The sequence below is a fragment of the Balaenoptera musculus genome, chromosome 10, assembly GCF_009873245.2.
Source record: "Balaenoptera musculus isolate JJ_BM4_2016_0621 chromosome 10, mBalMus1.pri.v3, whole genome shotgun sequence".
Lineage (NCBI taxonomy): Eukaryota > Metazoa > Chordata > Mammalia > Artiodactyla > Balaenopteridae > Balaenoptera > Balaenoptera musculus.
The window spans coordinates 8,257,435-8,325,048 of NC_045794.1; the positions used below are offsets into that span (position 1 = coordinate 8,257,435).

General features: G+C 34.9%; 3 protein-coding genes across 9 annotated transcripts; 2 read left to right on the forward strand and 1 right to left on the reverse strand.

The window, feature by feature from the left end:
• The first annotated feature begins 2,838 nt into the window (after nucleotides 1-2,838).
• On the forward strand, nucleotides 2,839-12,688 carry KLRF1 (killer cell lectin like receptor F1). Of its 2 annotated transcripts, XM_036866955.1 has the most exons (6): nucleotides 2,839-3,022; nucleotides 5,155-5,253; nucleotides 6,120-6,275; nucleotides 9,679-9,818; nucleotides 10,195-10,307; nucleotides 12,291-12,688. In XM_036866955.1, exons 1-6 carry the CDS (start codon nucleotides 2,938-2,940, stop codon nucleotides 12,397-12,399), a joined length of 702 nt encoding a protein of 233 aa, XP_036722850.1. In that variant the 5' UTR covers nucleotides 2,839-2,937; the 3' UTR covers nucleotides 12,400-12,688. The 2 variants fall into 2 exon arrangements, with proteins under 2 accessions (XP_036722850.1, XP_036722851.1); XM_036866956.1 differs by lacking the exon at nucleotides 6,120-6,275 and having other exon boundaries at nucleotides 2,938-3,022; nucleotides 12,291-12,399.
• A 9,312-nt stretch (nucleotides 12,689-22,000) lies between these two features.
• On the reverse strand, nucleotides 22,001-38,839 carry CLEC2B (C-type lectin domain family 2 member B). 6 transcript variants are annotated; one of them, XM_036866881.1, is made up of 7 exons: nucleotides 38,639-38,839; nucleotides 34,572-34,652; nucleotides 28,660-28,829; nucleotides 25,360-25,463; nucleotides 25,016-25,025; nucleotides 24,211-24,309; nucleotides 22,001-23,053 (listed from the first exon to the last, which is right to left on the reverse strand). In XM_036866881.1, exons 1-6 carry the CDS (start codon nucleotides 38,736-38,738, stop codon nucleotides 24,241-24,243), a joined length of 534 nt encoding a protein of 177 aa, XP_036722776.1. In that variant the 5' UTR covers nucleotides 38,739-38,839; the 3' UTR covers nucleotides 22,001-23,053; nucleotides 24,211-24,240. The 6 variants fall into 6 exon arrangements, 5 of the variants coding, with proteins under 5 accessions (XP_036722776.1, XP_036722775.1, XP_036722774.1 ...); XM_036866880.1 differs by lacking the exon at nucleotides 25,016-25,025 and having other exon boundaries at nucleotides 24,211-24,353; nucleotides 28,660-28,823; XM_036866879.1 differs by lacking the exon at nucleotides 25,016-25,025 and having other exon boundaries at nucleotides 24,211-24,353.
• Nucleotides 38,840-39,556: 717 nt separating this feature from the next.
• Nucleotides 39,557-60,121, forward strand: KLRF2 (killer cell lectin like receptor F2). Its single transcript, XM_036865877.1, is given in 8 exon segments — nucleotides 39,557-39,642; nucleotides 41,700-41,731; nucleotides 43,535-43,600; nucleotides 57,084-57,202; nucleotides 57,204-57,233; nucleotides 57,502-57,614; nucleotides 58,615-58,652; nucleotides 59,965-60,121. Coding segments are annotated over 8 exon segments (594 nt in total). The 3' UTR covers nucleotides 60,075-60,121.
• The last annotated feature ends 7,493 nt before the right edge of the window (nucleotides 60,122-67,614 follow it).

Consider the following 67,614-nt stretch of genomic DNA (forward strand, 5'->3'; position numbering starts at 1 on the left):
AGTGGATACGGTTGTTTCAGTGGCTTGTGTAAGCTTCCTGGTGGAGGGGACAGATGCCTGTGTTCTGGTGGGTGGAGCTGGATCTTGTCTTTCTGGTGGGCAGGACCCTGTCTGGTAGTGTGTTTTGGGGTGTCCGTGAGCTTAGTATGATTTTAGGCAGCCTCTCTGCTACTGGGTGGGGTTGTGTTCCTGTCTTGCTAGTTGTTTGGCATGGGGTGTCCAGCACTGGAGCTTGCTGGCTGGTGGGTGGAGCTGGGTCTTAGTGTTGAGACAGAGATCTCTGGGAGAGCTCTCACCGACTGATATTATGTGAGGCCGGGAGGTCTCTGGTGGTCCAATGTCCTGAGCTCACCTCTTCCACCTCAGAGGCTCAGGCCTGACACCAGGGCAGCACACCAAGACCTGTCAGCCACACGGCCAGGTACATGGGGATTTTCTTGCCTTTTAGGAAGTCTGTGGTCTTCTGCCAGTGCTCAGTAGGTGTTCTGTAGGAGTTGTTCCACATGTAGATTTATTTTTGGTGTATTTGTGGAGAGGAAGGTGATCTCCACCTCTTACTCCTCCGCCATCTTGAAGGTCTCCCCCGAGAAGGAAATTCTAATATGCTAGATTCTCATTTAAATTTTAAAAATCAATTATTAAAATAAAAGCACATTTGTAGAAGTAACAGAAACATCTAAACATGCTATGGATTTGATTTATTTTTTTATCTCTACACTAATTTCTGAGATCAGATTTGACAACAGGTCTCTGGAAACTGGGAGCTACTTATATCCAAGATGATTCTATCTGAGCCACAGATTCTCTCGTCCTTCCATATCATTGGCTTCTGTTTTTGGTCAACAGACACTCACCACCCAGGAGCTGGAGACAAGGTATAGATTGTTATTCATTCCATGTTTCTTTTCTTTCCTCTCTGTCAACTTAATTGTGCATGGTGTTTGGCTCATGTAATGACCCAGATTATCATTATTGTAGGATCTGAGTTCTTGGTGGTGTTTTTATTGGACATTTTATTTACCAGGACTATCAAGGGAAATGGTACTAAAAGCTGTAAACAGCCTGGATTCAAGGCATAGTTCTCTTACACCTTGTGTAACAATAACCCAATTTCAGCCTATGTAGTTGTCCTCTTCTCAGCCTGTTGTTTTAATGATTGAGAAGCCAAAAATGCTAAGAGGAGGTCTCAGCTTCCAATTCATCAGTACTTCAATCATGTTCCTTATCAGAAGTTTTCTCTTGGGCATTAGGAGCTCTAAACCCAACAAAAACCAGGTCTTGTAGAAAGGGAGCAATTTTTTTTCAAGTGGATTGTTAGGTGTAATAATGGGGTACCACTTCAAATTTGAATCTTAATTTCATGCTTTGGTTCAAAGACCTGTACATTCTGGCTATGGCACCAACTAGTGTCAATAGTATGCCCTCAGAAAATCATTTTATCATCCTTTCTAGCCAGTTACTTACAGATAAGTAAAGTAACGTCTATAGGCATGAGTGGATTGCCAAATATTCTTTTTTTTTTCTACAATGTCAAATACAGGGTTGTGTTGGGAAACCATTACAACAGATAATACATTCTTTAACTCTGTAAATGGTGATGCTAGCAGAAGCACTGCAGGCAGAGAAGTCAAATCTGTTATGAAAATATGTGATTATTTCTATGAAGATAAAGCACTATCAAGTCTGTGATGGCAGGGGCTTAAGTAACAGGTCTGCCATCAAGTGGCTGGCTGGTCTCCCTAAGAGAATGAACTCTGTTTTTGTCTCTGCCCTTGACAGATTGGGCATTTAGCAGAGATTTTACCAAAATCAACCTTGATTAGGGAAGACCATATTATTGAGCATTTAGATAGCTTCCATCCTTGCTGTCTTGGACAATTTTACAGGTGTCCATTTAATAAGTTCCAGGATGGATGGGGAGAGGATGACTGGCATCCAAAATGTCTTTCCTCAGTCTTCTGTCTCACCAGTGAAGTCTCATGGATAAAACCTTTGGGTTTCCATTCTAGATTTGCTATAATTCCAGAGATTTGGGATTTAGTTGCCCCAATTTTAAACTCCTTTATCCCAACTTATAAAATTAGTATTTCCAGAACTGTGTTATTCTTTTTAATTTGGGATTGAGTAATGTTTTAGAGTGATAAAAAATTTCCAAAATTGGATTTGGTGATGGTTGCGCACATCTATATATTTGTTTAGAATCATCCAATCATATACCTACAATGGGTGAATTTCATTGTATGTAAATTAGACCTCAGTAAAGCTAAGAGAAAAAAAAAATCTCAAATATCTGCCCATCTCATGAATATTGGACAACCTCTTCAAATATCAGAAAAAGTCATTGGAAAATATGATTTGTTTCCTAAATTCTCCCTGAAATTTTTTTCTACATAGGATGAGTCTTTAGAATGCCAAAAAAATGCTGCCAGTATTTTTTCTTTAAATTATACTATTAAATTATTAATATAATTTGTAATCAATGTTGTTTTAGGATCAAGAAATAATTTAATTGTTAGGTAATTGCAAGCTATTAAAATAAAAATATATTAGGAAATGTAATTGAAAATTCACATATTTAAGCTAATGCAAAAGGCAGCTAGCTATATATTATTTAATTCAACTCGAAAAGGGTATAATTTTCATTCTCCTGACTTTACAGGTTTATCAGGAGACATTTTTAAAAGAACAAAACATAATATTAAGTTCAATATGTGGTGGACAGTTGAGAAATTATGTGTTATGTTTGTCATGGGAAATAAACTTTAAAGAGTAACATTTCCTTTGAGGTTTTCACCAGTAGATGAAACTGTGAACCCTTTTATGTACCCTGAGTGGACCATTTGAGGACAATATCTGAAGAGCAGCAGGCTTATTATTCTTCTCTTATTACATTAAAAAAAAATACACTTATACACACACATTCACTCACATTTGAAGATGCAAGATGAAGAAAGATACATGACCTTGAACGTACAGTTGAAAAAAAGGAGTTCTATCCAAACATCCCAACTTAAATGTCAAGGTATGGAATTCAGGGTTTGTTTGTTTCTTTAATTGCTGTGGATTAATATGGGCGTGGATTTAATATGAGTTAATATTAACATGAATATTAATGTGGATAGTAGTTTCCATTATTTTGTTTTTTGTTTTTTTTCCTGTTCTTGGGCTATTTCATTTTTGTGATGTTTCCCTCTCTCTGTCTCTGCTTCTGTCTTTTCTCTCTGTCTCTCTCTGTCTCTGTCTCATTTATCAATGTGGGACTAACAGATATTGGCTTTTAAAGTAATATTCTGTCTCATATTATTAAGGATATACTTAGGAAACATACACATTCAATTAAAACTAATTGTTAAAAAGTGAATATTTGGTGCCAGTCATCCACCTCCTTACCATGCATAAAATATGACATTTTAAAATACCAATTTTTAGTTCAGCTTGTCAAAAATTTTAAAGTATGTTTTTCACCAGGTGAAAAAGTCTGCTTTGGACAATAGAGGTGTTAACATGAAAGACCACAAAATGTAGTGGCTCTTCTGTGAAAACTTTTCTCATATTCAGTTTGTAGATGTCACTTGGAAACCAAAATGTGTCTTAGTGCAGAAAAGGAGCTCGGGAAACTGCAAATAATAAATTTGCAACTCTTAGTTATTCAAGTGGCATATGCTAATAACAATTCTTTACTGATGTATTTTGCTGGTATTTAGTAAAGTTTGCTAATATTTAGTAAAGTTTGGAGTAAGTAAAACATATTACATTTGAATCTAATTGACAATTTCATATTTCCATCTTTTTCAGTGTTTACTTAACTATTCTCACTTGTTTGTTCTTCCAAATAATTTTATAATAGATTTTGCAGACTCTTTCACTGTGAACAACAAAATCAAAAACAAACGGATGTAGTTTTATAGTATACTAAATGCTTCCTAATTTATCAACTAACTTAAGGAACATTTATCTCTGACGCTTAGCCTTCAATCCAAACATGGCTGAATTTCCACTTGTTCAAGTCTGCATTCATGATATTCTGTTTTTTCATTTGTTTGTTTGTTTGTTTAGTTCTCCTCAGATCAGTTTGGAGCACTTCTTGTTAAATTTACTTCTAGTTTCCTCTTTGTTTTTTATTTTGTTCATGTGTCTCTATTAAATATGATATTAACTTCATTAGGCAAAAAACTGTTCTGTTGAACAAGTGCCCATCTATTTCTGCTTTATTTTTTAGCATAAAATTGTTGGATTTTATAATTTGTGTTTTTTAACCTCTGTGAGATGATGATACATTTTCCCCTAGCTCTATTAATGTGATATTAATGGATTTCTTACTATTGAATAACCCTTGTATTCCTAGAATAAATTCAACATGTTCATGGTATGTTTTGGCTACTACTAATATTTTTAAGATTTTTGTGTGAACACTCTTAAGAGTCACTGGTTTTTGTTTGTTTGTTTGTTTAAAATATGTTTATTTTTTGATGGTAAAAGGCTTGTGTTTTAACCTTTTAAGTTAAATTATACCACTTCTCTACAGGATAATGAAAATGCTATTTTCTCCATAAGGCTGAATATTAACATGCCTCAAATTCGTATTGTGAAAGTTGTCCCATGATATTTAGGAGAAGTAATTGAGTCTGAGTTGAATTTGAACAGACTTCCACACCCTTTATCCCAACGTTTTCTGGTAAACATTTATTTGATGTTTAAAATAATGGCATTTTATTGCACGTGCTAAAATCTTGGAATTTATTGGTTATCATTAGTAATATATCAAAATATTCAAAAACAATGTGGGAAATGAAAAATATTAATTAATTGAATTCTGATAAATCTTATTTTACTATCTTGTCAATATTACTACAAGAGAAAAGCTTTGTACTAATTCTCTGAAATACTGTTCTGTGTGGTTTACTATGCTCTTTCTTAATTGGGAGTGGCAACTTCAAAAGTAGTTTTTCTAGTCCCACCATTCTGATCACCCAGAGTATTATCATTACTAAATAAAATAAATATGTATTTTTCTCTTTACTTAAGTTGTATGTTTTTATTGCCTAATATTCTTTGATATTCAAAACCCATATTGTGTATAATCCTATTATTACAATTGCTGTCACTTCATAGGAATGTACTTTTCTAAGCTAATTTACGTGATTAATCTCTCAGATTGTTCTGTGGTGTTGCCCTGGTATAAAATCTTACTGAGGATATCTGGAACAGTAAATGGTATTCTGGTTTTGACTTTGATCACCCTGTTTCTGTTAGGTAAGTTAAAAGCTCTTAATTAAATAAAAATATGAAAAAAATTTTACTTGTCTCATGACTCTTTTCATATTCATTCATTCATTCATTCATTCTTCTTTATACTAACAAAGATTTAATAAGGAGCTACTATGTATGAAGCAATACATTATACCCCCCAGTAACATATTTAATAAGTAGTCGAATCAAGTAAGTATCTCATTCTCAAGTGGCATACAATTTACTAGAAGAAAAGTGTGTGTGTGTGTGTGTGTATGTAATGTATCTGAAAGCATATTTTTGGATTTCTTAGATGTTTGTGAATAGATTGAATTCCATTATTTATCTTTAAAAATTTATACATTTTATCTAAGATTGTATTTAGTTTATTCTTGTTTTTGTCCAGATATTTACTGAGCAACTACTAGACCCCAAACATTACTACAAATCCTTCAAATTTTAAAAAAAGGAACATACATGGTGAGAAATCTCATATCTTAGTGGAAGAAACAGATTTTAAATAAATAATTATAGTAGAATGGGCTAAATACAACATCATAGTCTTCAGCAAAAGATTAAGAAAGCATGGAAAGAGCATGTATACTCCCTAGAACTGGAACTTTGCTTTATTTACTATTGTATTACCAGTTCTTATGACAATGCCTGGCACAGAGTAGATCCGCAACAAGTACATGTGTTATAAGTGAATTAATTGTGTAATATTTTAATTTACTTTTCATTAAAAAAACAAAAAATTTTTTAAAGAAAATTTCTAGCTATTCCTTCAGTTATTTCTTGTTCCAATCATCAGAATCATTCTGAAGAATTTGTCTCTGAGACAGTGCCGAGAGAAGACATTTTCCCAATCTTAAAATAATCCTGTTTTCAAGTTTCTCAGGAAGTGTTGCTAAAATGCCAAAAAGGAAATAATTCAAATATCACCCAGCAAGATGATATTGAATACCTGAAAGTGAATAGTAACACAAGAGGAAATATAAGTAAGAAGGATGCAGGCCACTGTGTTTCAAGAGCTACAGACCATCAAGGTATCTCTTAAGGCTTTGGCCTATACCACTTTTAATCTTTTGGACTTTCTAAGTTTGAAAAATCCTATTGAACAGGTATGCAGTAGACTAAATTAACAAAGATTTGATATAAATCTACTTTTTACTCAAAACTTGATTCATACATTTTGAAATTTTTTGCAGTGGGAGGAGAGTTGTAAAACAGCATAACAAATTGGCTCTTCCCTCTAGGAGTTTAAAATCATGTTGAGACATATAAATATAGAAAGTTAATTGTGATCATAAGGAAGTATGTAAATAACTATTTTTGTCTCTTATCCTTTTTTGCAATGGATAAAAGTAATTACATCTAACAAATTATCTGTTATGATTTTTAAGCTTAGAACTTCCAATCACACAGAATTTTGGAAAACTGTTCTTTCCCCTTTCAACTTTTTTTTAGTTTAAGTTTTTAACACTTAGCTCTTTGAGCGTTTGACATTTATTTTATAGTATGATATGTGAACAAGGCACATACTGATTTATTTTGTAATTATTTGTCTAAGAATTTTTCTTAAATCCACTAGTTTACAGTCCCCTTTAATCCCATGTAAAAATGTCATATATATTATGATTTACTTATTAACACTCTTTCCTTTCAGATTATCTGTCTGTTTTACATGTACTAGTCCTAATCCAACTGAAATATCATAATTTTACCATGTATTTTACACTCTAATTCCTCATTATGTTATATATAGCAATGGAACCTTTTCAGAGGTGAGACAGCTTTGATATGTAAACGTAGACTCATATAGACACCACTGAGCATTCATTAAAGTCAGTCTAAATACTGTATAATTGAACTATAAGATTTGAATTTCCTATTAATTTTCTTCCTTTTAAATTGAGGTAATATTAACAAACATAATTATTTAAAATTAAACAATTCAATGGTGTTAAGATATTCAAATGTGCAACAACCATACCTATCTAGTTCCAAAACATTTTCATCACCCAAAAAAGAAATCCCATACCCAATAAGCAATTACTCCTCATTTCCTCTCCCCCTGTCTCCTAGCAACAACCAGTCTGCTTTCCGTCACTATGGATTTACCTATTCTGAATTTTCATGTAATGTACTCATACAACATTTTACCTTTTGTGTCTTTCTTCTTTCGCTTAGCATAATGTTTTTGAAGTTCATCCATGTTGTACCACATATCAGCACTTTATTCCTTTTTATGGCTGAATAATATTTCATTGTATGTATATATCACAATCTGTTTAAGCTGGAAATACTAACCAATGTGATCTACAGAGTCAAAGAAATCCCAATCAAAATTCCAATGGCCTCTTTGCAGAAATGGACAAGATGATCCTAAAATTCACATGAAATTGCAAGGGACCCTGAAGAGCAAAACAACCTTGAAAAAGAAGAACAAATTTGGAAGATTCACATTTTCCAATGTCAACACTTACTACAGATCTACAGTAATAAAAACAGTGTGGTACAGGACTTAAGACAGACATGTAGATCAGTGGAATAGAATTGATCCAGAATTAAGCTCATACACCTGTGGCTAAATGATTTTTCACAAGGGTGCCACAACCATTCGATGTGGAAAGAGCAGTCTTTTCAACAAGTGGGGCTGTGTCAACTGGACATCCACATGCAAAGAATGAATTTGGACACCTAGCTTATGCAGTACAGAAAAATCAATTTAAAATGGATAAAAGACCCAAATGTAGGAGCTAAACTATGAAAGTTTTACAAGGAAAAATAGATATAAATCTTCATAACCTTGGATTAGACAATGATTTCAAATATGATATCAAAAACACAGGTGGCAAAAGAAAAAAATAGATAAAATGGATATCATCAAAAGTAAAAAATATTTGTTCATTAAAGGGCATTTTAAGAAATTGAAAAGACAACACACCTAATGGGAAAAAGTATTTGCAAATCATATATCTATTAGGTGTCCACTATCCAGAATGTATAAATAACTTAAAGCTTGAAAAAAGACAACTCAATTAAAAATGGGCAAAGGACATGAATAGACATTTCTCCAAAGAAACTATACAAAAGGCCAATAAGTGCTTAACACAATTAATCATTAAGGAAATGGGAAACCAAAATCACAATGGGAAACCGCTTCACACTCACTAAGGTAGCTATAGTCAAACAAAAATAAGTGTTGGTGAAGTTATAGAAAAATTGCTCATACATTGCTGATAGGAATGCAAAATGCTGCAGCACTATGGGAAATAGTTTGTCAGTTTTTCAAAAAGTTAAACATAGAATTATCATATAACCCAGCAATTCAAGTCTTAGGTATACACTCAAGTGAATGGAAAAATACAATCATACAAAAATTTATACATGAATGTTTATAGAAGTAGTATTGATAATAACCAAAACAACCCAATGTTCATCAGCTGGTAAATGGATAAACAAAAGATGCTACTTCCATGCAATGGGATATCATACAGCCATACAGCCATAAAAAAGAATGAAGTGCTGCTACAGGCTTCAACTGGATGAACCTTGAAAACGTTATGCTAAGTGAAAAAGCCAGATACAAACAGCTACACATTATATAATTCCATTTACATGAAATATTCATCATAGTCAAATCCACAGATACAGAAAGCAGACCAGTGATTGCCAAGGCTCAGGGTTGGGGGAATGGGTAGAGGCTGCTTAATATTTGTGGGGTTTCGTTTTGGGGTGATAAAAATATTTTGGAGTTAGTAGTCATGTTTGCACACCTTGTGGATGTTCTAAAACCCATGGCATTTGTACTTTAAGATGGTTAACATGGTGAATTTTATGTTACATGAATTTTATCTCAATAAAAAAAGGAGATTGTAAAGGTGACAAGTTTGAATAGTTATATTTGCCTGTGCTTATATTTTTACATTATACCACATTTTTCTTCATTATTATTCTAAAAGTCTCAGATATTTTCAATTTGAGAATACCTCAGCTTAAATTTAAGAAAAAAGGACTTGATGAACTTGCAATAATAAAGAAGTTAAAAAAACTGTTATTCATCTCAGTGTTACTTAATATCAAAAGGGAGATATTAAAGAACAATTTACGCAGATAGAATGACACAGATGCTAAAACTTTTTATGGATAAATTCTAAGCAAATGGTATAGATAATATTTTATCTAATCTCTCAAATAACATTAATGCAATATACATCTTAATTATTCATATTATTTTAGTAACCATATCTGATTATGACATGAAAAAAGTCTCTTAACCTCTGTCTAGGCTTTGCTTCATCATACAAAATTAATTTTCTTAACTCCTATGAACTATCATATGTATTTTGGACAACTTCTGAATCTAAACACTTTGTTATGAGTGATTTTATCATAGCTCTACTCTTTTTCATACAATATGTAAGTATCCTCACTGTCAATTTGTAGGAATGTGCCCATCAGAATGGCTCAAATATCAAGAAAAGTGTTATTGGTTCTCTAATGAGTTGAAAAGTTGGAGTGACAGTTATGGATATTGTTTGGGAAGAAAATCTCGTCTACTAATTATTCAGGACCAACTTGAAATGGTAAGTGGTTTAGTATCATGCTTATGGCATTAGCCTTTTTGCAGTTAAAAATGGCTTATCTCAAATTTCTTCCCACCCTTTCATTAAACTATTTTTTATCTTGATTATTGAGTTTTTGGTGCTCTTTTAAATTTTGTGCTCAAAGCCAGTGTGCCTCCCTTGACTCATGCTAATTCTGGTCTGAATATTTGTATTCAATTTGCAAGTAGTGTACATGCGAGTAGTATATAATGTATGTGTAAATAAGGTATGAATTGATTAGTATAAGGATCCTCACACAAGTGTTAGTTGCCCAGTAAAATTCTAAAATCTTACTTAGTATGTCTAAATTATTAAACTATTCTGTTCATTTAGTTACTCCTCACCCTCTTTTTAGGCTTTTATACAGAAAACCCTAAAACAATCAAACTACGTGTGGATTGGGCTTAACTTTACTTCCCTGAAGACGACATGGACCTGGGTGGATGGTTCTCCATTGGATTCAAAGATGTGAGTCTTTCCTAAAAGACAATCTGATTTATTGTTTATCACAGAATTTATCTCCTTAAAGCACCTACAAATCCACCAAAATGAACTCACATAGTTCTTGGTACGAAAGAACTTGAAAGGATGAAAATTAATGCTAGCTGGAGTAATGACAGGTATTTTGGTTTGGTTTTCAAAGCAAAAGGATTTGAAAACAATAATGATTGTGCACTTATTGTTTCAAAACTACTCACACTTTATATGGAAAAGGGGACTGAAACAATGTAGTCTGCTGTTTTCAAAGTTCTAAATGCTTTTTTAGTCATCTTTAGCAATTAAAAAAACTGTATACAATTTTTGTATTGTATGATTATCATAATGTTAAAAAACAAACAAGAAATACAAGACAGAACAAAATAATCCTGAATGCTCTCAGCAATTGCATGAGGTTATTGAGATTTTTTAAATTTTATGGATGTTTTTGTGCACTTGTATTAATTTTATAATCAAATATTTAATTAGAAATACAAATAGTGAAACCAGTAAACTCAAATCTTATCCCTATGTTGGTAGGCAGACTAATGGTCCCCCAAAATGTCCTAATCCCCAAATCCTATGCATATGTTACTTTAAGTGCAAAAGAGACTTCATGAGTGTGATTAAATTAATAATGTTGAGCTAAGAATATTCTGCTAGATTATTCGGGTGGGCCCAATGTAATCTCAAGAGTCCTTATAAGAGAGAGGAAGTAGGGGCAGGCTCAGAGGAGACTTGAAGATAAACACAGAGTTCCAAGTTATCTGACTGATACCAAGGAGTACAGGCACCCTATAGTACTTGCAAAAGTCAATGAACAAATTTTCCCCTAGTGTCTGGAAAAAGCAGCTCTGCAGACACTTGATTTTAATCCTTTAAGACCAGTTTTGGACTTCTGATATCTAGAACTGTAAGATAAGAAATCTGTGTTGTTTTAAGTCACAAAATTTGTGGCAATTTATTACAGCAGTGATAAGAAACATTCACTATGGTAACCAACTTAATGAATAGTATGTGTTATTTTCCCTTCACTCCTATCGCATCATTAAATATTACTTATTTTCTATCTCACTGCTCTAAATTAATCAATCTAAGGAAGTCAACTGAAGACATCTTTGGAATGGAGAATAAAATTATGGATGTGTATCATCTAAGGGTAGAGTTGTATCACTTGGACATGACCTGATTGGCTACTTATGAAGATACTAACCTGGGTTTTCTCCTCATGCCATATTCACTCAACACCACCTATACAAAATTCAAATATAAAGGTGTATAAGTTCAAATATAACAGTGTATTTTCCAGTATGAAAATCCAATACTTACTTGTCTATTATTATTCTGGGAGCTTTGATGATCATGGGTCTCTTTTCCATGATACCTTCTTGAACTTTTTTTCTAAGTTAAATAAATTCCTAACAGAATAAATCACTAAGACTACAGTATTTTAAAGATAACTTTACTATTGTATTTAACATGTTGCTTTATAGATAAGTAATACAACAAATGTACAATTTATTTAGGGCTTACCTGGGTCAGTTTGCGTATTGAGTTCTTTACAAACATCCATTCATTTAACCTCTATAACAATATCATGAGATAAATATTATTATAACTATTGTACAATAAGATATGAAAAGCCAAGAAACGTTAAGTGAGCAGTTCATGTGACTCAATCTGTTTTTAATCTAATGGATGACATGGAACAATGGCAAGAATACTAGCATAGAATTATGGACACAAATTTCTTCTTAGCTCTGTCACTTGCAAACAGACTCTCGGGGAACTGTCTGCCAATCACAGACAGTAATACTAAGTTACAGAGATATTGGAATGTTTAATGAATCAAGGTATTTGAAAATTCCTCGAATATTTGAATTACCTTTTAATTAAGGGAGGGTATTAACTGAAAACACAAATGGATGTCTTCAGCAACAATGATTAACTAAGTATTCATCTTCTCTTCTGCAGATTCTTCATAAAAGGACCAGCTAAAGAAAATAGCTGTGCTGCCATCAAGGAAAACAGAATTTACTCTGAAACTTGCAGCAGTGTTTTCAAATGGATTTGCCAATATTAAAATTTTAAAAGTGATAGTGGGATAATCAAGGATCAAAGTTCTTTTGCCTAACATTAATCTTCAGGAGTAAGAATTAAAAATTGCAGTTAAACACCAGCCTCGCTTCTCTATTTTCCCTCGATCATCTCCATGGGTCCTAGCCACAGAGTAGCCCATGTTAGCAGTCTAAAATATACCCTTCTGATTCTTTATGTGATAATGTCATACAGAGTGAACCCGTGCATTTATATTCATGATTTAATTCACCTTTTCTTTTACAACAAATGTGAACAAATTATGTCTGCTTTTCTGTTATTTTGCTTTTCTTTTATTCTTAACAATATACTATGGAAATTTCATATAGTTCTGAGTTGCGTTATAGTGTGGATTTATACATTTTTCACTCCTTTATTGATGAGCATTAACGTTTTTCAGATTTTTGCTACATAAACTATGCTGCAATAAATATTCTGAATATCTTTCTAAATAGTAGCACTTTTATTTCTATGATGTAAACTTTAAAATTGGACTTTCTGGGTAAAAAGTGTTAAAAATGTTGTTGGTTGGCTTTATACAATTTTTGTCTTAATTTAGAAACTGTCACAAACTTATAAGAAGATTACAGGTACAGGAAAAAGAAAACTTACCTTTTCCCCAAACCTCTTGAGAATTAGTTGCCAATTTGATGAATTTCATTATAAAATTTCACGTATCATTGGGTACTTTTGTGTATATTTCCTACCAAAAAAATCCCCTACTTAATCACAATACAATTATCAATCAACCAATTAACACTGACACAGTGCTACCATCTCTGACTCTCTACAAGGTTTGCCAGTTGTCAAATAATGTTCTTTGGAGTAAAACATCCAGATCAGAATCATTTTCTGCATTTAGTTATTTTGTCTCTTTAGTCTCTCAACATCTAGAAGAGTTCCTTAGCCTTCCTTGACATTCATGACCTGATACTTTAAAATACTACAAGCTGGATGTTCTGTAAAATGTTCTTCAGTTTAAATTTGTCTGATTATTGAATAGCAGAGCAATAATGCAGTGAAGCTTTGTTCTTCTCACTGCAACCTTTCAGAAGATGCAGTTTTATTTGTTCCATTATTGACGATGCTCACTTTATTCACGTGGTTTATGTGGTGCCTACCAGACTTCACTGGAAAGTTTCTCTTTTCCCTTTGTAATCAATTAATATTTTGTTGGGAATGACCAAGATGGCCTTAACATTCCCCTGAGCTTGACTAAACTTTAGACAAGTTTCATTCTTCCTGATGATGCACTCTTTTTTAAAAAATTTATTTTTCTTTTTCTTATTGGAGTATAATTGCTTTACAATGGTGTGTTAGTTTCTGCTTTATAACAAAGTGAATCAGTTATACATATACATATGTTCCCATATCTCTTCCCTCTTGCATCTCCCTCCCTCCCACCCTCCCTATCCCACCCGTCTAGGTGGTCACAAAGCACTGAGCTGATCTCCCTGTGCTATGCGGTTGCTACCACTAGCTATCTATTTTATGTTTGGTAGCGTATATATGTCCATGCCACTCTCTCACTTTGTCACAGCTTACCCTTCCCCCTCCCCATATCCTCAAGTCCATTCTCTAGTAGGTCTGTGTCTTTATTCCCGTCTTGCCACTAGGTTCTTCATGACCTTTTTTTTCCCCCTTAGATTCCCTATATATATACAGAATGAAGTAAGTCAGAAAGAGAAAAACAAATACAGTATGCTAACACATATATATGGAATCTGATGATAACACATATATATGGAATCTGATGATGCACACTTGACTTACCCCTTTTTAGAGCATTTTCTCCAGGAAACTTGCTACTGGAAATTCTTTCTCTACCCCTTAGAGATGTAAATCTTTTAAGAAGCCTCTTAAATATTTTACAGCCCAGAAATGTCTTTCGCCAGGACCTGGGAGCCATCCTTTTGAAATGCAATCATCAAGAAAGATTGCACCTTTGTTTCTCAGTTTCTTTGAGAGGGTAGGAGCCAAACTTCAGTGGGTGCCTAGCTCCAAGTTGTAAAACTACCTCCTATTATAAATATCTGAGAAAGTTTAATTTTCTTTTGAGTAAAGTCATATAGATGGTATGTGATCCCCCTTTTACCCCATCTCTTAAAAAACGTATTGCTTTTTGTTTCAGCAGATTTTAGTTCAGACTGAATTCTGGTCTATTTCCCCTACTGCAATAGCCTTGAATAAAGTCTTCCTTTCCTGTGTAACATTGTTCTGTGCAATTTTCACTTTCACAGGTGGTATTTTTAAACTCTGTGAATTTAAATGAATTTAAATTCTGTGAATTTGATGACCCATTCATCATCAAAATTTCAATTTATTCATTTTTATATGTATACCTTTGTGGGCTTCCACTTTCATATTTTGTTCAATGGGTTATAGTTTCCTGTTTTGATGGTCTAATTGTTTCAGAACTACTCATGAGAGTCACCAGTCAAGATGACATCTGTATTCTTAATCTTCACAACCATTTGCTGGTCTGCAGTTTTTTTGTTTTTGTTGTTGTTGTTGTTTTTTAATGATAATAACCTCAGCAGAATACCAATAACCATTTCTGCCAAAGTTTGAAATGGACTTTATGTTCTAGTCTGATTCATAAACATTAATAAAATAATTTAATCAGACAAATATAAAAATGTCTTTTCCAAATAATTTGCTTCTCTTTGTAGTTTAAAATATTACATTTTGTTCTCTGTCTCCTTGTCTAGAATTTAAGTTCCATATAGGCAGGGTTTTTTTCCTGTTTGGAATCCTGTTGCATCCCTATCATTTAAATCAATGCCTGATACATAATAGGTGCTCAATAAATATTGGTTGAATAAAATTTTATAGGTGCTGTAAAGAAAAGTTCTGTGGATCAAGATGGCAGAGGAGTAGGATGTGGAGTTCACCTTCTCCCCACATATACATCAAAAATACACCTATATGTGGAATGACTCTCACAGAACATCTACTGAACGCTGGCAGAAGAACTCAGACTTCCAAAAGGGAAAGAAAATCTCCACATAACTGGGTAGGGCAAAAGAAAAGGAAGGGGGAGAAAGAGAGAGAGACCTGCACAGAGGGTTGGTGCCGACCGGCGCTTCCCAACCTGAGACACTTGTCCGCTTGCCTGCTGGGATGGGTGGAGGTTGGGTACTGAATCTCAGGCTTCAGAGGTCAGCCCCCTGGGAGAGGACTGGGGTTGGCTGCTTGAAGACAGCCTGAGGAGGCCAGGGTGTAGTGTGCCACCACTGAGGGAGTCCAGGAAGAAGCCTGGGCCTGCCAGAGAGGCAAGGGACCGGTGTTGGGGGGTGCACGAGGAGAGGGGTGGGCCCACCATAGGAGCTTTTTTCTCCATGTGCTCAAAGGCAGCAGGGCACTGCCAACACAAGCTCCAGGGGTGGGGGATCTATGGCTGTCATCTCGAACTGCAGAGGCAGGCACGGACCTCTGTGGCCACGGTCACTGTCACCAATGGTCCTGTGAGCAAGTGCAGGTCACTGCCTCCACCTTCCTGGGAGCCTGAGCAGCTAACGACTGCCAAGGGTGCCACGATCCAGGGCCAACTTCCCTGGGAGAGCACAGGGCATTACCCCATCTGATGCGACTTCCTGCTGGTCTCTGTTGCTGTGTCTGACATTAATTTGGGGAAAATTCTCGGTCACTATTGCTTTAAATATTGCTTCTATTTCTTTCTTCTCTTTTTCGTGTTCCCATTACACATGTTACACTTTTTGTAGTTATCCCACAATTCTTGGATATTGTTTTGGATTTTTTTTTTACTAGTCTTTTTCTTTTAACTTCTCAGTTTTGTAAGTTTCTATTGTTATATCCTAAATTCAAAGATTCTCTCCTCAGCCATTTCTAGTCTATTAATGAGCCCATCAAAGGCACTCTTCATTTTGGTTAATGTTTTTGATTCTCTGGCATTTCTTTCTTTTCTTTCTTATAAGTTCTATCTCCTTTCATTACGCATCTATTCTTGCATGATGTCCCTTTTATCGCATTGGAGACATTAGCATATTAGTCATAGTTTTTAAAAAATTTGTATTCTGATAATTCCAATATTTCTTCCATATTGGAGTAAGTTCTGATACTTTTCTCTTCAAACTGTGTTTAACTTTGTTTTGTTTTTGTCTTTTAGTATGGCTTATAATTTTTGGCTGAAAGCCTGTGTTGCAATAAATATATTTGGTCTTTACCGCTGATTCCTGGCAAGGAGCTTCAAAAATCATTACAGTTTCTTGAGTGATAGAAGAAGTATCTTTGTTATGCTATTGTGATTACTCATTGTGGAGGTCCTATATAGCTTCAAGGTGGGGTCTGGTCACCAGAAAAACCAACCACCCTGTGATTAGGGAGTAGAGACTTTCAGCCACCTGACCTCTGACCTTCAAAGAGAGAGGGAGGCTGAACATTAAATTTAATCATATGGCCAATGATTTAATCAGTTATGCCTATATAGTAACACCTGGATAAAACTCCAGACACAGACTCCATGCTGGGATTTCGATGCACCTGGTTTCTATCAGGTGAGGGCACTGAGTGCTGTACTCTCACCCCCACTTCTGCTTTGCCCCATGTGCTTCTTCCATTTGGCTATTCCTGAGTCGTATCCTTTATAATAAAACTGTCATCACACGTCTAGTGTCTTCAGTGAGTTCTGAGAGTTGTATCTGTAAATTATTAAACCCGAGGGGGTTGTGGGAAGCCTTAACTTTGTAGTCAGCCAGGCAGACGTGTGAGTAGCCTGCGGACCTCACTTGTGGCTGGCAGTCATGTTGGGGACTTTGGTCTTTAATTTGTGGGATCTGATGCAAAGTACAATTAGTTAGTGTCAGAAATGAATTGAAGTGTAGGACACCCAGTTGGTATAAGAAACAAAGCCAGAGAAGATATACTGCGTAAGAGGAGCCTGATACTGGATCCTGTGGAGTTTCTTGTTCCTGGGCTTCTGCTCCAGTAAGTTGTGGTCTCTGTATCCACCAGTGTCTCTCTTCAATTTGGGGGCAATGGTTTTCCATGTAACCTCAGTTCTCTGATCAATCTAAAAAGAGATGTTGATTTTCAGTTTTTTCTTGTTGTATAGATGGGAGCAATGACTTTGAAGCCCGTTACAGGCTAGACCATAAATCTGAAGTTCTTTAGAAGATAGTTTTCTCTGTTAGGGCCTGATGCTAAATTCATATACCTTACAGGACAGAAGAGAGGCCTCAGGGTAAGCCTAAACTATAGCATTTAGGCATCTATGAGCATTTCTAAGAGCAAGAGGGTAGGCCAGTCAAGAGACCTCAAATGGGAGTTGGAAGTCAATTTGAAAAAGCATGGACCAAAGGCAAAATAGGCTGGGTTAAAAATAGAAAGATGATTAATAAAAACCTTTTGTCATTTTATTGTAAGCTCCATTAGGGACAGAATATTGTCTTTTGGCTTACCACTGTGCTTCCAGTGTCTAGGTCAATGCCTATGAAACAGAAAGTATTCAATAAACACCCAACAAATGGGTGATTCTGGTTCCATGTAAGTGGAGTTAACACACCACCACTGTCTCTCCTACTAAATGTACCTATTAGACCTGGACAGAATGCATAGAACTGCTACTTGAGGACTATAAACTCTATATAGTAGCAGTAATTCTATGAAAAACGCCAGAATTCAGGGTACTACAAAAACTAGTATTGAATTTACCTCCCCTCCAACCCCCCGTATCAGTGTCCTGAATGTAACACACCCAGAAACCTGGAATTGAGCATCTATTAGGTCACAGACATAGAGAGCTCCAGGAGAAGCAGCCTAGCTCTGGATTGAGTAGGAAAGTGAGCTCCTAACACAGAGGGAGAGTATGAAAACACCCCATTTTTTCTCTCTTTTTTCTCCATTCTTGTGTGCCTCAAACCTCTGGCAATCTCAAGATGGTAGCCACAGTGGCAACTATGATTCCTAATAGCCAAAACCCTGAGGAGGTGAACAATCCTCTCCATTTGGTAGAGCTGTGCTTCCAAAAAGTTGGACCAAACCCTTTTCTTTTTTTCCACTCCTTTCTCTCTTTCCTCCTGCTATATGGTCTTACAGATGCAACCACAATTGAGAAGTGCATGGTGGAGGAGGTTAATTACAGTTGCAAGCTTCTTGCAGGAGGATGGATAAAAGAAGTTTCTGGGAACCATTAAGTATTGGGCAGATGATAAAGAGGGAGGAACTTTGTAAAGAGACCCCTGAATCTTATTAGCAAACTCCTGGACTCCCCCTGCCCACACAAACACACAAGCTGTGCCTGCCTACACCTGACTCTAATGTACCAAATACATTGAGATCTAAATTGTTGGTAATAGAACATTGCCCAAATCCCAGATTGGCCATTGCTTGATGTACTTGCAAGAAATATCCGAATAACACCACAAAGGCTCTAAAACTGAATTGGAACCAGTGCCCACAGAAGGCCTGAACCTAGCCAGAGTGATGCCTTGCTCAAACCAAAAATTTGAACATGCTCCGAACATTTAAACAAAGTCAAGAGTCTCATAACAAAATATTTATTCAAAATGTCCATAAGGCAATCCAAAATTATTCAGCATATGAATAGCCATGCAAATTTTGACTTGCATGAGGAAAGACAATCAACAGAAGCTGTGCTGAAGTGACACAGATGCTGAAATTATCTAGCAAATATTATAAGCAGCTATTATAAAGATACTCAGAATACCACATGAATGAAGAAAGAAATGAAGGGATTTAACAAGAATTAGAAATCAACTTTTTCCTCATCTGAATTGCCTTCTCTCTAATTTGATTACTACTTTTATTAAGGATAAAGAATTTTTTCCATGCTAAATTATGACACCTCAATTTTCCCCAACAGGTAAAAATCACTATTTTTTCACTTATTAAATCATCATACAAAATCTCAAATACAAGTTTTTTCTAATTTCAAACTCATATAAATATATATGATATTATATATGTATATATATATATACACATATTTTTCTTTTTACAGTGCACCAATGTCAGATATTTCATTTGAATGCGCTACTAAGTTTTTACTTTGACTTGCTCACTTTTTTTATTTGTAAATGTCTTTTACTTACCTTTTAATATTTTCTCCCCTATGAGCTTCCATGATAGGTTTTCTACCTTATTTCATAATAATACTATGTTGCACCTGTGTAACACTTTTTAGTACATATAGTTCTCAGTGAAATTAATCATTTCATTCTCAGTTGTAAATTTAACCGGATTCCATCCTCTTACATCTTACTCTTTTTTTCTTTAATTTTTAAATTTTATTTTTTTATACAGCAGTTTCTTATTAGTCATCAATTTTATACACATCAGTGTATACATGTCAATCCCAATCGCCCAATTCATCACGCCACCACCCCCACCCCGCCGCGGCTTTCCCCCCTTGGTGTCCATATGTTTGTTCTCTACGTCTGTGTCTCAATTTCTGCCCTGCAAACCAGTTACATCTTACTCTTAATAGTTCCCTTTCCTTACTTGTTAGGACAAGAATTTCAATATCTGCATTTTTATACACCAATTATAAACAAATTTATGACCTCTAGCACTCCATCTCTCATCCTCGAGAGCTCTGTGCCTGTTAACCATTTTCCCTGTGTAGAAACTAGAGTCCATCAGTATTGTTACCTTATCACCCCAATTCCCACACTCACTCCATACAGCCCAACTTCTTACCTTGATTTGCAATCCATAGGGTTGGAACAAAGTCTTTCTCTACAGTATTCGTGTCATGCATTTTGCCTCCACTTTTCATGAGAGAACCAAAACTACACTCAACCGTTTGAGGTCAGAACTTTCTCATTAACTGAAAATGCCAAGCTAAGTTAAACTGGGTAGTGAAAGATGTACACAGTGAACCACACATTTTTAGTCAGAAGGCCACTTGCCACAAAAAAAAATAGACAGGGCTTTGTATGAATTTTTAAAAAGATATTGAAGCTACTTCACTAATAGTACTTTGGTTGCAAGACAAATGGATTTCAAACTGATCACCATGATAAGTCTAGTTACCATATGTCACTATACAAAGATATTACACAGTTATTGACTATATTCCTTGCACTGTACATTTCATACCTATAACTCGTTTATTTTGTAAGTGGAGGTTTTTGCCTCTCCATCTCCCTCACCTATTTCTTTCCTTCCGCTCCCACCCTCCTTTCTGGCAAACAAACACCTGTTTGTTCTCTGTATCTATAACTAAGTCCCCTACATGTGAACTTTCAAGTTGCAAACTTTCAAAGATGCAAACATGCGTTTGCATGTACAATCACATAAGTTAGTTCACGTGTCTGGTGTACATTGTCATGTGCATCCTCTAAAAGTGGTTGTGCTTTTGTGTACTTTACTGTACAGTGCTGTATAGAGTACAGTAGTACAGTATCTTTATTTCAAGCTAGATCTGCAAAAGGACAACTTCATTAAACTCCTTGCTGTGCAACACAAGGAGCTTACTAATGAAGACCTGATGGAATTGGAGGCGCAGAGAAATGATGAAGAGAGACAAGAGGAAGAAGAAGTAACTGAAGAACCAAAGAGATTCACGACGCAGGAAATGGCAAGGGGATTGTCTTTATTTGAAGAGGCACTGTTAGTTTTTGAGGCACAGGATCTGAATGTAGAACAGTGCACGAAGGTTGCAGCAGCCGTTCAGAATGCAATCCAGGGCTACGTATCATCTATGATGGGAAAAAAAGAGCTACTACCCAGACATCACTGAATCGTTTTTTCAAGAGGGTAGACAGAATTGAATCCAGCAAGGAACCAGAACGTGTGCTATCAACATCAGGCGTGAGTGAAACTGCAGCTTGCCCTCTGTCTCCTATTGTAGATAATCCTTCAGCTCTACCATCTCCCACCTCCTCTCCCTCCTCCAGGCAGTAACTCTTCTTGCCTGTTTACTTGATGCTAGCCCCTGTGTACCAGCTGTTGTACTGTACTATTGTACTTTTCAAGGTACCATGCTGTAAGATTAAAAATGTTTTATTTTTTTTTGTTTGTTTTTTATTATTTGTGTGAAAAGTATTATAAACCTATTACAGTACAGTACTATATAGCCGATTGTGTTAGTTGGCTACCTAGGCTAACTTTGTTGGACTTACGAACAAATTGGACTTACAAACGCACTCTTGGAATGGAACTCGTTCATATGCAGGGGACTTACTGTATAAAACTTTTGAACCACTATATTGTACACTTGAAACTAATATAATATTGTAAATCAACTATTCTTTAGTAAAAAAGAAAAGAAAAAATGTTAAATGCTGCTTGAGAGGGCATGGGAGATATTTACTGTAGCAAGTTCACTGGATATAGCAATAAAGATGGGGGATGATATGGTGAGAGCTGCTTTTCTGCACTTTTGTCGAGTGATAGATAAAACTAGATTTGAATGGATGGACATGCTGGGAGAATGTATTTTCCTTAATTTAAAGATGGCCCTGAAAGAAGAAATGGGCATTCTAGGTCAGGCTTGTATCTGAGAAAGATGAAACATAGAAATGAAAATAAACTGATGTCGATAATACAATGTATTAGTGCTAGTGCTGCCATAACAAAATGCCACATGCTGCATGCGATTTAAAACAACAGACATTTATTGTCTCACAGTATTGCAGACTGGAAGACCCAACATCAATATGCCTTCTGGGTCATGCTCTCTCAGACTGATCTAGGAGAAGCTCTTCTCGCTTCTGGTAATTGTTGGCAATCCTTAGCATTCCTTGGCTTATAGGTAATCATTTCAGTCACATGGCTGTCTTTTCCTTTTGTCTTCACATAGTCTTCCCTTTTTTAGAGTCTGTCACTGAATCCAAATTTCCTCTTTTTATAACACCGCTAAAGCTAAAGAGATTGGGGCCCATAGGAATGATTTCATCTCAACTATTACCTTTGCCACAGTTATAATTTCCAAATAAGGCCACAGTCGGAGGTCCTGGGGGTTAGAATTTCAACACGACCTTTTAGGCTCATAATTCAACCCATGAGAGAGAAGAAGAGGAATTTTATTGAACCTATACATAACTAGAAGTTCACAAAAATTACTTCTATCACCTGGGATAGATCATGTAGTTTTTCATATTAAATATTCATGAATATTAAACAAACTGAATAAAATTATAATTTACCCTCAACTGCAAAGACCCTGTGTAATTACGGATTGCTAGATATTTGGTCTTGTAAATACTTGCCCCTGGGTCTGAGAACCTGGGCAAACATTTATGACAACATCTCTGTTTAAACAAACACTTTGGTTAAAGTGCATTACAGAATTCATAAGCCCATGAGGAGTATTATTATTTATCAATAAATATTGGTTATATATTGGCTTATTGTCCAGTGAAGGTGCATGCAGATTGTTTATAGTGTTCAGGTGGTATTTCTTCCTGTTCAGAGCCAGGGACAATATATGCCTTCCTTATTTTCTAATGTGTCTTTCCTAATTTCATTTCTCATACCATGAGAAAATTAGAAGTTTGTTTTCATTGAAACAATATGAATCTTCTAGAGGTTGCAGCTCTTCAGCACCATTCTTTAATGCTCGTGTAATTACATCAAGATGTCCATGAATACTCTTTTCTAGCGGCTCTCTCAAAGGTTGCTACTTTTCTTCACTGAAGATCACAAGTGCAAATCTAATAAAAATATGCAGAAAATGTGACCAATAATTAATTTTTGAGACATAGGAAATGTATCATGCACAATTTTATGGCATAATTGTAAAGCAACACGTTTTCCAACCATGTCTTCATTGAATTATTTAAACCATAAGCCCTGCTTTCCTAAGGAAAATTTTATGGCAACCACACTCATGAATTTAGATGTAAGAATATGAAAAAATAAATATCAGAGTGAATCTATGTAGAATAAATATGATATCACAGCATGACTAAATTGAATTTTATCTAGCAATGCAAAGTAATTCTGTAACATTAAAAAATTATAAATGTCATTCACTACATTAAAAGATTAAGGAATAGAAACCAGGAGACCATCAAAATAGATGCAGAAAACAAAAGCATACAAGAAAATTAAAAATCTCTACATATAAAAAAAATTCTCTTAGCAAACAGAAATAGAAAAGAACTGCCTTAACTTTAAAAAAAAGGGTATAAGAAACTAGATACAACATGACTAATGTGTAAATGTCAGAAGCATTTTCTTTAAAATGTGGAACAATGTTTACCATCAGTATTGTCCTGGCAGTCCTACCCATTTTAATTAGACAAGAAATAAGTAATTTTTTAATACAGGAAAAATAAAACTGTTATTACTAGATGTTATGTTTTATAGTATTTAAATGAATCCACAAATTATTAGAAAATTATGAATTTTCAGGATGTATGTTGAAGAGGACAAGAATATCCCAAACCATTACATTTCTAAAAAAAAACTATTTTAAAAGATAATAAAATTACATAATTGCACCAGCAAAAGCATTAGATACATATAATAGGGACACAGGTAATAAATAATATGCAGTAACTGTTTAGAAAAATTGTAAGTTATATAAGGCAAAAGTCAGTAAAAGATATACATTGTAAATGAATAAGAAAATAATATATAAATACAACACTCCCAAAATTAACCTATAGATTCTGTGAAATTACAAGATTCTTCTAAAGTTGTTATAGAAAAGCAAAGATCCAGGCCATTTGAAAAGTAGAAAAATAATAAGGAAATTACTTTAATAATCATCAAGATGTATCATCAGGCTATAATATTAAAGCAGCGAAATACTGAAAGTTCAACAGAAGGAGAGAAAAGTTGATAAATATTAAAACCATCTTACCCATGGCTGTAAGTCCATTACCAGAAACATTTACTCAGTGCATTCTTTTCCTGCAAATCCATTTTCTTTCTGTGTAGCATCTAGCTTTTGCAACACCATCTTCATTAAGATAAAAACATATTTCATTCCCTGTCATATTAAACCTACAATAAAGGAATTAAACACTGTGTATTAGGGAGTCCTGTGATTTCTCCCTTGCTCAATGACACCTTTTTAAAAATATTATCTGTCTAGAGTTCTGAAAAAGTATGCTGTCCTTTCTTGCTAGGGTTAAGATATCTGTACCAAATTGGACCATAAGAATCTCCCTTCCAAGAATTTATATTTGTTAAACTGACATGAAGTTACATGTCAGGAGTAGAGCCACCAGTTTGTAGAAACCAATGGTTCTTAACCCTGGGGTGAGTTTGCCTTCCACGCCCCTGTAAGGGAACTTGGAAATATCTGAAGGCATTTTTGGTTGTAACAATTGGAGGAGGGTAGGGGGAATTCCTACTGTCTCGTGGGTAGAGGACAGAGAAGCTGCCAACATCCTACGATGCACAAGAAAGTGCTCCCTCCACATAGCAAGGAATGATTCAGTCCAAACTGTCAGTGGTATTGCTATTGGGAAATTCTAACATAAATTAACTGGCAAGGTGGTTGGCAGTCACCATTTAGGGTGGTTATACCGGGGTCATGAGTGCAGTGAACTCAGTCTTTTAGGCCCCGTTTTCCATATTGTAAAATGGAAGGTGTGAAGTCCAGGATAAATTGCAATATCTGTGCAAATAAAAGCAGGTTAAAATAAACAAGTTTAACTTACACTGTAAAAGCTGTCAGCAAACAGGTAGCATGAAGCTCGCAGAATAGATATATAATCAGAGAAAACAGGTTAAAATCAAGCAAAAGTTTATTTTTACTGTGTATGTGAATCTCAGGTCTTTATTTTCAAACTAACCAACTAAGAGGTATTTCCCCTTACATCTTGATTTCCAACCTCTCTGGCTGACTCTTGAAACTACTCTCAGTACACGACACAATCTTTCCTGCTCCATTTTTCCAACATGCAAACAAATCGTGGGCGCTAGAGCAATATAGCTAATGTACAGGTTCTAGAGCAGTCTGCACTACCTAAATCTAAATAATCCCAGAAAGAAAGAAACTCACCAGTTATTAACTATGCTTCCATTCACCCATTGTCCTGTTTGATCTTTGGTCATGTCTCGCCAAATCCAGTGATCAGAAGCACACTTGTATCGCTTAAGAAAATCCTTTAGAGACAAAACAAAATTCAGAATTTTACTTGTCAGTTTTCAATACAACCTATTGTGTCCCTCTGGCTGTGCAGGTTGTGAAGAGTAAGGTGACAAAGTTTCAACTCTTGCTTTCACCAGAAAATAGCTATGCGATTGTGAAGAAGTATTTTACCCTCTGACACTCAGTTTTCTCATTCCTGAAACAAAGATGTGAGAGAAAGTTTCTTTAAGGCTCTTTTGATTCCAAATTGATAAATATTCAGTATGGAAATCTATTTCTCCAGGATTTTTAAACTGTAAACCCCTGGAAAGCTAGACTTTCAACGGAGTTCTTACACAGCCTTCGTAATCATCATATATTTATTACAATGTTTTTTTCACTTCTCAGAAAATAATGTAATACTTTACTTCAACTTTTCTCCCAAACTATCACATGTGCACACACATGCATACACACGAGGGCACATGCTCACACACACTCGTGCACACGCACTCACATACACACACACCCCTCATGCATCCAGTTCCTTTAGAATCTAATTCTCAAATTTCATTTTTTTGCAAAATATTTAGATTTCCAAAGACATCATTGAGGGAAAAATTTAATTTTCCTGATATTTCTCGATATTCATTCAATGTTGAAATTTTTTCCTACCTTAGAGCCTTTGTTGCCATAGAATTATGTTATACACAGAAAGTCACTGAGTCTACCCTGCTACTAAGTAGCTGGGAAAATGTAAGTTTGACATTGTATCACTCTATGTTTCAGTTTTATATAAATATAAGGGAATTATGACAGATCACAACACTATGGTCCATTTCTACCTGATAACAGTTACACTGATAACCTTTGGTATTTTAATATACCATCTTCTGTAGCATTTCATGAATTTATTTGAAAAAAATTCAATTCACTGGTCTAAACTATGGGTTTACAACAGAACAGATTAAGAAAACAGTGTCCCTGGATTCATGGTTTCATGTATAGTGAGGAAATTTATGTAAACTTAGAGTTAGAAAATATTCTATTAGATGAGAAGATTATGAGTATAATAAATGCAAAGTGAAATTTTAGTTTACGGCAAGAAGCATCTGGGTCTTTATGGGGGACTTTCACATAGGATGTGCTCTAAGAGGTGGATCTGGAGGGGAAGAGTAGAAGATTCCATGATAAACACAGAAATCCAGGGAGAAAAGGACAATTCCTATTCTAGGCTTAGGAAAGAGCTTGTTTTAAGGCAGAAAAAAATGTAAGGCACGATATATGTATTGGAAACCAACAGGATACACATTACTGGATTTTGGGAAAACTGGATGAAGTTCAGTAGCTGTGGTCTTGGTGACAGGGAACTGGGAGGTGTATTTCCTAAAGCCTGTCCTATGAAAAATGTTGAACATTATTTGCTCAGTAAAGGGTAGCTCATGTAGCTGCTTGTTAAAAAGACAAGGTAATTCTAAATAGGTGCAAATAAATAGGGGAAAATTTCATGAAACAAGCTTCACCTCATTTTACCTAGAAAAATATTTCACAGTTTAAATAAACATATATAATATTTTACTTAAACTATTTAAAGTAAACAGTCCTTTAAAATTCTTTTATACGTTACTTTTACCACTCCTTCACAATACCATATGCGGTAAAGACCTCATTTTGTTTGTTACTCATTATTTTTTTCATCTTGCTGCTAATTTAGCCTTTTTCCCCAAGAAGAACTGTAAGGGCTGTTTAAGGGTTTCTCAGAATGTTCATTTCAAGAGTCTTACAAAATTCAGCAGTGAAACTATTCACTACGGAAGCTCTTTATATTAAATTAAACCTGCATCTTACTTCTTGATTTGGTGTGTCTACTCTTAACATACCTAGTTTTTCACATTTTATTCAGGTTTCTACGTCTTTTCTTCCTTCCAAAATAGTTTAGTTTCCTTACACTGATCTATAAATTGCCCCAGCATAGTTTGTATCTATTTAAATTTGAACCAGTCTTCAGGCATATTGCATAACTATACTTTGTTCACCCTAAAAGTAATACACAATTCTCTTTTAACAATGTTGACTGCTGTGCTGTGCTGCTTTACATTTAAACACATCTTAATTGCACACACACACAACTTTTATTCACATACACAGAAATTTTAATTAAGTTAATTACCTCTCAAATTGACCCTTTACTTTTAAAGAGATGAAACAAAAGTAAAAACATACGCTTGCCGCATAAGAGAGTCTCACACTTGTTAAAGATCTTGGAGATTCTCTTGACTTAACAGAATTTTTCCGTAAATCAGTATTTATTGAACAAAGATCCATTAAGCTTTTTTTTTTAATTATTTATTTATTTATTTATTTATTTATTTATTTATTTATTTTTGGCTGCGTTGGGTCTTTGTTGCTGCCCACGGGCTTTCTCTAGCTGCGGCGAGCAGGGGCTACTCTTTGTTGCGGTGCGCGGGCTTCTTATTGCAGTGGCTTCTCTTGTTGCGGAGCACGGGCTCTAGGCAAGTGGGCTTCAGTAGTTGTGGCACGTGGGCTCAGTAGTTGTGGCTTGCGGGCTCTAGAGCGCAGGCTCCGTAGTTGTGGCACACGGGCTTAGTTGCTCCGCGGCACGTGGGATCTTCCCAGACCAGGGCTCGAACCCATGTCCCCTTCAATGGCAGGCGGATTCTTAACCACTGTGCCACCTTTTAACTTGTACCTGCTTTTACGCTACAGCAATGGATACAATTTCAAATAAAATATGGTGTCTGCTCACTGGAAACTCATACTTCAGCCTAGGGGGAAACTTTCAATTGCACCTATTGCATCACTGGTAGTGAACGCTCTGACGGAGGCTGCCATGAGACCTCAGAGAAAGACAGCAAAGCAAGACTGAGAGGACAGAGGAAGTTTCCACAAAGAGAGTGAAATGGAGAATTCCATCCTTTCTCTTTGTGGCTTTTAAAAGGTTTCCAAATAGTACCAAGCTCTTCTATTTGTATTCCTTAAAATGTAAAAGTTAGCTATCAAGTCTACTACTTGATGTGAGTCTTATACTATCCAAACAAGATATCACTAAGTTTTTCAGCTGTATCTCCTATGGCATGTTCTGAACATCTGCAATATTGTGCATCTAAAGACAGGCATGTTTGAAAAGTTTTAAAGACCATAATGGAATTTGAATATTTCTAATATCGCTACTCAATATAATTGATAAGGAATACATATTAAATTACTTACCTTTTCTTCTATAGTGTCAATCATAACTAGGTCAGCATTTTGAGACAAACAGTTATATGTACTTGAATTCCAATCTCCTTCTTCTTTAGAAAAATAATAGCATTTATCTTGGAAACCAATCCAATTATCTGGGCAAAAATACTGAGCACCCGGATCTTTTTTAACTGTAACTGAGATAAATACATATCTTAAGAATCAGATGAAATAATATGCCACTGTGTTTTGAGATCATTGAATAAAGACAGGATTGTGATGTAAAATATTATGATCATGGCCAGAATTGCATATCTATCCCATAACAAGTTGAAAAACAAACTTCATGTTAGGTTAAATGACAGCAGTCCAGAATGTGACAGGACACTCACATTGCTTTCAACTCCAAACTCAGTGATATATAGGCTTTCCTAGAGCAGTGTCATTTCACTTGTGTTAAGTCCCTTTCGTCATTTCTGGGTAAATGAAATACAATGAAATCCTAGCATTATCTGGTGGTAATAAAAACACTAATTTATATTAGACTGTTATAAATTAGGACACAGGTTTTAATCTCTAAGAAAGCAATGAAAATAATAAAACAATAACAAGATATGTATTGGGTTTCCTGTTGTCAGCTAGGTACCACCATCACTGTGTGGTTCTGGGTTAACCAATAAAAAGAACCCATATGAAATTTAGAAGATGGAAATAAAGCAGAAGCCATTATTCTTGGAAATGCTGGACACAGGAAGTTCACAGGCCTTTTCATGAGTTTCCCTTTTGTAGTCTTGGCATCTAGATGTGTTAGCTTCCTCTAATCTGTGGGTTCTCCAAACACATTAGTGCTTTAAGCCAAAATCATTAGTGACTATTTCTTCTTCAGCTTCGTGGCCTTCCAGACCATCATTCCCCAACTCCAGTGGTGTTATGCATAATTCTTATGTTAAAGTCCTATTCCATGGTAACTTGCCTTATTGTGGAGATCCTTTTGAAATCTATAGAAATAGTAGAAATAAAATTTGTATTCTTGTAATATCTGTACTGTCTATTTTTCTGAACACACCCAGACTAAATCAGTTCTTGGTACTAAAAGTGATTCTAAAGGAACAGAACCTTAAGGATGAGGTATGCTATTGGTTTTCCAATGTGATTTACATTAAAGGCACTGACCCAGTCACCAGTTGTAAATGGGATACTGGCGGTCTATGGTGCACAGAAGTAAAACAATTAGTTACATGATCACTTGCAGTCACCTGATGCCAAATACCTGTAGAAGGTAAACATTTTAGGCACCCTTCTCTTAATTACTGATATAACAATGGGCAAAATGTGTAAGGATAAAAACATCTGAACACCATGATTAACAAAATTAAGTCAGTTGACATACATAGAGGGCTACATGCAACAACTACTGAATATACATTTTTGAAAGTGCATATGAAATATTTACTAAAATGTGGGACAATAAAGTTGTAACAACAAATTTTAAAGATTGAAAACATTTACTGTGTGCCACCTGACTGCAGTAGAATTGAGCCATATATCAATAAAAAAATAAAATAAAAAAATCACCAAAGTCTGTAAATTAAGAAATGCAATGCTAAATAACTCATAAATCAAAGAAGAAAAAGAAATCTTGGGAAACAAAATATATTTAGAGGCTTCCCTGGTGGCGCAGTGGTTGAGAATTTGCCTGCCAATGCAGGGGACACGGATTCGAGCCCTGGTCTGGGAAGATCCCACATGCCGCAGAGCAACTAGGCCCGTGAGCCACAACTACTGAGCCTGCGCGTCTGGAGCCTGTGCTCCGCAACAAGAGAGGCCGCGATAGTGAGAGGCCCGCGCACCGCGATGAAGAGTGGCCCCCGCTTGCCACAACTAGAGAAAGCCCTCGCACAGAAACGAAGACCCAACACAGCCCCAAAAAATTAATTAATTAATTAATTTAAAAAATATATATATTTTGAACTGAAGTTAATTACATATATTTTGGTGATATATGTGATATATGGTATACATATATATACATAAAATACCAAAAATTATGGATACAACTAAGCTTGTGGGCCTTGCTCTTTTTTTTTTTGGCTGCACTGTGTGGCTTGTGGGACCTTAATTCCCTGACCAGGGATTGAACCTGGACCCTCAGCAATGGAAACATGGAATCCTAACCACTGGACCACCAGGGAATTCCCCTAAACTTGTGGAACACAACTCATTTCCTTAAATCTTAGAAGAAAAGTTATTGGCTTAAATTTATGTTTTTAAAAAAAGGGAGACTTTAAAAAGAAAATTATCTATCTCGAAAAGTTAGTAAGAGTGATAAATTAAAACCAGAGTAGAAAGACTCCATTAAAAAAATAAGATGAGAAATCAGTTGAATATAAATTAATGTAAAACAAAAAAAGCAAGGAACTCATTGGCTTTTTGAATCATCTAGAATAGACAGAACACTAGGAAAACTAATAAAAGAAAAAAATCTTTTTAAAGGGAAATAAATGAATTAGCAATACTAGGAATAAAAAAGAAAAGAAATTTCTGAACAACAAAACTTAGCACAACTGACAAATGAAAGGTAAATGTGAATAAATACTGTATCTAGTAAAGAAATTAAACCTTTCATTAAAAAAATTCTACACAAAGAAATCTCCCAGTCCAGGTGGCTTCAATTGTGAATACTTCTAATCATTTAGGTAAGACATAACAACAATATTACACAACCTTTTTCAGAAAACGGAGTAGGAGAGAATCCTTTACAACTCAGTTTTAGAGGCCAGCATAATCTTAATATCAATACCTGACAATACTATTATAAAAATGAGAAATTATAGTTCAGGCTTGTATGAACATATGTGCATATTATCTTAAACAAAATATTAGCCAGTTTAATTCAAGAGTGCTAAAAAGGTTAATATTTTGTCATCAAATTGAGTTTATTCCAGACAGGAAGGTTTAGTTTAACGTTTTTAAAAAGTCTGTGTAATTCAACACATTAACAGAAAAAAGAGACAAACTAAGTATATCTCAATAGCACTTGATAACATTCTATGCCCTTTCAGAATAAAACCTTTTAGCTATCTAAGAATTAAAGGAAACTCCCTTTATTTGATTAAGAATATTGATAAATAATCATTCATAATAGAGAAATATTTTAAACTTTCTCATGTATATTAAGAATGAGATAAGGATGCAAGTTCTCAGTACTTCTCCTCAACTTTTTACTGAAAGTACTAGCCAGTAAAATAAGGCAATACAAATATATAAAAAGATATAAAGATTTCAACCTAATAAATAAAATCATTATTATTTGCAGATAATCTGAATGTTTACATAAACATACAAATGAAAATAAAGATAAAATATTAAAATTAATAGTTAATATAAAACACACCTTAACGAAATCAAAAGAAAAATCATATTAATTCTGTTTTCAGATTACAGTGGAATTAAAATAGAAATAAATAACAAAGATAATTGGAAAATCCCAAAATATGTAGAGATGAAACAACATACTTCTAAATAACACATGGGTCAAAGAAGGAATATAGAGAAATTTAAAAGCAATTTGAACTAAATGAACATGAAAACACAACTTATCAAAATTTTGGGCATGCAGCAAAAGCAGTCCTTAGAGAAAAATATATAGCATTGAATTCCTACATTAGAAAAGAAGAAAGGTCTAAAATCAATAATCTACATTCTCTCCTTAGGAAACTAGTAAAAGAAGAGAAAATTAAACCCAAGGAAAACAGAAAAGAAATAATAAGAATCAAAGCAAAAAGCAATTAAATTGAAAATGGGAAATTAATAGAGAAAATCAACAAAATCAAAAGCCAGTTCTTTGCAAAGAACAATAAAATCAGTAAGCCTCTAGCCAAGTTAACTTAGAAAATAAAGGAGAGAAGACACAAATTAATATCAGAAATGGAAGAGAGGACATCACTACAGATGCCACGGAAGATAATAAAGGAATACTATGAACAAGTTAATGCCCTCAAGTTTAATAACTTATATGAAATGGACCAACTCCTTGAAAGATACAATCTTCCAAAACTCTCAAAAGAAGAAATAAACAATGTGAATAGGCTTATATCTATTAAAGAATAATTACTGACTTAATAATCAGTAATGTCCTAAAAAACAGAAAGGAGCAGGCCCAGATATGTTCACTGGGGAATCCTACCAAACAATTAAGGAAGAAATTATACCGATTCTCTACAATCTCTTTTAGAGGATAAAATCAGAGGGAATACTTCTTAACTCATTTCATGAGGTCAGCATTATCTTAACAACAAAACCAAAGACATTACAAGAAAAGAAAACTACAGACCAGTATCTCTCATGAACATAGATGCAAAAATTCTTAACAAAATATTAGTAAATTGAATTCAACAGTGCACAAAAATAATTATACACCATGAAAAAGTGGGATTTATCCCAGGTCTGTAAGGCTGGTTCAACATTTGAAAATCAATTAATGTAATCCATTACATCAACAGGCTAAAAAAAGAAAAATCACATGATCATATCAATATAAGCATCTGAAAAACCTAACATTCATTCATGGCAAAAATTCTCAGTGAACTAGGAGTAGAGGGGAACTATCCCAACTTGATAAAGAATATTTACAAAAAAACCCACAGCTAATTTCTTACTTAATGGTGAGAAATTGGATGTTTTCCCTCTAGAATCAGCTACAAGGCAAGGATAGCTCTTCACAAAATATTGTAATTAAATGAGCAGTAAATGTGAAAAGGAGCTTAACAGTATTGGTCATCAAGAAAATGTCAGTTAAAGTCACAACAGGTACCAACAAAGGTACCAACGCACACTCATCAGAATGGCTAAAATGGGTAAAACTGACAACAAAGTGTTGACAGGTATCTTGAGCAACTGGCATCTGCATACACTTTTGGTTGGATTATCTACTATCTATGGTATTATCTACAAAAACTGACCTATGCATACTCTGTGGTTTAATAATCCTTCTCATAAATATATCCCAAATAATATCCACTATTCACTAAAAGACTAAAAATATAAGGATGTTCAAAGCAACGCAATTAGCAGTAGTCAAAATATGGCACAATCCAAATGTCCATCAAAAGTAGAATGATTAATAAATCAATAAAAAGCATGAAATACACTATAGCAAGGATCTGTGAACCACAACGTGAGGCCAAATTCAGAGCTAAAAATGTTTTTACATTCTAAAATAATCAAAATAAAATCTTAATTATTTAAAAATAATTAAAATATAAAAATAATCAAGAGAAATAATGTGTTGTGACACACAAAAATTATGTAATATTCAAATTTTCATGTTCAAATTTATTGAAACACAGGCATGCTCAATTGTTTATGTATTTTCTGTGGCTTTTTTTGCACTACAAATACAGAGTTGAGTAGTGGCAACAGAGATCATACGGCTAGCAAAGCCTAAATTATTACTATCTGCCCCTTTACGTAAAAAATTTTCCAACCCTCTTCTATAACAACGAGTCAGTGAACTTTTACTAGTTATGACTTGGAAGAATCACACAAGCATAATGTGGGACAAAAGAAGCAAGAGGCTAAGGATTCATGAAAATTGCCATTTTATTTACATAAAAATTTTTAAATGGGCCAAACTAACTTTTGGCAACAGAAGTTAAAATAGTGATTACCACTGGCATGGGAATGTTGAATGGAATGCGAGATTATCAGGCTGAATGATTTTGTCATAATCATTTTTACGTCTCCCCATGTCTTACGTAGGTCGTGTAATTCATAAAAATTCATTCATTGATACTCCTTAAATATATCATGAATAATGGGAAGGGAGTGAGAATAATGAGAAAAGATTATGATTGAGGCAGAAAGGAAAAGGATCATACAATAGGAAGCTCTGAAAATGAAAAATATAAGTGAAGAAATAAAGGATGTAATTTACTCACCTAAGATAGCAAATAAAATATTAGCAACTATAGATATTGCTAATAAAATACAAAGGAACATCATACACTTGTTTGTAACACCTGAAACAAAACAAAACAAAAAAACACTTAGATTAAGAAACAGGTAAAAGAAAGACTAAATTTGCATTCAAAACCATACCTTACAAACTTCTTTAGGCAATTTATTCTGATATTTCACAAGGAGATGACACAAAATGTACTTTTCTGTTTGCCATATGAAAAAACCCTGGTTTTTTCTTTTGGCTGAAATTTCTCAGGACATCCTTATATCCAATCCAGATGTTATTATGGATTTTACTGCCACAGTCCAAGGAATCAAATATAGATGACTTTTTCGGGTAGAATTTCCTCAGGCCTGAAGCCACCCTCAGGCCTTCAATACCCTTCTTCTATGGTAAAATATTAGCATATCCTAACGTTCCTTGAATATTTCTAAGAAAATCTACTTTCTACTTAATGAAAAGTTTATTTTAAAGGATAGACAACACAGTATATTTGAAAGGTCACAGAATAATCAAAAAAATTTAGAATTGAAGTTTTTGCCACAAACAAGCAAAGGGAACTTGGACATGTTTCTGTTGTTGTTGTTTTTCTGGTCCTGTATTCTCTGATCTGCAAGTCTGATAGAACAGAATAAATCTCTGGTGAGGAATTGTTTTTCTTTTACTAGTATCCATTCAGGAAAAAAAATACGGTGTGTACGTTTTTTGAAATGAAACATTTTTAAATTTCATATGATTAAAGTATTTATCCTTAATGTAAAACTTCGTGAAATGTAAAAAATTATAGAAGATACTTTAAGATAGACTATAAACTTATTGAGAACATTGATTCTTCCTGTCTTTTTCACCTAGTGAAGAACTAGGTTTTTTTTATTGAACAAATTCTTTCCTTAGTAGATGTATAAAAGAAATGAAACTTAAAATAGATCTCAATTTACACTGCATAGAGATAGCCAGCATTGTCATTTGGACTAACTAACATCCTTCCACCCATATATCTCTTTAATCCATTTTTACACATATAACCTCCCTCCCACATACACGTAATTTTAAATGAGTACAATCATCTTGTGCCCATTGTTTTAAGTTCTAATGTTTTCTGTTAACACTTTGCTGTTCTTCCCATCTGTGGCAAATTGTTAAAAGTGGCCCCCAAAGAATCAGGTCTTTCTGGGTCCACCACCCCTTTGACATACGATCTTGCTACTTCTCACACCAAGAGGTATTTCCCAACACTTGAACTGGTCTTGTGAATATGAATATGAATTTGAACTGGTCTTGTGTCTCGCTTTGACCAAGAGAATGCGGTAGAAGTGATACTCTGGGACTTCAGAACCCAAACCTTAAGAGACCTTGACCGTTAAAAAAAGAGAGAGAGTTATTTTTTTTTTAATTAAAGGATATTATGTGCTATGTTTTCAGGTCTGGTTTATAACAGGAATTAAATAAAAGAAAGCTTTTATTATTTTTTTTCTTGTGTTAGCTCTCCCATTTTTCCATATTTTAATTACTGTGTGTGCAGGAGGTGAAGATTATTTACTGCTGTATTAAGCAGAATTAGTTTTTAAATACATATTCCTATTCACTGTTTCAAGTAGGTCTTTGGCTCTTTTGGTATCCTTTTCTCCAGAATGACTGTTGAAATCAGTGATCCTTTCATTAAAAAAAAAAAATCCTATCTTATTAAAGGGACTATTTTGAGAATCATAAAGGGCTTTAAATAAGACGAAATACTTCTAAGCCACAAGAAGAAAGAAGCGGGTGCCCATCCTGACAATATGAGAAATGCTTATTTCCATGTACAGGTGATAAGAGTTCTTTCTATCTCAAAGTTGGCAAGATACTAGATCATTCATCTTTGTGGAGCATATGGAGATATCCTGCCTGCAGATAAACCAGCCTCAACAAAGATGCATGTGCCATGAATGGGGCAAACAAACAGAGTGGCTTTCCTTGTAAGTTCAGCACAGAAATAGCAGAACTAGAACCAAAGGGGTTATTGATGTTGGGATATATCTTCTCATAAGTCATCAGTGAAAAGTGTTGACTAAAAACCCTCTTGATGCTTTTGGGCTTACAATACCTGAGAAACTCCATATAACGCTGGAGGAAACTCTCCATTCAGTTCGGTATCACCAAACCACCAAGATTAATTATCCTGTCAGCTCAGTGAGATGGGGACTTGGGAGTGAAATTTAGTTTGATTTAAAGATCTAAAGAATTGGAAATTTATTTCGCTTCTGAATATGCAGGTTCATATTTAAACCTGCTACATGTTTATTTAATCTGTCCACTTCCTGAGCCCTAAAATCTAGTTTTTGACACAGTATAAACAGCTTTCATTTTTAAAGTTTCTTCTTTCTACTCTTTTACTCAATCCTCAATACCTGTACGCTGCACAAATATCCAAAAAACAAAAACAACAGAAACTGTGGGTCCCTCAGTATGAATTTAGTATTAAAAGATGAATTTCAAAGAAGTTGTTCATAATGTGTTCAACTAAGGAATGTAAAAAAACAGATAATATCCCGGGGCCGCTCAATAAAAACCTATTGAATTAACAATGTAACTAAAATAGTTCTACATGCATACCTGTTATAATATAAACAGCTAAATATTCCAATTATTTTTTCCCATAGAGAATCTTCCCTGACAACTAATTTCTCTCAGTTTCTGACTGTGATCTTCTCCAAGGAGAGATAAGAGAAAAGATCCAGGGTGACCAATGAATTTAAAACCAAATAAAATTCCCTTTTCTTCTTAGTTTACAGCTATAGAAAAAAATCATAAAATACCAATACATAGAAAGAATAAAAGATAATATTTAAAAAATACAAAAAAGTTAAAAAATGAATTCTATCACACTCTAAGTAACTACTATTTCAATGGTGTTTAAAATTTCAAATTATATATCTATAGATAATATTATACATACTATATAATATTAAGTAACATATATTTATGTGGTATATATATAATTTATACATAAAATATATAAGTTCATACTGTTGATTGATATATAATGTAGAAATTAACACTGGTTTTATGAGCGGATAGAAAGCATTCTTAAAACTTTTGGTTTAGATATTTTCACATTATCATCTAATATTTGATCCCATTGTCCCTAACCCTCTTTGATCTACTCTTAGAATTATTAAATTGTCAAAAGATGAGGAATAAAGTATTTACGCATTCCAATATGAACTGCAAAAATATTTTTGACTGTTGCATACACTGGTAGGCGGAAACAAAATTAAACGGCAAATTTTAAAACTCACCATAGTCACTAAATCACAGATAGTTTTATTAAATGCATTTTAGCTTCATTTCCCCCCCCCCCCCCTTTCACCCTATTTAAGGAGCCCTGTTGAAATAACTTTGAAAGATTATCCTGTTAGATTTAGAATTTGGATCTTACCTACTCTGAACTTGCTGTTTAATACATCCAGTGCTACCAAATTGTTTTCTAAGGTTTTTTTTTTTTTTTAAGTACACTTTCTCTCCTTCTCCATTTAAAAATCACCAGAGACTTCTCAAGAATATTAGGGTACCAGCAATTGTTTAGATAAGCGTAGAGGAGGGAGACAATTGTTCTGCTATTAAGTACCTCTAAAGAGTAGTTTATCTTGACTCCACTCATGGTCCATAAACAATCTTTTAAAATATTACAGATATTTGCGAATTATTTCATATCATGTATGTATTCTAGGCGTTGAATGACTGTGGTTCATATTTAACATCTCCTGAAGGACAGGTTTTATTGAATACTTAGTAAAAGTGAAATTAAATCTTGAATGGTCTTACATTATGGATAATCTTCCTTCATTATCAATTAAGATACCATAAAGTGAATCTGAATTAAAAGGACAAAATAGTCAATTACAAATTTTTATTTATGGTGAAGTTAACTGGAAATAGAATTTTTTTTTGCCTTGATGGAAGAAACTACAAAACCCCAAAAAGTCTTCAAAACTTTTCTTTAACAGTATGCTTCATGATTTCAATAAAAAAACCTTCATTCAGAACAACTGAAAATGTTCTTACCTCGTGTCTTTTTATCAGCTTCTTGTCTGCTGTTACCAGTTTGCAGCTCCACTGCCTCCACAGCAGCTGATGGGTTGTTTGATAACACACCATCCAACATCCCTCTTCAAAGTTTTAAATTAATGTAAAAAAAAGTTGTTTTTACAGCACAGCTCCAAACTAGAGTTATGCTACTTTGAAGTAAAACACGCTTTTAACTGATCTCGCAAAAGAAAAGTAATCATGTGATGAAGATTGAGTCATACTGTAATCTAGAAAAAGTTTGCTTCCTGTGAAAAAAACACAAAACAAAATAATTACTGGAAAGGAAGGAAGTTTCACTAAATACTGAAGAGCAAGAAACTGATATATTCTTAGTCCCTCAACAGAGGATCCTCATCTGAACAGTACAGTAAAAAAAACCTTCAAGGGGAATTTTAACTCTCCCGAGAGTGACGTAACTAGTGTCCTTCCAGAGCCACGGGAGATGAGAATACTAATTAATTAAAAGGCCTGCTTTAGGACGTTATGGTTTCATTATCATGTGCTAAGAAAGACCATCTCAAAGGTGATGAAATTAAAGAGAAGAAAGCTATGCTTTAAAGTAGCTACTGAAGCATTTTCTGTCAAAGACAAACATATGCAGCAGTGCGCGCATGCGTGCGTGCGCGCGCGCGCGCGCGCACACACGCAAAGAAAAAGAAGAGAAAAAGGAACAGGAAGTTAAAAAGTACTCAGAATGTTATCATCAATATTCAAGATGATAATGCTGTTATGCTAGTGTTATCAGGACACTGTTTCCTTTTCGAATCTCTCCTCATCAGAATTTTGAAATGATTTCCTATTTCGCCTCAATATATGTAAATATAGTCGTCTTGGTGTCTGTGGGGAATTCGGTCCAGATCCTCCCCTCCCTGCCGCGGATACCAAAATCCGGGGATGCTCAAGTTCCTTACCGTCTACTCTCCCGCCCGCCTTGGAATTCTCCATCCACGGATTCCCATCCGCAGCTGCTTTAATCCCCGGTGTGTAAACTGCAGATATGGAGGGTGAAATGTATTTATATTAAGAAGAAAACTAAAGAAAAGCAGCTGGTGTCCCACAGGCTGCTTCGGGATCAACACCACATTTGTCTGACTGGCACACTGAGAGGGGAAAAGGAAATAAGAACAGAGAGGAAAGTGGAGTACAAAGGAATGAAAAGAAAGAAAACGTGAAGAGAATAAGAAGTGAAGGATTAAACTCTTCTGGTGGTCTCAAATATATACCTTTGGTCACTTCTGTCATCACCCAAAGTGAAATTATACAAGGTAAACTGCAGAAGGAAGGACAGATAAAATTGTTTCCATTTGGGGACAGAAAGAAGACACAAATTTGGAAGGAAAAATGAACATATTCTACTAAGTCATGACCAAAACATACTATCCCTAGGACTATTAGGAATGCATATATAGGAGAGCACAGGAGTACCTCGTTTTATTGTGCTTTGCAGATACTGCATTTTTTTTTTTACAAATTGAAGGTTTGTGCCAACCCTGTGTTGTCAGAAGACGGTGAGCATTTTTCAGCAATAAAATATTTAATCAAGGTATGTACATTTTTTAGACATAACTATTGCACATTTAGTAGACTACAATATAGTATAAACATAACATTTATATGCACCAGGAAACCAAAAAATTCGTGTGACTTGCTTTGCTGCAATGTTATCTTTATTGCAGTGGTCTGAAACCAAAACAACTACATCTCCAAGGTTTGTGTGTGCAGGGATTGCATTATCATGGTTGAGTGAAATTTACTTTTGTTCCTGAGGAAGGTCAAGATATAAAATTTGACTCGGAGTATAAAACATTTCCAGTTCCTCAGAATGTTCCCTGATGTACCTTTGCAGTTCATTCCCCTACTCCATGGAACCAGGCAGGCCCTAACCTATCAATGGAGGTGAGTTTTGCTGGTTTTAGAATTTTATATAAATGGAAACACACAGTTTGCATTCTTTGTGAGTTTGGTGTCTTTTGCTCAGCATAATGTTTTTGAATTTCATCCATATGGTTGTACAGACCAGCAGTTCATTCTTTTTTATTGCTGCATGGTATTTCATTATGTGGATATATGAAAGTTTGTATATCATTAGCCCATTGAGTTGTTTCCAATTTTTTGCTATTGTACATTAAACTGGCATCACTGTATCTGTTAAAGTCTTTCTGTGGACATTTATTTTCTAATCTTTTGAGGAAATATCTAGGAGTAGAATTGCTAGGTCATATAGAAAATATGTATTTGTGTCTCCCCCTCTTTTTTGTGATAATAACACTTACATGTGATCTGGGAGGTGATGGCTGTGTCTATCACCTTGGTTGTGGTGATGGTATCATGTGTGTTTGCATATGTCCAAACTCATCAGATTGCATGCATTAAATACAAGTTTTTTGGTTATAAATTCTACCTCAAGCTTTTTTTTAAATGATAATATGTTTAACTTTATAAAAATATAACATTATCCAAAGAAGTTGTACTATACCCACCATTAATGTAGAACAGTTCCAGTTACTCCACATCAATGGCAACATTTGATATGGTCAGACTTTTTAACTGTAATCATTCAGGTAGGTTTGTAATATTGGGCAGTTTCTATGATGCAATTATGCCCAACGTGGCTGATTTCAAGCTACCAGTGTGACATCACTGAATACCAGAATTGAAAAGAGTTGTGTAGTAGTACACCACTACACAGTATTTCTATTATACAGATATAATAGATGGAAACAACTTCATGCATAGATAATAGTAAAAATAATCAGAAATTCATGAGTTCTGTGTTTTTATTATCTTTGTTTCTAATATGATTTATTTAACTTTAAGTTTAGATAATGTAATTTTCACTAATGGCTATGATTAATGATTGGACTTAATTATTGAAAGAGAAGTGAGGTCCTCAGAAGGAAGACCTCTTTAATTCTGTGACTAGGATAAATCATAATGATTCCCCCAGTCCATCCCTAAAGCAACTTGTATTAGTCTTCTCAGGCTGCCGTAACAAAATACCTTGTGGCTTAAACAATAGACACTTATTTTCTCACAGTTCTTGGAAATCCAAGATCGAGGTGCCAGATGGTAGGTGTCTGCTGAGATCTCTCTTCCTGGCTTACAGATGGCTGCCTTTTCACGGTGTCCTCATATTATTTTTTTCTGTGTGCAGGAAAAGAAAGCACACTCTCTGGTGTCTCATGCTTCACTAATAAGGACACCAGTCCTATGAGATTAGGGCCCAACTCAATGTCCTCACTTAACCTTAATTATCTTGATAAAACCCTATTTCCAAATACAGTCACATTGGAAGTTAGGGCTTCAATATATGAATTTGGTGGGGGACAAAATGTCGTCCTTAATTTTCCATCCTCTGGCTCCCAAACTTCATGTCCTTCTCATTGTTAAATACATCCATCCCATCCCAACAGCCTCAAGAGTCTCAGCCCATCCATCATCAATTCCAAGTCCAAAGTCTCAGCCAAATCAGATATGGTGAGGCTCTAGGTGTGATTCATCCCAAGGCAAAATTCTTCTGTACCTGTGAAACTGAAACCATCCAAGTTATGGGCCTCCATAATACAAGGATAGGAGAGGATCAAGATAGACATAAGATAGACATTCCCATTCCAAAAGGGAGAAATCAGAAAGAATAAAGGTGTGATAGGTCCCATGCCAATCCAATCCTAGTGAGGCAAACTCCATTAGCTCTTAAGGCTCAAGAATATTCTCTTTGACCTGATGTTCTGCCCTCCGGACCCACCGGGACAGCAGTGTCATCCCCAGGGCCTTAGGTGGAGGCCCTGCCTCCTCTACTCTGATGACAGCCTTGTCCCTGAGGCTCTGAGAGGGGACAGCCTGGCCTGCTGAAGCTGAGGAGGTGGCCTCACACTCAGAAATCGAGGAGGAAAAAGTCTTGTCCCCCACTCCCCACCCCTGCTTGTTTCTGTATGCTCTGGGCCTAGGGTGGGAGTGGTAGCCCTGATGATCTCCAAATTGTCTTCAGGACCATCCTTCTTGAAGGATAAAGCATGTTGACAGCCGGATAGCTGCATAGAATCCCAGAAGTCTGAGAACCTTCCTTTATTTCATCCTACCTCTGCTCCCTTTATTTCAAACTTGCAGTGTCTCTGCTGGTGTATTTCTACCTCTATCCCTGGCTTCTGATGATATGGTTAATTACAATCATGGATAATCTCTTTATGGAGTGGTTGTCCAGCCACACCCTTGGTATCTTCTCCAGAGCATGCTTTCTCATTTTCTGTATATGGATAGGCTGAGAATTTTCCAAATCCTCAATTTCTGGTTCCTCTTTGCTTAATGATTTCTGAATTATCTCTCTCCTCTCACATTTTACTATAAGTAGTAAGGACAAACCAGGCAGGACCTTCAACACTTTGCTTAGATATCTCCTCAGCTAAGTATCCAATTTCACTGCTCACAATTTCTACCTTCCACAAAACACTAGAACATAATTCATCCAAGTTATCTGCCACTTTATAATGAGGTAGTTGAAAAGAATCAAACAAAATAGCCACCTTTACCTTGCACCGTAGAGAATTTTAACCAGAAATGAACAAGTCTTTCCATTTTCATTCACCAACATATCCTGTGTGGTTTTAGACAGCAGTGCCTGAGTAAATTTTGATTATTTTTGGACTTCCTTTTAGTTTTTGGTTCATTGTGCCTAGGAGAAATATCCAAGGCTGAGGCTATTCTCCATTTTCTTTTCCCATTTTCTGGGTAATATCACATGAAAACATTCGAGGAAATGGAGAATGAAGATGGTTATATTAGGAGATATATGTATATGTATAGCTGATTCACGTTGCTGTACAGTAGAAACTAACACAATATTGTAAAGCCACTATACTCCAATAAAAATTAAAGAAAAAAAAGATGGCTATATGCTGCTGGAATTCAAGAATCGCTTCAAATCCAGAAAAAGTTCTAAAGGTAGGAATATTGTTCCCCTTCATTCACACTCCAGTTTAAAATTGAGTTATTCTCTTAGGAGAATAATTATCTTTGATATTTTTAAGTGCTAAAATTAACCATATTCTGGCATTTTAAAAGACGTTCATAAATTGTCTAAGATAAATTGTTCAGACTCATGTAAGCATCAACAGTAAAAAGACAATTCTGCAACCATGATGCCAGAGAAATGCTAACAGCATAATGTATAATCCCATCAAAGTAGTAGCATGAGAATAAGAATGTAACTTTCAACTAAAAGGTCAAAAATAGTATTTTTACATAAATTATTTCTCCTACAAAACATAAGAAAGAGACGCAACTATCTGGGTGTGTTATCTACATGAAGAGGTAGGTTATACTTCGAAGGTAAAGAACAAGTACTGATGGTGGGAGTAGCAGTGGTATATAGTGTTTTACAGCCCTAAAAGCATTTTTATACAGACATGTTGTATTTTTTAATCTTCACAAAACATCGATGGGATTGGCAGAATAATCCATTGGAAATGAGGGTAGGGTAAGAAAAAAGAAAACATTTATCTTTGCTCCTTGAGGCTGCTGTATCTGGGACAAGGTTGTTTTTGGGGTTTTGGTCTTTATTTTAGATCTGTTACAAGTTCTATAGACAAGTTTAATAAACAACATACTAGTGTCTAAATTTACTCTTTCTAAAATAAATTATTTTATTTTATTTTTTTAACATCTTTATTGGAGTATAGTTGTTTACAATCTTGTGTTAGTTTCTGCTGTATAACAAAGTGAATCAGCTATGTGTATACATATATCCCCATATCCCCAACCTCTTGAGCCTCCTTCCCACCGTCCCTACCCCACCGCTCTAGGTCATCGCAAATCACTAAGCTGATCTCCCTGTGCTATGCAGCTGCTTCCCACTAGCTATCTATTTTACATTTGGTAGTGTATATATGTCAATGCTACTCTTTCACTTCGTCCCAGGTTACCCTTCCCCCTCTTCATGTCCTCAAGTCCATTCTCTACGTCTGTGTCTTTTTTCCTGTCCTGCCCCTAGGGTCATCAGAACAATGTCTTTTTTAGATTCCATATATATGGGTTAGCATATGGTATTTGTTTTTCTCTTTCTGACTTACTTCACTCTGTAGGACAGACTCTAGGTCCACCCACCTCACTACAAATAACTTAATTTCATTTCTTTTTATGGCTGAGTAATATTCCATTGCATATATGTGCCACATCTTCTTTATCCATTCATCTGTTGATGGACACTTAGGTTGCTTCCATGTCCTGGCTATTGTAGCTAGTGCTGCAATGAACATTGTGGTACATGTCTCTTTTTGAATTATGGTTTTCTCAGGGTATATGCCCAGTAGTGGGATTGCTGGCTCATATGCTAGTTCTATTTTTAGCTTTTGAAGGAACTTCCATACTGTTCTCCATAGAGGCTGGATCAATTTACATTCCCACCAACAGTGCAGGAGGATTGCCTTTTCTCCACACCATCTCCAGCATTTAATGTTTGTAGATTTTTTGATGATGGCCATTCTGACGAGTGTGAGGTGACACCTCATTGTAGTTTTGATTTTCATTCCTCTAATGATTAGTGATGTTGAGCATCCTTTCATGTGTTTGTGGCAGTCTGTATATCTTCTTTGGAGAAATGTCTATTCAGGTCTTCTGCCCGTTTTTGGATTGGGTTGTTTGTTTTTTTGATATTGAGTTGTATGAGCTACTTGTATATTTTGGAGATTAATCCTTTGTCAGTTGCTTCGTTTGCAAATATTTTCTCCCATTCTGAGAGCTGTCTTTTCATCCTGTTTATGGTTTCCTTTGCTGTGCAAAAGCTTTTGAGTTTCCTTAGGTCCCATTTGTTTATGTTTGTTTTTATTTCCATTACTCTAGGAGGTGAGTCAAAAAGGATCTTGCTATGATTTATGCCATAGTGTGTTCTGCCTGTGTTTTCCTCTAAGAGTTTTATAGTCTCTGGCCTTATATTTAATCCATTTTGAGTTTATTTTTGTGTATGGTGTTAGGAAGTGTTCTAATTTCATTCTTTTACATGTAGCTGTTCAGTTTTCCCAGCACCACTTACTGAAGAGGCTGTCTTTTCTCCATTGTATATTCTTGCCTCCTCTGTCAAAGATAAGGTGACCATATGTGCATGGGTTTATCTCTGGGCTTTCTATCCTGTTCCATTGATCTATATTTGTGTTTTTGTGCCAATACCATACTGTCTTGATTACTGTAGCTTTGTAGTATAGTCTGAGGTCAGGGAGCCTGATTCCTCCAGCTTTGTTTGTCTTTCTCAAGATTTCTTTGGCTATTCGGGGTCTTTTGTGTTTCCATACAAATTGTGAAATTTTTTGTTCTAGTTCTGTGAAAAATGCCATTGGTAGTTTGATAGGGGTTGCATTGGATCTGTAGATTGCTTTGGGTAGTAGAGTCATTTTCACAATGTTGATTCTTCCAATCCAAGAGCATGGTATATCTCACCATCTGTTTGTATCGTCTTTGATTTCTTTTATCAGTGTCTTATAATTTTCTACATACAGGTCTTTTGTCTCCTTAGGTAGGTTTATTCCTGGGTATTTTATTCTTTTGGTTGCAATGGTAAATGGGAGTGTTTCCTTAATTTCTCTTTCAGATTTTTCGTTGTTAGTGTATAGGAATACAACAGACTTCTGTGCAGTAATTTTGTATCCTGCTACTTTACCAAACTCATTGATTAGCTCTAGGAGTTTTCTGGTAGCATCTTTAGGATTCTCTAAGTATAATATCATGTGATCTGCAAACATGACAGTTTTACTTCTTCTTTCCTGATTTGGATTCCTTTTATTTCTTTTTCTTCTATGATTGCTGTGGCTAAAACTTCCAAAACTGTGTTGAATTATATAGCAGTGAAACTGGGCAACCTTGTCTTTTTCCTGATCTTAGAAGAAATGGTTTCAGGTTTTCACCTTTAAGAATGATGTTGGCTGTGGGTTTGACATATATGGCCTGTATTATGTTAAGGTAGGTTCTCTCTATGCCCATTTTCTGGCAAGTTTTTATCATAAATAGGTGTTGAATTTTGTCGAAAGCTTTTTATGCATCTATTGAGATTATCATGTTTTTTATCCTTCAGTTTGTTAATATGGTGTATCACATTGATTGATTTGCATATATTGAAGAATCCTTGCACTCCTGGGATAAACCCCACTTGACCATGGTGTATGATCCTTTTAATGTGCTGTTGGTTTGTGTTTGCTAGTATTTTGTTGAGGATTTTTACATCTATGTTCATCAGTGATATTGGTCTGTAGTTTTCTTTTTTTGTGACATCTTTGTCTGGTTTTGGTATCAGGGTGATGGTGGCCTCGTAGAATGAGTTTGGGAGTGTTTCTCCCTCTGCTATATTTTGGAAGAGTTTGAGAAAGATAGGTGTTAGCTCTTCTCTAAATGTTTGATAGAATTCACCTGTGAAGCCATCTAGTCCCAGGCTTTTGTTTGTTGGAAGATTTTTAATCACAGTTTCAATTTCAGTGCTTGTGCTTGGTCTGTACATATTTTCTATTTCTTTCTGGTTCAGTCTTGTAAGGTTGTACTTTTCTAGGAATTTGTCCATTTCTTCCAGGTTGTCCATTTTATTGGCATATAGTTGCTGGTAGTAGTCTTTCATGATTCTTTGTATTTCTGCAGTGTCAGTTGTTACTTCCGCTTTTTCATTTCTAGTTCTGCTGATCTGAGTCTTCTCCATTTTTTTACTTGATGAGCCTGGCTAATGGTTCATCAATTTAGTTTATCTTCTCAGAGAACCAGCTTTTAGTTTTATTGATCTTTGCTATTGTTTCCTTCATTTCTTTTCCATTTATTTCTGATCTGATCTTTATGATTTCTTTCCTTCTGCTAGCTTTGGAGTTTTTTTGTTCTTCTTTCTCTAATTGCTTTAGGTGTAAGGTTCGGTTGTTTATTTGAGATGTTTCTTGTTTCTTGAGGTAGGATTGTATTGCTACAAACTTCCCTTTTAGAACTGCTTTTGCTGCATCCCATAGGTTTTGGGTCGTCATGTTTTCATTGTCATTTGTTTCTAGGTATTTTCTGATTTCCTCTTTGATTTCTTCAGTGATCTCTGGGTTATTTAGTAACATATTGTTTAGCCTCCATGTGTTTGTATTTTTTACAGTTTTTTTTTCTGTAATTGATATCTAGTCTCATAGCATTGTGGTCGGAAAGATACTTGATATGATTTCAATTTTCTTAAAATTACTGAGGCTTGATTTGTGACCCAAGATATGATCTGTTCTGGAGAATATACCATGAGCAATTGAGAAGAAAGTGTATTCTGTTGTTTTTGGATGGAATGTCCTAAAAATATCAATTAAGTCCATCTGGTCTAATGTGTCATTTAAAGCTTGTGTTTCCTTATTTATCTCAATTTGGATGATCTGTCCATTGGTGAAAGTGAGGTGTTAAAGTCCCCTACGATTATTGTGTTACTGTCAGTTTCCCCTTTTATGACTGTTAGCATTTGCCTTATGTATTGAGGTGCTCCTATGTTGGGTGCATAAAGATTTACAATTGTTATATCTTCTTCTTGGATTAATCCCTTGATCATTATGTAGTGTCCTTCTTTGTCTATTGTAATAGTCTTTATTTTAAAGTCTATTTTGTCTGATATGAGAATTGCTACTCCAGCTTTCTTTTGATTTCCATTTGCATGGAATATCTTTTTCCATCCCCTCACTTTCAGTCTGTATGTGTCCCTAGGTCTGAAGTGGGTCTCTTGTAGGCAGCATATATATGGATCTTGTTTTTGTATCCATTCAGCCAGTCTATGTCTTTTGGTTGGAGCATTTAATCCATTTACATTTAAGGTAATTATCAATATGTATGTTCTTATTACCATTTTCTTAATTGTTTTGTGTTTGTTTTTGTAGGTCTTTTCCTTCTCTTGTGTTTCCTGCCTAGAGAAATACCTTTAGCATTTGTTGTAAAGCTGGTGTGGTGGTGCTGAATTCTCTTAACTTTTGCTTGTCTATAAAGCTTTTGATTTCTCCATCACGTCTGAATGAGGTCCTTGCTGGGTAGAGTAATCTTGTTTGTAGCTTTTTCCCTTTCATCCCTTTAAATATGTCCTGCCACTCCCTTCTGGCTTGCAGAGTTTCTGCTGAAAGATCAGCTGTTAACCTTATGGGGATTCCCTTTTATGTTATTTGTTGCTTTTCCCATGCTGCTTTTAACATCTTCTTTTGTATTTAATTTTGATAGCTTGATTAATATGTGTCTTGGCGTGTTTCTCCTTGTATTTATCCTGTATGGGACTCTCTGCACTCCCTGCACTTGACTGACCTTTTCCTTTCCCATGTTAGGGAAGTTTTCAACTATAATCTCTTCAAATATTTTCTCAGACCCTTTCTTTTTCTCTTCTTCCTCTGGGACCCCTATAATTCGAATGTTGGTGTGTTTAATGTTGTCTCAGAGGTCTCTGAGGCTGTCCTCAATTCTTTTCATTCTTTTTTCTTTATTCTACTGTGCAGCAGTTATTTCCACTATTTTATCCTGCAGGTCACTTATCCGTTCTTCTGCCTCAGTTATTCTGCCATTGATCCCTTCTAGAGAATTTTTAATTTCATTTATTGTGTTGTTCATCATTGCTTGTTTGTTCTTTAGTTCTTCTAGGTCCTTGTTAAACGTTTCTTGTATTTTCTCCATTCTATTTCTGAGATTTTGCATCATCTTTACTATCATTACTCTGAATTCTTTTTCAGGTAGCCTGCTATTTCCTCTTCATTTGTTTGGTCTGGTTGGTTTTTACCTTGTTCCTTCATCTGCTGTGTGTTTCTGTGTCTTCTCATATTGTTTAACTTACTGTGTTTGGGGTCTCCTTTTCACAGGCTCCAAGTTCTTAGTTCCTGTTTATTTTGGTGTCTGCCCCCAGTGGCTAAGGTTGGTTCAGTTGGTTGTGTAGGCTTCCATGTGGAGGGGACTGGTGCCTGTGTTCTGGTAGGTGGAGCTGGATCTTGTCCTTCTGGTGGGCAAGGCCGCATCTGGTGGTGTGTTTTGGGGTGTCTATGAACTTAGTATGACTTTATGCATCCTCTCTGCTGATGGGTGCGGTTGTGTTCCTGTCTTGCTAGTTGTTTGGCATGGGGCATCTAGCACTGGAGCTTGCTGGCCATTGGGTTGAGCTGGGTCTAAGTGTTGAGACAGAGATCTCTGGAAGAGCTCTTCAGCAAGAGCTCTTGATATTATGTGGGGCTGGGATGTCTCTGTGGGTCCAGTGTTCTGGACTTGGCTCTCCCACCTTGGAGGGTGAGGCCCAACACCCGGCTGGTGCACCAAGACCCTGCCAGTCACATGACTCAGAAGAAAAGGAAGAAAATAAAAGAAAACCAAAAAAACCCCAAGAACAAACAGGTAGAACTCCAAACCAAATGGTAAAATGAAACTAAATGGACAAAATCACAGAAACATACACATACACACTTATAAAAAGGGAAAACAAACAAACTAAAAAACTAAAAAAAAAAAGAAGAAAACGAACAAACAGAATCCTAGGAAAATGGTAAAAGTAAACCTAAACAGACAAAATCACATAAAGAAACATACACATACACACTCACAAAAAGAGAAAAAAGGAAAAAAATAAAATAAATAAATAAATAATCAAAATATAAAAGGAAGAGAGCAACCAAAGCAATAAACAGATCCACTAATAAAAACTGGTTAATAATTATTTGAATATCAAATCACTTGACGTTCTCATTGTCAATAGTATGGCAGGTTGTCTGGCTAGAATGCTTCTAAACTGAGATAATATTCTTATGATGTCTGCATATAAAAAGGTATCTTTATTTTGTTTGTGGAAAGCATATATATATCCATCTTATTCAAAAGTGCTAGCAATCTGGACAAAAATAGATAAAATTGAAAGAGGATAGTAACATAATATCCCTGTTTAACATATTTGGAAGTTCTCTGTTTACCCCTCTGTAAAGAGACCATTCCTGCCAATGCTGAGCCAAGGGAGTACTACAACATAAATTCTAGATAAGCATCATTAATCAGAGATCTATGCTGTTTAGGTTGATGCTGAGTCCTGTCCAAAATATCAAAGCCAGGAAGATAAAATATAGCATATGTAAAAGTGGAATAACATGGCAATATTCCCAGTACAGTGACTGGTACATAATAGAACTTCAATAAATGTCCTTTTATTTGTATAGTGAGACATTAAAATGAATAATATACATGACAGTACCTGATATATATATATTATTCTATGTATAGAATATAAATTATATATTTTATACACTAATACCTAATGCTTTTAATATATTACAGTACATTATATATGCATTATATATTATTCATATATTTATAAAATATAAAATATATGTATACATAAATAATATATTCTATATATTATATAGAGAATTTAATAAATCATTTTAAGCCATCAAAAAAATCACCAAATAATTAGCAAAGCAAGACAATTACAATACAATCCAACACATTCAATAACATTGTTTTGTACTGTAAATATTTTTTATTTTCAATTAATCATAAGTTTCAGTCATAAATTAGGTTATAAATTAAAATTATAAAATAAAGATTAAATTAAAATATATTAAAGGGAAAAGATTATACATAAATTAATCATAAATTCTAATGCTGTCTAAAATGAACATGGATTTTTCTCTGTAATAAAAATAAAACAGAAAAATGTTTATAAAGTGAACAATCACAGAGTTCTAAAATTACTGAAAAAACATTTCAAAGTTTCAGATTTCTTCCTGTATCTGCATGTTACTGTCTCATGCTAGTACTTGGATACATTGGGATCCTTATTTTCATGACAGCAGTGATTGGCCTGAACTTTTGGGGTGAGTATGGAGTCTTTATTTTTTCACTTTCAGAAAAAAAAAATTGATCTTTAATTTCTTTTAATATCAAGATAAGCTCCACACTGTAGCTCAATATTGGTAAATTAAACTGGCCAGTCATATATGTCATATTATAAAGTTATTTTTAAATTAAGAAAAATTAAGAAACACTCAAATATAAAATTAACATTTATTCCACATCTCTTCTTATGAAGAACCTCCAGTAAAAGATTGACATTTTATAAAAAATTAATGATGTATTTTTACAAAAACTATGTGCTCACTGGTATCACTCTGAGAGACAATTGTTTGAAAGTATCTGCACTTTTTTTTTCTGAAGTAGTATTTAATGTGTGTATTCTATAGTTGTTCTCTTTGAAACAATCAGACTAATTCATGGTTTCTAAAACTTTCTTTCTCTTGAAACCGTAGTTCTTGAAAATATAGGGCTCGATCATTCTCTTTGAGAAAGATGCTATTGAGAGAAAACCAATAAAATTTAACACATTGATGAAATATTAGTAGGGACAATATTCTTTCCTGTTGATATTTTTATTCTAATAAGTTAGTGGCAATTTTAATATTCATGTTTCTATTAAGTTTGTGCTTGTACTTTGACCAGTTTAAAAATATTTTCCATGCTTCCAGTTCAAAACAAAGTATTGACAATAAATATTTACATACACTCCTTCCCAAGATTTTATATTAGAATAGTAAAAAAAATAATAATAACAAAATAGAATAAATTAATAGCACAGAATGAAAGGGAAGAAAATTCTAAAGAAAATGAAAAGCTGATGGAATAGTGCTATTGGCTAAATCAATGGAGAGAACCACAGTTCAGAGAAAGGGTGATAGATAGCTACAGTCTGGATGAAAGCCCTTCCTCACAGCCAAACCCAGGCAGGACACCACTTTCAGAGCTAAGAGTACAGAGTGTAAAGAGAAGTCTAAAGCAAAGTAATTAATGGAAAGACTTTAAGGAACGCTCTTTTAGACTGGTGTCTCGACAACCCCTTACTCCACTTACACTGTGGCATTTGCCACCCTATTGCATCAAAAACAAACAGACAAACAAACAAAAATGCTCTTAAAACATATATATATATGTCTATATATATATATATATAAAACTAGATACATAAGCTAGGGCTCCTCTTTTGTAGAGTGTTGGTTGGTACAGTAGGGTGTATGTCTCCTTGTTTTGGTTCTGGAGTGGGCAAGGGGAGTAGTGTATTGGTCTATTGACCATCTTAGCTATTTCCTATGTCTTTTCTATCTAAAAACTCATGGTAGCTAACCAAATATTACAGAGCATAGAGTAATTGTCCAAAAAAATCAATAAATATAAATAAATATGAGAATATCTGAGACAAAAACACAAAATAATGTCATCTAAGAATGACAATATTTCTTTAAAAATTTCTCAGAAGACAAGAAAGGGGAAAAAAGTAGATATGAAATAATAAATAATAATAATAATATTTAAAAATTCAGGGGAAAAAGCAAACTCCCAAAACACAAGGTTTCAGCTTACAAGAGCCCACAAAATTCAGAATAAGATACAAAAATAGATATAAATAGATAGATTATGGATGGATGAATGGATGATGGATGGATGGATGGATGGACTGATAGATGATAGATAAATAGATGATATAGATAGATAGATGATAGGCAGATTAGATAGATAGATAGATAGATAGATAGAATAGATTGAGTGTATTTCAGGACACCATGGGTAAAGACATAATCCTAAAAGTTTACATGAAGAATTCATTTTCTACCAAAGAAAAGACAAATTTGCATCAGATTTTTAAATGTACATAAAAAGATACCACTTTAACACTGTAGCAGTGTTCTCAGAATTATAAACAAACTTGATTTTAACTTAAGTTTTCCATGCATTCTTTTGGAACAAATAAGGGGATGGGGCTAATTTTAGATAGAGTGAAGCTAGCCCAAGAATGTAATGAAAAGACATGTCAGATTATCAGCAGTCCTGTGTTCCTGAAAAACAATTAATTCAGTTCGTATGAAACAATCTATAGATAATACAAATAAGAAGCTGAAGGAACTTGATATGGTAAAAAGGAGGCTTTTTGTGTGTGTCTGCAACAAGATGAAATAACATTAATTAAAAACTTCACTGGAAAAAATAATATACAAAAAAGTAATAGGTATGAAGTTTAAGAATGCACACAATATTTAGAATTTTGATTAGTACTTAAAGAAGTAAAAACAGATATGGTAAAAAGTGGTTAATTCCGGGGAAGGAGGAGAGTAGAGGCATAGCAGAAGAGAGAATTTTGAATTTTTATTTGCGTGCCTTTATTTTGTGCTAGTTTTTTATTCTCATATACCTAGATTGCTATTCACTGACTCAGTGATTAGGAACACGGGCAGTGGAGACCAACTAACTGGGTTGGAATTTCAGCTCTGATACTTATCTGTTGTACGACTTTAGGAAAGTCATGTAATCTCTGTGTGACTCACTTTCTCGTCTGTAAATTGAGGGTGATAATAACATCTATGTCATAAGGTTTTGTTTTATTATATTCTTAGATTTGCATTATGAGAAATATAACTAAAAGTAGAGGGAATTATATAATAAATCTCCATGTGCCTTTCAAATGGCATCAACAACTATCAATATGTAATGAATATTATTTCATCTATGTCTCCACCAACATCATTCTCCCAAACTAGATTTTACTAAAGCAAATACCAGGTATCACGCCATTTAATAGTTACATATTTTCGTATGTGATTCTTACAGTTAAGGGCTTAACACAATCCCAGTGTCACCATAAGTCCTGTGCTCATTTTCTCTTAATGTGTAACAAATTGTCATACACCTAGCAGTTTAAAATCACAATTTATTGCCTCAGAGTTTCCATGGGTTGGGAGTCTGGGCACAGCCTAACTTGGTCTTCTATTCAGGATCTCACAGGATACAGTTTAGTTGTTGACCAGACCATGCACCTTTCTGGATCTAAGGTTCTTCTTCAAGCCCATGCAGTTGTTGGTACAATTCAGTCACTTGTGGCTGTAGACTGCAGTCACAGCTTTCTTGCTGGCTCTTACACAGGGCTGCTCTAAGCTCCTAGAGGGCCCCTGCATTTCCTTGCTAATGACAAACTCTTGTACATCCTCTCAAGTTATGGAAGCTTAATTCTTCAAAGACAATAGGAGTTATCTATCTCTTCTGAAAAAGCCCACTCCCCTTCTTAAGTTCTCATAGCTGATTAAGTCAGACCTACCTGGGATAATCTCTCTTTTCATCAACTCAAAATCAACTAATTGTGGACTTTTCTTTAGTCTTCAAAATACCTTCATCTTGTCATATAATATAACTTACTCATGGGAATGATATCCCATCATATTCACAGGCTCAAATCACACTGAAGGAGAGCAAATTACACAGGACAGCAAGCTTGAGGCCATTTTATTTTTTTCCAGCTTTATTGAGATATAATTGACATATGACATTATATAAGTTTAAGGTGTACAATGGGTTGATTTAATACACATATATTGCAAAATGATTTCCACTTCCATCACGTCACATAATTACCATTTCTTTTTTGACGTGAGTGTGGGTGTATGTTTAAATTTTGTATATACCTAGGAGTAGAATTGTTGAGTCACGTGGCAATTCTTTGTTTAATATTTGGAGGAACTGCCACTGTTTTCCAAAGCAGCTGCACCATTTTACATTCCCACCAAGAGTGTGACTCTTGGGGCCATTTTAGAATTCTGTCTACCACAATTCCTAAAACACGATTGACAAAAACCTCTTAATATCATCTACTACCCCGTCAGCATTAAAATTTTTTTTTCCATTTCATTTGTTAGAATCAGAACAAAGACCACAACTGCATCAGTTAAAATGACTTTTAATCTATACATTCTCTTTTCTTCCTTTTATTTTCTTTTCTCAGACATTTATTTAATAGGGAAAAAAATGGGTCATGGTTGTGTCTAATTTCTCATATTCTGGATTTTTCTGTTTATATCTCTATTGTGTCATTTAACACATTCCTTTATTTTATAAAGTTGTTTTAAAAAATAAATATATGTTAGGTGCTTAGAAACCTGCTTGGCCCACAATAATGGCATTATGTGTTAGCTGTTACTATTATGCAAGGCATCTGAGATAGGAATTGATACAAAGTATTGCTCAATAAATGTTTTTCTCCATTCTCATCCCCATGACATTTCTTCTTATTATAGAACATGGTACTTGAAGCTGAATTAACTTATAATAACTCTCTGGACAAGAAGTGTCCACATTTTGTATCCTTCTTTGGTTTTAACATATTAAACTGATCTTTTGGAGTATTTTCAGTGTGTTTTGCAGCTCTAGAACTGTACTTTACTGACCAGTCTATCAGTATCCATGTAATGGAATTACTTTGTCCAAATGACTCTTTCTCACCAATAATAGTGAATAAATATCCCCTCTCCAATCATAAATTGGGATGTATATTTGAGGTTATTTTATATCTTTTAGCACATGACTACATACTTGTACAGCTGAGATGGGAATCCAATTATCCTGAGTCATCAAATATTCTTGCCAGATTATATTATTCAGGACTGGCAACTCTTGCCCTGGAACAAAGTATATTAATGAGTTAAGGATATATATAATATGTTTGATATATTGAAATTAGTCCATGATAAGTCTTTTTCAAGTCATGCTTGCTGATGTGACTTTGTTTTCCCATCTTAGTTGGACATATTAATTCAATTTCTTAAAATAAATTTTTACAAAATTTTAGGCTCAGAGATGACAGGCTAAAATATTAGCAATGAAAAGTATGACATGCCCTGACTTATAGGTATTTAATTCAATCATTCAACAATCAACAATTAGGCACTATAATTAAAGTACTATATGATAGAAGATTCAATGATGAATATGACAGTCAACTTAAGAAACTTCCAGTCAGATAAAAGATTTGGAGCTGTTCACAACTGACTGGACATGGACAGTTCATCCTTTGCTAAGTGGCACCTGAGTATTATGAGTCTTAGAGGTGGCAGAAATTATGACTGGTTAAAAGTTTTGTTTTTGAGGTGGAAATACAATTGATCATTAGAAGTATAATTTAGAGGATGAAGAAGGAAGGGAAGGCTATTCAAGGCTAAGGCAACAGTGTGAATGAAAAGCACAGGAGAATAAAAGCAACCAACACAATACGATAAGGAATGGTGATGGTAAGTAATCTCGCAGAAATGAAGTGCAGGTTGTAAGGACAGCCTCAAGGAAAAGGAATTAGAACCAGATAGTGGAGAGGTTCAAACAACAGGTTTTAATTTTCTCAATTAGTTATAAACACTTAAAAAATATTATATATTTGTCTACCCTAGTTATGAGGGGGCAGAATTCATTAGCTTTGTTCTCTGCAACCCATAGCCCAAAACCCTGCCTCCATTCCAGGAAATACACAGATTATGAATTAATTATATTCTCGTTCTGCTAATAGAGGTGTCTTTTAATCACAAAAAGTGAGTTGGCAAAAATCTGTTTTCCAGTCAATCACATTTGATTTACTATTCATGCTTTCTCTATTGACTGTACTTTAATTGCTTTTTTCCCCTACATTTTCCTTCAGGAAATAATTATGTGTGCCCAAATGACTCGCTATTGAACCAAGGGAAATGTTACAGGTTTTCAACTTCTTCTAAAACTTGGAATGAAAGTCAACATGATTGTGCAAAGCTACAGGCATATTTTGCCGGTGACTCAAAATTCAAAAGAGCTGGTGAGGAATCAAAAACAGGATCTAAGTGTCCAAGGGTGAATCGCTAAGTGCAATTCTAAGTGTGGGTGGTTTATAGTCATTGCTTTCGAACATTCCTTAATCATAATACAATTGCTATTGTTTATTTTTAAAAACCCTACTATTCTGAAAGAAATGATTATTTACCATTTCATTAATGCCTGGCTCAGTGCCTTAGTCTATAGAAGGCATCAAAATTTTTTAAAATAAATGAATGAATGAATGAATGAATACACTATTTCTCCTATAGGAGTTCATACAGAAAAGTTTAAAATCTGGACAACCTAGTTGGATTGGACTATATAGTACATCCCCAGGAAAACAATGGATGTGGATAAATGAATATTTTGTGGAACAAAAAAAGTGAGTACTTATTTGAGGGGGAGGGATGGTGGCAGTATTGATGTTTTATTCATAGAAAGGTATTTTTATTTAAGCTTCTTTGCTTTCTAGCCTTTTTTTTTTTTTTAATGGCTGTGTTGGGTCTTCGTTTCTGTGCGAGGGCTTTCTCTAGTTGCGGCAAGTGGGGGCCACTCTTCACCGCGGTGCGCGGGCCTCTCTTGTTGCGGAGCACAGGCTCCAGACGCACAAGCTCAGTAGTTGTGGCTCACGGGCCCAGCTGCTCTGCGGCACGTGGGGTCTTCCCAGACCAGGGCTCGAACCCATGTCGCCTGCGTTGGCAGGCAGATTCTCAACCACTGAGCCACCAGGGAAGCCCGCTTTCTAGTTTTTTTATCTTTCTTCTTCCTCTCCTCCTTTTCTTTTGAAAAATTTTTTCTCTCCTTTTTTTTCTTTTCTACTTCTCTTTTTCTTCTTTCCTTTCTCCCTTTCTTCTTTGCTTCCTCTCCTTCTTCTTTTAACATTTACTAATGGGAATAGAAAGTGTGTATTATGGCACCTGGAAATTATTGTCAAAATGGTAATTATTTTAAAATTGTTAACCTGATTTAAATCTCATTTAAAATAATATTAAGCAAATATTTTCTATACACAAACTGCAAAGATAAAATTCACTTATAAATAAAAGCACCTGGAATATATAAAAACATCCCTTGAGCTGAAATCAGAAAGTGTGAATTTGAAATTTTGCCCTTAGAAAATTCTTTTAAACTTGTTGATATCGATTTTTTCACATGTATGAAAAGAACAGTGAAGCTTTTCTCACAATGTTCTTGTGTGAACACTATAAGGTAATACATGTAAGAAGGCTTTACAATTCTTAAGTATCATATACATTTACATGTTCTCTGTGCTTTCATTTTCTTTACATATTACCCTGCTAGAATACCTAAGATTTGGCAAGTCTGGAGCAAGGACCATGAAGTGATAGTTCATTTCCTTCTGGATGTTTATCCATTCCTAGATATTTCTCTTCTCCATTCATTATCGTCTTTCACGAACGTAAAACTAAAGTATTGTGTGATATAGTATTCATTCTTTGGACCTGCTTTGATTGCAAACTTGACAAAAATTAGTAAGAAATACCGAGGCTCTTTTTTTCCCCTTTTATTTGGAAACAAATATGTTGTTAGGGCAACATATCTCTTTTTAAAAGCTTTCATTTAATTATTCAAGGAAAAATGATACACAGATGGTTATAACAGTGTTTGGTTTTTATTTTTTTTAAACGATAATCAGTGCCTAGAAAGAATAGTTAAGGAAACAGCTCTCTCCAAAAGTATTCTATTCACACATTTTCCTAACCTTATCATACCACTGAAGTTAACTGAGGAAATTAACAGTTATCTAAACAGTTTCTACTTTAACTTAAAAAAAAAAAATCCCTAGTTTACTGCTTCACAACTCCCACTGGTATGTAAAATACCTGTCACCATGCAGTCTTTACCAAAAACTTTCATTTTAACATCTAATTACCTTTTAAAGGAAATTATTTATGCTGCTATGTGGAAAATGAATAGATGGGAAGTGAAATTGAAACTGAAGTTCAGTTAGAAGGCTATGACCAGAAAGAAAGAGAAGTATAATAGCCTGGGCGAGAAGCGAATGGATATAAGGACTAACCTGGAGATAGGATACCCAGGACTTGCTGATACACGTAATTCGAGGGTTGAGAGGGAAGGAAGAGTCAGGGATGCTCCTGGTCTTCAGGCTTGAGCTCCCCTGGCAATGATACTCAGATAAGAGACATCCTGGGGGCTCCCCTGGTGGCGCAGTGGTTGAGAATCTGCCTGCCGATGCAGGGGACACGGGTTCGAGCCCTGGTCTGGGAAGATCCCACATGCCGCGGAGCAACTGGGCCCGTGAGCCACAACTACTGAGCCTGCGCGTCTGGAGCCTGTGCTCCGCAACAAGAGAGGCCGCGATAGTGAGAGGCCCGCGCACCGCGATGAAGAGTGGGCCCCGCTTGCCGCAACTAGAGAAAGCCCTCGCACAGAAACGAAGACCCAACACAGCCATAAATAAATAAACAAATAAATAAATAATAATTTAAAAAAAAGGTTAATTCAGGTACTTATTTAAAAAAAATAAAAGAGAGACATCCTGGAGGGGAGGGGATGGAGGACAAACAAATCAAGAATTCCCAAATACAATCACTGGCAATAAAAGAAGGGTCCATTCTAAAACCTCTGCAACATTCTGACTGCTGAAGAAAAATACCTACAGAAGTTTGGCTGGGGGAAACTTTAAGAAATCCAACCATTATTTTAAGATAAATGCTCTAAAGTCTGCCTTTTATCTCCTGGTTTTTCAGTGACTGGACCAGTTGATAACATGAGCTGTGCTGTCATAACAAGAAATCAGGTGTATTTTGAAGACTGTGACTCCAAATTTAATGGCATTTGCCAGAGAGATGTTGTCTGAACACCAAAAGCAAACCTGGGCATTTAAAGAATTGGAAGAAATATGTATGGATGTTAACAGTCCCTATTCCTTTTTTTAGCGGAATACAAATTTATTTTTTAAATACAAATAAAAATTTTTCAAGTATTTTGTTCAGACATAAAACTTCAAAATAAGAAAATATAACATTTTTAAACTAGAAAACGTAATTCCCTATCATTTCAGTGTCTAAAAGTAATTCAATTTAATCTTCTAATCCTGCTTATTCCCTATTCCTGGGTTCTAACTCTTCCTGTGTATTTGGTGAAATAATAGACCAGTACATAGATATGGTTATGCCATTATTTTTCTTCGTGGTGGGCTTTTTCTTTAAATACAATCTTGTGTTTAATGTGATTCTACAATTCATTTCCCTACAATCAAATTTATATTTAAGCATTGTTATATTGAGAACTGTCTCACTCCCTAAGTTTTCTAAGTGAAATTCTGTACAAAGTAAAATATCTTCTTTTTCTCTCATTTATCCAAAACACACTCATATTTCAAAATAAACACAACAGCTCTGTCCACTATGTAAATGCGGTAGTAATTTAACTCCATCAAAAAGTTGTCTGGAGTTCATGCTAAGCCATCAGGAATGTATTGTATTCCTGGTAGGTGTGAATCAGAGGAAAACAAGGGATGAATTACTCTAAATTGCTAAGCAATTAAAATTAATTTGTAACCATGAACCAACAATAAAAATAAAACTTATGAGTCAAGTAAAACTTGAACTTTATGTGAACCAAAATTTAATACATCAAACTGTAATTAATACACAATGACATCTAAATTTCATATTTTCAAGTTTTCTTGGTGACAAATGATGAACAGATATAATATGCCCATGCTTGATAATATGCTGATATTTGCCAAGTATTTGCATTTATATATAGTACCAGGGAAAACATTTACCAGTGGGGCTCCTTTTTCAAGAATCTCCTTTTTCACTTATCAGAAAGTTTTCATCTGCAACTAATTTAGGAAGTAAGCCTCCATTAAAGATTTGGGAGAAGGACTGGTTTGTATGTTTCTGTGTGTTTACCCTGTAAAGTAGACACTCTCTTTTTCTCCAGCTTCTCTGCCCTGCTAAGTGTCTATGTATTCACCTACACTCACATTCCTTCTTGCACTCAGAGATTACAGTTACCTAGGCAGGAAATTTAACTCAAACTAATGTAACAAAGGCAGGCTTGATATAATTTCTCCCATACGCTGCAGGATTTGAATTTTATGACATATCCAGGGATACATCATAAGCCCATCCTATTTCCTTGTCCTTACTTGGGAAATTGAAATATTTTTCAATAATCTATTTTTAATCACTTTTAATGTTATTCTTCTAGTTTATATTCTATAATCTAAGCTTTGTAATTTTAATACATAATTCTGGTAATTTATCTGTGATTATTACTTGTAGAGTTAGGGTCCTTCCTGGTGGTTTTCCCTTATTTTTAGGATATTGTTGAAGTACATGTCTGTTGATAGGTGATTCTCCAGTAACATTTCTTGAAGCCAAAGTTGCTATGGTTAGTATTTTGTAATATTTACACATATTAAGCCCATATGTTTCTCTAACTTTTAAGCTGTAGGTCTTGGCTGACCTATCAATATAGAACCCTTTAAATTTGTTTATCATCACCATCAATGCAGTAAATGTCATCTAATTGTTTCTTGTTACTTTGTTTGGTCCTATTTAACAGAAGTTTCCTGACTTGTCCTCATAATGGGCAGTTATGTGTCTTGAATTCATGAGGTTCTACTTAAAATCATTCATTCATTCAACAATTTTTAGTTCCTTTGTTTAATACTTGCAAAACTCTGCTGTACACCAGAAACTAACACAACATTGTAAATCAACTATACTTAAATTAAAAAAATAAATAACACTTGCAAAATTCTTTATTCCAGCTCTTATTCATTTTCCAGTTTATCTTCTCTATTAGATATTTGTTTGCTGCAAATCCACTTGATATCAATAAATCCCCTGGAACTGTAGACTCCATCAGAATTCAAAAAAGCAAAGGATCCATTCCCACTAATTTCAAACCTGAAAAGAAACAATCGAAATTAATTTGGGAACTACTTACACCGGTAATCAAAAATAAAATTAAGAATAGAGTAATTTGAAACATTTTATACAAAACACTGAGCCTCATACCCATCGCCATCCTCTACCCCCAAAATATCTGGTATATTAAAGGAATGTAGATATTTAGTATTTAAAGACAGAATGTAGGTATATAATATTATTATAATTATTAGCATAATCTGTAACCTTATTTAGAACAAAAGTAGAAAGAGATAAAAATAGACATAGAGAAATCATAGATATAAATATAAATCTATATCTATCTACATTTATCTATCTATATCTATTTCTATTGAAAGAGAGAAAGAGAGTATTTCTAAATCCAAAGATCTATGGAATTTTTTTTAAAGCAGTCCCCTGGCATATTACCTGATATATTTTTAGCCAATGTTCCTTTTTGAAAGTAAGAAACAAGGTTTATATTCATTTGGTACTTTTGAAATATACTCAGATGGAAACCAAAGAGACTAATTATAATAGTTTTTATTAATTTGCACAATCGATGACCATTTTTTTTCTCTTTTTGTAATAAGTATAATTTGTCCTGTCTTCCATATTTTAAAATTGGTTCCCATTTTTTTTTTTTTATCTAACACTTAATGAAATATTAAGGCAGAAAGACATGGGTACAAAAGGAAAGTCATACAGCCCTTGCTTTCAGGTAAAATAGTATATTGCTTTCAGGTAAAATAGTATGTAAGTCAGGAAACAACATTCACTCAAGAAATGGTTACATAAATAAATAACATTGCTTATGATGGACAACTGGAAAGTTAAAAAACAATTATATGGTCTCTAACTCTTTTTTTTAGTTAATTAATTAATTTATTTATTTTGGCTGCGTTGGGTCTTCGTTGCTGTGCGTGGGCTTTCTCTAGTTGCGGTGAGCAGGGACTACTCTTCGTTGCGGTGAGCGAGCTTCTCATTGCGGTGGCTTCTCTTTGTTGCGGAGCATGGGCTCTAGGCGCGTAGGCTTCAGTAGTTGTGGTGCACGGGCTCAGTAGTTGTGGCTCGCAGCCTCAGTAGCTGTGGCACACGGTCTTAGTTGCCCCACGGCATATGGGATCTTCCCAGACCAGGGCTCGAACCTGTGTCCCCTGCATTGGCAGGCGGATTCTTAACTACTGCACCACTAGGGAAGCCCTTGGTCGCTAACTCTTTAAAGAAAAAAGAGATCTTACATGAATTTAAAAGGTACAGGTAATACGTGAGCATTGGCTTTGAATTTGCAGAATAGTTGAATTTGAATTAGCAAAAGGAGGGTTTATTAGCAAGAGCTTGGCAATAAAAATAAAGTGAAATAAGAAACAAAAATAAAAGTGGAAAATTTCACTGAGTGTCATGTAACAACATAGAAGGAAAGTGGGTTGTTCTAGGGTGTGTTTCAATGTGAGAAGACACATGTCACAGGGTGGAAACAGAAAGGTAATTACACATAGAGAATAGGGAGATTTATTTACAATAATGCAACTCAAAATGATTTAAATTTTTTATACAGCACCAGAATAAACCTTTCCTACTAAATTTGAAACTCACCAAGCATTAAATGTAGTGCCGTTTGTCCATTTCCAAGATTCTCCTAGTTTTCTGCTCAATCCAATCCAGTACATAGAATTTCCTGTGTGCTTCTTCAAAAATTTCACAAAAATCAGGAATTCTCCATTCCTTCATATTTTAGAGTACATTGCTAGCATGCTTCTCACCCCAACATCCCATCTTTTATGATTTACATCCTAATCTGCATGCCTTAATGCTTCCATAGCAACAAACAACACAGATGGTGATGTTTAGGTTAGTTTTATCAGAATGATTTTCACTTTGCTCTTTTACTTCTTAAATATCTCTAAGTAGTAGAGTGACTTTTATCAAGTCATCAAAACTCTCTGAGCTAATATATCTTGAATTATCATTAAAGGTAATTTCTCTCTCAAATAAGAAACTGATGAGAAAAACACATTTGACTTCCTTCCCTTCAAATTCTACTGCATAAACCATCAGTATGTTTTAGTCACAGAGTGAAGGACAAAGACTCTAAACTGATAGGATGTTATATCTGGATGAAAAAATCAGGAGCTGAGCAGTTTCTATAGGAACTGAACTGTATGTTCTTTAAGGGTGACAGAGAACTAACGCTTATATCTTGTTCTGTGCACTGATCCTCTCCCTCAAATCATAGAGGGGTAAAGGTGTTTAATGGAAAGTATAATTACTGTTAAAATAGGAAAACTCAGAAACTACTTTGAGTAGATACCAGAATAAGAATGTCATTGCTGTAGGATTTCACTTATATGCGGACACTAAAAAACAAATGATCAAACACAACAAAACAGAAGCAGTCTTAGATACAGAGAACAAACAGGTGGTTGCCAGTGGAGAGAGGGGAGTGGGGAGAGAAAAAAAATAGTTGAGGGAGGTACAAACTTCCAGTTGCAAAATAAATGAGTCACAGGTATGAAATGTACAGAGTGGGGAATATAATCGATAACTACTTAATATCATTGTATGGTGACATATCATAGCTAGACTTATCTTAGTGCTCATTTTGAAAAGTATAGAAGTACCAAATCACTGTTTTGTGTAACAGGAACTGACATATGTTGCAGGTCAATTATGCTTCAAAAACAAACAAACAAACTCAGAGAAAAGTTGTGGTTACCAGAGGTGGCAGTCGGGGGGTAGGGGGAATTGGATGAAGGTGGTCAAAAGGGACAAACTCCCAGTTGTAAGATAAGGAAATGCTAGGAATGTCATGCACAACAGGATAAATAGAATGAACCCTGCTGTATGTCACATATGGAAGTTGTTAAGAAAGTAAATGCTAAGAGTTCTCATCACAAAAAAAAAATTGTCTGTTTCTTTAATCTTATATCTATAGGAGATGATGGATACTCACTAAACTTATTGTGATAATCATTTCATGATCTATGTAAGTCAAATCATTATGCTGTACACCTTAAACTTACACAATTATATCAGAGTAAAACTAGAAGAAAAAATGTCTTTGCATATTTTCTCCTATAATCAGAAATCTAACTTCTGGGTGAATATGATTTATTCCAATAAACTATATTGAGTGCCATCCCTGAATAGTCTCTCCCCTACTGACTCCTTGCTATTGGACCACAAACCTATTCGTTAACTTTCCTTTATAAACAAAAAAACCTCTCCATTTACCCTGTGCCCCTGGATTCCATGTCCCTCTCCCTGGCCCTCTTTTACTTCTTCCATTCATTGTCTCACATTCTCCAAACTGCACATATTTCCTTCATACCCTCCTCTCCAAATTCCAAGGGCCATATCTTTTTTGTGTGTGTTGCGTTTTTCCCAGGCTCTTCTTGGCAGAATGCAAATGTAAATTTATTAAAAAGGATTTAATAATTTAAGAACATTGACCAAAGGCATTTAGCTATATAAACAATATGCGTTGTGATTAAGGACATAACATCACTAGCTAACTTGCCTAAGTTCAAATCTCAGTTCAACAATTTGTAGCTATGTGGCAATGCCTGGATTACATTGATCTCTGTGCCTCACTTTCCTCATCTTTAATATAAGGATATTTAAATATCTACTTCATAGACATTAGCTGAAGATCATATGAGTTTTTATAGTTAACAGTGCTTAAAACACTGTGTGACATGTATTATTGTAGGGGAGCAAAATTCGTCACCCCAGTATGTGTCTCTTTGGCATGAGGATTATTTTAAGCTGATTATTTTTAGGAAGCAGAAGACTTGGAAATGCTTTCTTTTTACCTCCTCCTTAACTGCCTGAAAGAATTTAGATAAAGGACTTGGTCCAGGAAGTGCACTTTCACCAGAGATATCTACAAAGAATAGGGGTTATGCATGGCCGGGGGAACTCTGCCGGACAGGAGACCAAAGTCCACTCTGTGTCCAATTGTCTCTGCATGGCGTAGCAAATATTTGTTTACCAAACATTTGTTTTTCCATCTTCATGTGAATTGCCTTCTTCCCCTTTGAAGTTCCAAACCCCTACCCCCTACTTTTTCTCTCTGATGACATATAAGCCGCAATAGCCTAACTTGTCCTTGGGTGTCATTTTCTTATAGAGCCCCCATATGTATGTAATTAAATCTGGTTCTCTCCTGTTAATGTCTCATGTCAGTTTCATTCTTAGATCAGTCAGAAGAACCTAGAAGGGCAGAGGAAATTTTTTTTCCCCGCTGACATTATCATAGACTATTTGCTTTTATCATTTTTATTCTCTCTGTACAAAATTAAGTTTTGAAATAATTGAAAACTTTCCCTTTTCTTACCGTATCCTCTGGTGTATCAATCTGAGTGAGTTCTGATCCCTGTGAACTGCAAAATCTTTTACTAGCTGTCCAATTTCTGGTATCATCAGAAAAATGTAAACTAACACAATATTGTAAAGCAACAATACTCCAATAAAAATTTTTAAAAAAGAAAAATAGAAACACGTTCCTCTTACTCCAATCCATTCCTCTGAACATTCCATAGCTTTGGGACATTTTGAAGGTTTTGCAGATAATACTGAAAAAAAAGTGTTTCTACTCATTCTGGTGAATCAATTTTATTTTTTACTCCCATAGTTTGAGGCCTAAACATTAGCTTCACTCATGGAATGATGAAAGAATTCAATTCCTCTGTTCATAAGGAAGACCATTTAGTGGTCAAGAAGTCTATACTTTATTCTATTGTCCTGTTTTCTATTTTGAGAAATGGAACTGCTAACATCTCATGGTCTATATTGACATCCTACCAAAAACAATGCAGAAGGTTTAGTAATCAAGGAAGAGACCTAGAGACATAAATATAAGTTAGTGCTCAAGGACCAAGGTAAGAAATAAAGGGTTACTGTTACCTCAAAGAAATGAAAAGATTAAAGACAGGAGAGGACATCCAAGCTAGGGAAGTGAAACTCACCATCTTGGCAGATGGGAGGGAAACGTCATCTTGGCAGAACCGCTGAAGAGCCTAAAGCAGGAGTATGCCTGGCTTATTTCGGAAAGAGGAAGTCATTTGTGTCCGGAAGATGGAGAACAGTGGGAAATAAGGTCAGATAAGTAACAATAAGCTAATTTTGATTTTTTCCATTCTAAGGTTTTGGCTAACATTCTAAGTGAAATGGGAAGTTGGTGAATTACTTTAACCAGAATACTGTTTTGATCTGACACATATTTTAAAGGTTCAATGGGTGCTCTCAATTGGAAAGGAACAGGACATACTCTCCCAATCTCAACAAGTATTCCTTTAAAAATTGTTCAAACCCCTGTTCATTACAATCCTAAAGTTCACTATCTACTCCTTCTTTGTTCTCCTCCTCTCTCTTTCCTTATCTATCAAATTCCCATCATTGAACACTCTGTTCCTTTTCGGTACTATTTTGATCTTATTAGGGACTGATGGCAATTCCATCATTAGGAGATGCAAGGTGGCTCTCTTG

Coding starts and splice junctions, on each gene's coding strand:
- KLRF1 (XM_036866955.1), top strand. CDS start 2,938: ATGCAAGATGAAGAAAGATACATGACCTTGAACGTACAGTTGAAAAAA. Junction 5,254..6,119: donor GATCACCCTGTTTCTGTTAG/GTAAGTTAAAAG, acceptor CCTGTTTTCAAG/TTTCTCAGGAAGTGTTGCTA. Junction 10,308..12,290: donor TCTCCATTGGATTCAAAGAT/GTGAGTCTTTCC, acceptor TCTCTTCTGCAG/ATTCTTCATAAAAGGACCAG.
- CLEC2B (XM_036866879.1), bottom strand. CDS start 38,738: ATGTTGGATGGTGTGTTATCAAACAACCCATCAGCTGCTGTGGAGGCA. Junction 34,653..38,638: donor AGCTGATAAAAAGACACGAG/GTAAGAACATTT, acceptor GTTTTGTTTCAG/GTGTTACAAACAAGTGTATG. Junction 28,830..34,571: donor TATTTTATTTGCTATCTTAG/GTGAGTAAATTA, acceptor TATTTATCTCAG/TTACAGTTAAAAAAGATCCG.